Source organism: Ursus arctos, unplaced genomic scaffold, assembly GCF_023065955.2.
Source record: "Ursus arctos isolate Adak ecotype North America unplaced genomic scaffold, UrsArc2.0 scaffold_37, whole genome shotgun sequence".
NCBI lineage: Eukaryota > Metazoa > Chordata > Mammalia > Carnivora > Ursidae > Ursus > Ursus arctos.
In genome coordinates, this window is record NW_026623053.1 from 3663471 (window position 1) to 3734472 (window position 71002).

At 45.8% G+C, this 71002-nt stretch overlaps 3 protein-coding genes and 1 long non-coding RNA gene across 5 annotated transcripts; 3 read left to right on the forward strand and 1 right to left on the reverse strand.

The window, feature by feature from the left end:
- The first annotated feature begins 11770 nt into the window (after positions 1-11770).
- On the forward strand, positions 11771-12309 carry LOC125283472 (epididymal secretory protein E3-beta-like). The gene has a single exon (XM_048225240.2). The coding sequence runs from the start codon at positions 11821-11823 to the stop codon at positions 12307-12309; it is 489 nt and encodes a 162-aa protein (XP_048081197.2). The 5' UTR covers positions 11771-11820.
- A 16464-nt stretch (positions 12310-28773) lies between these two features.
- On the forward strand, positions 28774-30169 carry LOC125282529 (ribonuclease K3-like). The gene is made up of 2 exons (XM_048217509.2): positions 28774-29002; positions 29386-30169. Exon 2 carries the CDS (start codon positions 29391-29393, stop codon positions 29844-29846), a length of 456 nt encoding a protein of 151 aa, XP_048073466.1. The 5' UTR covers positions 28774-29002; positions 29386-29390; the 3' UTR covers positions 29847-30169.
- Positions 30170-41598: 11429 nt separating this feature from the next.
- Positions 41599-43342, forward strand: LOC130542566 (uncharacterized). The gene is made up of 2 exons (XR_008957218.1): positions 41599-41859; positions 42245-43342. It is a non-coding gene; the product is annotated as an uncharacterized LOC130542566 (long non-coding RNA).
- Positions 43343-52441: 9099 nt separating this feature from the next.
- On the reverse strand, positions 52442-54185 carry RNASE1 (ribonuclease A family member 1, pancreatic). Of its 2 annotated transcripts, none has more exons than XM_026489951.4 (2): positions 54105-54185; positions 52442-53177 (listed from the first exon to the last, which is right to left on the reverse strand). In XM_026489951.4, the coding sequence occupies exon 2, from the start codon at positions 53150-53152 to the stop codon at positions 52700-52702; it is 453 nt and encodes a 150-aa protein (XP_026345736.2). In that variant the 5' UTR covers positions 53153-53177; positions 54105-54185; the 3' UTR covers positions 52442-52699. The 2 variants fall into 2 exon arrangements, with proteins under 2 accessions (XP_026345736.2, XP_057162430.1); XM_057306447.1 differs by having other exon boundaries at positions 54043-54129.
- Positions 54186-71002: the final 16817 nt, after the last annotated feature.

A 71002-nucleotide genomic window follows, 5' to 3' on the forward strand; every position in this document is an offset into this window, starting at 1 on the left:
GAATTTGTCTATTTATCCGACCGTCTCTTTCATTCCATCATGAGCTTCTGAATCTGAATAGCCCAGTATCTGACCCAAGAAATGTGTACATAAATGAATAATTCATTCAAGTCTGTTGTTGGAACTCGCAACATTACCAGCTACATGACTAACTGTTATATCAAATTTACATGGTGTGTTTTCTCCTAAAGAACTGAAATCATGGAGCTTGAAACACTAAAGCGTCAGATCAGGAAAAAAGCACTCAACTGATACCAGGAATTCATCATTTCCTCACTTCTTTGAGGCAGTTATCACTTCTCCTTTGTTCCTTTAAGTCAGCTTGAGCTCCCTGTGTCTGCAGGGATACGGGCTTTAAACAGTGAGTTGGAGAGCATGGGTGTCATCCACACCGGGCACGAGCAGTGCATCTTCCAAGCACTAGGTTCCCTGTCCTCTGTCCTGGGGCTCGGAACCCTTCCCTGCTGCACGCACGCGGCGCTGGCCTACCTGGCAGAGGAACAGCAGACCAAAGCCTCTGAGCCTGGCACTCACCACTGCCTCTGTTCTCAGCGGGACCCCAGCAGGAGACCTGGTAAGAGCGGAAGCCTGGGGGCTGGGGAGGGTAGAGCCGTGAAGATGGCCAGAAGGTCCAGGTCAAATAGATGGGGGAGAAATATTGCAGGAGGGAGGAGGGAAGAGACGAGGTTCTGGACCAGTAAGTACAGGACAAAGAGAAGAATGGGATCTGCCAGTCGGAGGAACAGTCATCTTACCTCACATTCCTCCTCCCTGGGCTCCGGGTCCTTCAGAGAATTGTGAGACTCAAGTCAGAAAGATGGTTTAAAAAACAAACAAAAAAGGACCAATGAAATCTTAAAAGACATACTAAAGATCTAAGTGGTTGTAGATAATAATTTTGCTCTTATGGCTTCTACTACGGCCCTTCTCTCATTTTCTTCCCTGTTCCTGCACAGAAGACATGATGCTGGATCTTCTGGGACCCTTTCCTCTCCTCCTGTTGCTGCTGGGATCATGGGCGCTGGTGCATCCATTGGGTGACTGGGCTCAACCCCCCACCAGCGTTCAAATGTTTATACTTCGGCATCTAAGAGCAGGTCCTGTCCAATGCAACACCGAAACGCCTCATGTCAATCATCTTGAACAGTGCCAGAAGCCTGAAAACACCTTTTTGCACGACTCCTTCCAGAACGTGTCAGATACCTGGCTTTTGCCCAACAGGACCTGCAGTAGAGGCCAGAAGAACGGCCAGCAGGGTGCAAATCGTACTGACATGACTCACTGCAATCTCACTGGAAGGAGATACCCCCACTGCCGCTACAGCACTGCTCCCCAGAACCGGTTCTACGTTGTTGCCATAACGACTCTCAGCAAGGCTACGCTCCCCATCTTCTGCTCCCTGTGCACTTAGATTTTACCAACCTCTGGTTCCCGGACACTTAGGTTAAGACCAAGGTTTCCATTACTTTCCCTCTCACTTGGTGCAGGTCTTTTATGGTCTCTTCTGCCTTCTGTTTCCCTTGTTGACTTCCATGGTTCCCTTAGAAGAAAGAGGGGAGTGGGAGAATTACAGGGCCAAGATGCTAGACCAGACCGGTGGACAAAAACAAATAGAATTCTTTTCTGCTTTGGAGCTCTGTGTGTTTCGATGGAAGGCAATAGGGAAAGCGTCAACGAAAGACCCAGACCCCATATATTCAATCTTGGAAGCTCTGTCAAGCTTTGTTGCATTGTGTTTGCTGCAATTAAATCAATTTCTTTTGCACTGCACCTGCATGGACACGAAGCTCCTTTGCTAGGGACCTCCCAGACCTTACCCTAGGGATCTCTTTATCTGGCTGTTCCTCTCTCCCCTTATCATATCCTTTCATAAACTGGTAAAGCACAAGTGTTTCCCTGAGTTCTGTGAGCAGCTCCACGGAATCAGTACAACAAACAAGGGGGTTGGGGGGGGGGAGCTCAGATTCATACCCAGGCAGTCAGAAGCACAGGTGACAAGCTGCACTTGGGATCGGCATCTGGACGGGGGAGCCTCGTGGGACGGAGCCTTTCACCCGGGGGAGCGGACACCATCTCCAGAGAGGTAGCGTCAGAATTGAGTTAAACTGTAGAATGTCCAGCCGGTGTCCCAGAGTGGCCTGCGGTAGGAACCCCCCACCCCCCGCCCCGCACACATGCGGGATTGCATGTGCTGCGAGTGTGCTAGCGTGGGACAGCAAAGGAGAGGCACAGAAGTTGTCCCAACTCAATCCCTTTAAATGAAATTACGAATACTTAATAAACAGCTGAATGAATTTCCGAGGGTGGGGCCTGGGCTGGATGAAATGTTTTTAAAGGTCCCTGCCTCACTGCAATGGGCAGTCTGATCTAGGAACCGCTGTCCACCTAGAGGCTGGAACACCTGGAAGGGGGAAGGGGTAGAGGGGGAGGGGAGGGGAAGAGAGACACCACATGTAGCCCGCAAAGACGAAATAGTTACTGTCTGGCCCTTTATAGAAAGGTCTGCTACTTCTGGTCAACGGACCTATTCCATGGATTTTGTCTTCTGGCTGTGGCTGACCCAGGTGGCTAGAATTCAGTAGCAGGCTGAGAATTTTCAACTGGTGCCTCGGGAAATCATGGACTCAGGACTGGAAAGGTAGGGCCTTCTGGCGTCTCTCATTGATGCTCCTTTCTATGCGTTCCCTCAGTCTGTCGGTAGTGAATGCACTTCCTCGGCCCTCGTGTTTCACGTGCTGAGCACATGGTCGTCTCTCTATTTCTCCCTTAAATAGAATTTCCTGCTGAAGGATGGCTGATTGACCCACCTGCATCAGTCAATCACATCACTCAGACAGAGTTCAGTTGCACAAAAGTGCCTTCTGGAACCTTCTTCTGTGAGCCACGCAGAAGATAAGATTAGAGCTGGAACTGCCCTTACACGGAAAAATGAAGTCTTGGGTCTGGCCCACGACTCAGAGACACCTGCATGCTTTGCAACACTTTTGAAGTTCTCCTCTTTTAAGTTTTTATTTAACTTTTTTTTTTCAAAGTAGACTACACTAAACGTGGGGATTAAACTCATGACCCTGAGATGAAATGTCTCATGCTGTACTGACCTTTTAAGGCACCCCTTAAAAGTCTGCCTGTAGTGATGGGAGTTGGCCAGAGCCAGCAGGGCCCCGACTGAGACCCACATGAGCTCCCATGCTCCCATCCTGGGTCTCCCCTTCCAGGCTTTCCTGACACGCTGCCTTTCCTCCCAGCACAGGAAGGAAGAGGCCTGGTTCCAAGAGGGTGAGCCCTGGTTTAAAGATGTCACAGCTCTCAGAGTAAATGAGAAAAGAAGACAGTTCAAAACATGTCACCTACCAACACCATGTGGAAACAGAATTTGACTATTGGATCTGATGACAGTGTACTTTTAAAGAACAAAAGAAAATTTATATTGACTAGAAGACGTGGGGCCGGTGAGAGCATGGTGCCGCTCTGACAGCTTGACCTGTCTTAGACAGATGCCTTAGTTAGTTCCATGGGAAAGGCTGGGGAGTAGACAGTCTAAACCTGTCTCGAACAATTAATTTCCTAGTATGAGTGTTTTTTCTGTAAGTCACCTTTTCAGTTTGAAAAGTTATTTTTGAAAATGTCATACTATTTCTAGACAGTGCTAATAGAAACAGAAAGTGGTGTTTGTCCACATTTGCGGCAAGCCTGCAAAGGACAGCCCGGTGTGAGGTGGGCAGAAGCAGGGCCAGAAAGCCTCACAGGAGAGGAGAAGCTAAGCTCAGGAGATGGGGATTCTTCTGGAGTTTTATTAAGTCTTTCCCCTGCCCTCCCATGGGCTCATTTCATTTTTAAGCTGGTTAATTACTTTTTGAAAGCTAAGCAATGTAGAAAACTAAGAGCCAATATATAGCACTCAACACAAATAAATACTTTGTCATTGGCTTAGCAGTTTTTCAATAAAGAATATATAAAACCACTGGAGTCCTCTTTATTCCTCTGTCCATCCTCACTCCCTTTAACTCTTCTGAGATGAAAGCATAAATTTGGAACGTATCCCATCCTATTTTCACATTGTAGTCATCTAGAACATACTCTGAAGTGGCATTAGCCTTTCCAGAGCCTTACTATTTTTAAACTTGTTTTGGCTAGTCTAGGGGCACTAGGTTGGCTCGATGGATAGAGCACTGGGCTCTTGATCTTGGGGTTGTGAGTTTGAGTCCCACCTTGGATGTAGAGATTACTAAAAATAAAATCTTAAAACAAGAAAGTTCTTTTGGCAGTTCTAGGTTCTTTGCATTTCCATGTGATTTTAGAATCAGCTTATCCTCCAGGGCTTTTGATTAGGATTGAGGGAATCTACAGCCATCCCTTCTGCCCTCACTAACACCAAGCTCCAGGGCTCTAGTCCAGGACGTAGGGGGGCATGAGCTGTGTCAGCGACCGGGGGATGTCACAGTGGCTCACGGAGCGCTGATCCCAGAAATGAAGGATGTAATTCAAGAGGACTGGAAGAACCGGTGACAGGGTGTGTCCGTTTGCTAAGGCCACCATAACAACTACCACAGACCGAGTGGCTTAAGCAACGGAAATGTGTTTTCTCACAGTTCTGGAGGCCGGAAGTCCAAAATCATGACTTTGGCAAGTTTGGTTTCTTCTGAGCCTCTTTCTATGGCTTGAAGAAGGCTGCCGTCCTGCTGCGTCGTTACAGGGTCTTTTCTCTGCTCATGTGCCCCTGACACATCTCTGTGTGTTCCCATTTCCTCTTCTTGTAAGCACACCAGTCACATTGGAGTAGAGCTCCCCCTAAGGGCCTCATTTTAACTTAATCACTTCTTTAAAAGCCATAACTTCAAGTATAGTCACATTCTGAGATACACTCACATTTCTGAGAACGTGGGCTCCGACATATAAACTGTGGGAGAACACAATTCAACACATCACACTGGGGATAAAGACATAGTTTATATGAGCCCCAAGAGACCCAGCAATGGTATGAGGCATCCATCTACGTCAGGCTGTAATGGTAGCTTGGCTACTTTACCCAGGTGAGGACTCCATGAATAAAGTTAACCTGTGCTCTGCTCTTACGCCAACTGTATATTTGGTGCCTACCAACGGTGTTGGGGATTTTGCAGATAGCTCTGTAAAGAAATGCAGGGGGGGAGCAGCTGGTACCTCATCGGACTCTTGGTTTCAGCTCAGGTCATGATCTCAGGGAGATAGCTAGATAGATAATAGAGTTATTAAAATAAATGAATATATCTTAAAAAAAAACCACTTACGGTCAAGAGAATAATGGGAACAATTAGATACAGCCTCAGAGAGAATGAAACATGTGTTACACACTTGTTCACACATAAAAGATAACACAGAGGTCTCAGAATATAATAATGAGGTTGATGCATTGACAGAAAATACTAAGGCAATAGAAAAAAAGGAAGGATTGTCATCAAAATTAAAAAGGGATAAGGAAGGGTGGAGACACACATGGCCACCAAGAATATTACACAGAGAGGGATGGAAAATGAGAGGGACCTAAAGTACCACCACTGAAATTAAAAAAGCAGGGAAACCAATATCACAGAGATAAGGAAAAAACAGAAAGACTAATAACCCCACACACAGAATTATGGGAATACATAGAAAGCACATACAGGAACACATGCCTTAGATAAGTGGTTCCCTGAAAGAAATCGTAGGGCCAGTTGGCAGGACATAAAAAGAGCGTTCCCAGGATGCCCCCACGTAAACAGATGGTAGGTAAGAGCAGGCACACGGCACCAACAGACACACAAGCCCACCACGTTCACTTTCACTGTACAAAGAGACTGTCGTGGGACTACTAAATCACAGCTCTCAACAGAAACAGGCCTCTAGCATGGTAGACATACATACAGCATTAGGATAGCGCTGGCTGCCTCTAGCCCTTCAGCTCACGCAACAATCGGGGCTCCTGAGTCGTGGGCAGCTCCCTTCGGAGCACCAGGAAGAGCAGAACGTGATCCGGGAACTCATTTTACAGCCACCTCGGTTACAAAGCTCTGTGATCCATGGGACTTACGATGGAATCGCCATCTAGCTTACAGCCCTACAGTCGCTGGATATATAGGGAGAGCGAATGGATCATTAGAAAGAGAATTAGGACTGATAGAAAAGCAAGGAAGTTTTCAACAGGCCCTGGATGCAGCTTACTTTTGCAAAGTTAAAGAGACAGATTAGAAAAAGGTAGTCCTCAGAAGATGTCAGACACCCTATTAACTTATCTTCTTTCTTTTTGACTTAATTGACTTCTTATTAGATGTGACTTCGAGTTGGAGTCTGTGACTTAAATCCTTACTGAAGTTTGCTTGATTCAGTTTAATGCACACATCTTGTTGTGATGTGATTTTTATCTTACATGGTTGGAATTTCATTGTTGTGTTTGATTTCTAGTGAACACTTGATTGAATTACCTAAAGATGTCCTTCTTCTGTTCCCAAGCTAGTACAGCTCTCCTGCTCTAAGACATATTCGATTCCTGCATGACCCTCACAGAATTTGCCATAAAGAACCACGGGGTGAAATGTAGAGAGCAAAATGGAGTCTCTCACGTCAAGTGGGACCCTGTGTCAAGCAGGGCCCTGTGTCAAGCCATGACAAGTAGTTCAAGGTACGGCAGCTAGGAGATATTCCCTGGGACCAGTGTCAGCTGACAGCCCAGAACTGAGAAGGAGCAGAACCAGGGGAGATCTGCAGGGGCCTGAGACCCTCAATCCCTTTAGAAAGGGGAGGACTTGGGCAGCAAACTGTCAGACTCTTCAGACCTTAACCCTCTGTGTTGGACCACTTAAAAAGCCAACTGCCCCCGATTGGCTCTGCCCCATTGATCTCCAAACAGAACCGAGATCCTTCCGTGCTTGAACATAAGAAGTGAGTGCCCAGAGCTGACCCAGATCTGACCGCGGCCTTATCTCAACTGTGCGCCCACAGACTGATTTCAAGTTTGGTCGTTAACTTACTACACCCTCTGTTATCTGCGTGGTTCTGTGGTTTGTCTGGTGTCCTGCTCTGTGTGCTGCGTAAGAAGCCAAGTGACTGACATGGTGAAATGTCATCGAGTTTGGAATCCTGAACCTGCTTATAACTGCTTTAACTTTGCTCTATGATTGACTAAAGCTGGCGTTGTGGAAAGACAACATCATAGCAGGCTCACGACACCACCGCCCTTCAGTCCATCAGCCTATGATGCCCTGATATTCAGGAATTCTTGGCTTGAGCTGGGTTTTGAGGAGCACCAGAGTTTTGTACAGAATCACCAACGAGTTTCTATAAATGCCAGTATTTCTCCATCTAATCCTGATGACTAGTTCCCATTCAAGGAGAGAATCAGGAGACTAGACGCCAGGATGCATTGCTTCCAATACACGTTTGAAGAGAAGTTCTGGGTGTAAACTGAACATTTGGACTAAAAAACAAAAGATCAATCCCCCCCCCCCCGTGAAGGTGAAGTGAGACGGAGTCACGTACGGGGCATCTGATGGCGCAGCTGGTAGAGCAGGTGACTCCTGATCTTAGGGTCATGAGTTCGAGCCCCACTTTGGGGGCAGAGTTTACTCCAAAACAAAAATAAGTAAAGTCACTTACGTCCAGGGGGTTTAAAATCCAGCATGGAGGCGATTGAGGAAGTGGCCCTTCCGCACACCCTCACTGGGTGGAGTCAGGATTCTGAACTGGGCCAAACCAAAAAGACTCTAACAACTGCGGAACCCCCGAACTTGCTGCCGTAGCTACCGGCCTTTGCGCAGCGATCCCCACAGCAACCAGTGATGTGCAGGCCAGATTAGTTTTCTGCCACCAACACAGTCAAACTTCTCTGTAAACAAGGTGGAGAAGCATTCCCCTTGGGGCGCCTGGGTGGCTCACGCAGTTAAGGGTCTGCCTTTGGGTCCTGGGATGGAGCCTAAAGTCCGGCTCCCTGCTCAGTGGTTTGTCTGCTTCCCCCCTGCCCCTCCCCCAGTCAGACTGGCGCGCTCTCTCTCTCTAAAATAAATAAAATCTTAAAAAAAAAAAAAAAAGAATAAAAGAAAAACATTCCTCTTTTCTGTCCGGAAACCCCTATTCTTTCCGCTCTAGTGGGACATCATCTGCCTTCTGAAATCAGTTTATACCAAACTACAAGTCTTGATCTCAAATAAAAACTTTTGTTTTATCATTGGCCCCTTATAATTTTTGGTGGACACTTTCTAGGTTCTTTACTATCTCTGTAATAAAAAGAGATTGAGAAAAGAAAAACAAACCAAAGTTTAAGAGCGTATAATCTCCGGTATATTGGAGACATCCAGAAAAACTGAGTAAAATGGCCCAAAACGACTCACGCCCCCACTTTGAAAACCATCTTTAGCTAAAGAAAATAGAAAGGTGTTGGAGTGGGGGTGGGGAGGCCAATTATGGGAGGTTACCAGGAAAAGCCCAGCAAACAATGGTAGGGTTGGATAGGCATATTTAAGTCAGTGCCTTCCCCATTGGTAACAGTTTCTTTCTTTCTTTCTTTCTTTCTTTCTTTCTTTCTTTCTTTCTTTCTTTCTTTCTTTTCTTCCTTCCTTCCTTCCTTCCTTCCTTCCCTCCTTCCCTCCTTTCTTTCTTTCTTTTTCTTCCTCGTTAATAAGAGTTTCTTGTGATTCGCAGACTCATCCTCCTCTTTCTGGCACTAAGAGGGAGATACACTTCCAGTGGAAATTTCCTTTATAAATGTAAATGTTCCTCTAAGGAGGCTAACTTCCGCTCTGGTTTAGAGCTTCTCCTGTGTTTGTGGTTTCTTCAAATTCATCCTTCTGCCCCAGAGGTAATATTTGCAGTGGCAAACTCTGCTCTCCTTCCTGCCTCTCCGATACTAAGGTGGCCCAGGGAGAGACTCACCCAAGGCGGCTTGGCTAGAAGCAGCTGTTGAAGAAATGGGCTGATGGAAACATGTTCAGCTTCTCACTTTATCAACACCCTGCGCCTTTGACAACACACTCTCCCCTCTCCATGAAGATTCCACAGTCCACAGCTCCAGAGCTGGGTCATTGTGTTTTTTGTTTTTTCCACTGAAGTTCTCATTGAGCATAGCCTAGCCGGCTGGGCACTTGTCCCGGAAGTTTTTCAGAAGGTGAATTTAGGGGCTAGAGTTGACCATCTCCTGGCAAGTTCACATTACCCTTCCAGTGTGACCCCTCCCAGGGCCTTAACTTTCCTCTGTACCCAGCAATGAGTCTTTGATGTAGGACACCTTTGCTCCGGGCTATTCTCAGAGTGAACTTTAGGTGTTCTGGATGAGAAGACACAGGAACAGGTTCACGTAGGAGGGCTGTCCCCCACCCCCCGGGCTCCTCATCAGTTGGAGTGCTGGGCCTCTCACTACTCTTCCCTTCTTCACCGCCGCAGACCGCCCGGCTCTCTGCTCTTCAGGTCCACATACGGATTTCCTCGACCAGTGACACCTGAGTGTTGGAACGGAACGGGGTGAGTTCGAGTTAGGATTGGTGCTGAGGATGCTTGAGGGGAAAGGCCCAGAAACACTGGAAGGGGCCTCACTGAATTTCTACATGGAAGGGTTAAGACTGGAATGTGATCCAATTTGTAGGAAGCAAAGACCTGAATTCAACAGAGGATCAATCCCAGTGATACAGTCTCTCCCCACAACCCCTCCACCCCTACTCCCACTTCCTCCCCCAAAGTACATTGGGGGAGGCATAATACATTGCATAATAAATTGAAGCAGCTTGAATCCTGGTCTTCTATCCTGGTTAGGACCTTTGGGTGAGGTATAGGGTGGCCCAGGTGTGAATGTGCCTGTCTACTGTGCCTGACAGAGCACTTGACATGATAGAGGACAAAAAAATTTCCTTCTATCCTTCCGGATTCTTCCAGCAAGTTTTAGATTAAAGTTGACACAAGACAGATTTAATAGGAGGAAAAAGGCAAAGATTTTTTGTGCTCACAGAGGCCCAACAATGAAGTTGAGGTCCCAAAGAAGTGACCGAGGCAGGCAGTTTTCATACATTTTAAACAATGAGACAATAGATTCGTGAGGAATTGACAGGACAGAGAAAACAAATGTTTGGGTGTTTTAATTAGTAAGGAATTCCAAGCAGAATCTGGGCTGAAGTAGTAGATAAAAAAAAGCAAGAAAGTTTGTTTATACAGCTTTCCTGGCTTCAAAATCCCTCTCCCTGTGGGTGCCTGGTCACATCAGTTACTGGAACAGGCGACTCTTTTTTTTTTTTTAAATAATATTTTTTATTATATTATGTTAGTCACCATACAGTGCATCCCTAGTTGTTGATGTAAAGTTCCATGATTCATTAGTTGCGTATAACACCCAGTGCACCATGCAATACGTGCCCTCCTTACTACCCATCACCAGCCTATCCCATTCCTCCACCGCCCTCCCCTCTGGAGCCCTCAGTTTGTTTCCCAGAGTCCATAGTCTCTCGTGGTTCATTCCCCCTTCTGTTTACCCCCTCTTTCTTCTTCCCTTTCTTCCCCTACCAATCTTCCTACTCCTTTTGTTCCATAAATGAGTGAAACCATATGATAATTGTCTTTCACTGCTTAACTTATTTCACATAGCATTATCTCCTCCAGTCCTGTCCATGTTGCAGCAAATGTTGGAACAGGTGACTCTTGATATCAGGTTTATGAGTTCAAGGCCCATGTTGGGCATAGAGCTTACTTAAAAAATAATAACAAAAAATCCCTATCTCTGGTGATAAGAATGTCTTTTTATTTCTTAGGGCACGGAAGGTATCATTCATAAGAGAGACTCAATTTCTGCTTTTGGGGGACAGAAGAGGGTTTCAGTGTCCTCGCACTGGCTGTTTTCCAAGTAGCTTCAATTCAACATAATAAATATGCCACTGGGACACCTTTTGGGGCGGCCTGTCCTGGGTCCCTACAACATTCTCAGAAGTGCTCTCACTTACATCTCTCATTAGATGGTCACGGGTCCATGACGCAGATATTCTCAGGCCCGTTTGTGAACACAGTGCTCAGAGAGCTGAGAACCAGGTTAGAGATGCCATAGGACCAGCTGCACTCCTTGTGGAATGAGGACAGAGAGCTGGTTTAAAGGGGAGACTTTTGCAAACAAATCTATGCCCTAATTATGACCAGAGTAGCTGCTGTGAGGGTAGTTTCAATCTTGTTGTTGATGGATGAGAACACTATTTCAAAACTGGAGATCCTGTATGACTGCATTCTGCACCACAAATCAAGATGATTTATGATTATGAGAATGAGGTAAATGGCCGCTGAGAAGTATGTGGGTAGTCAGAAGTGACAACAGGTTTCACACAGGCGTTGGGGAAGTGTTCTAAGGAAATCAGGGTCAGATAAACACCATTTTGCAGAATCAATGGAACGGTAGCCTGGGGTTTGAGGGAACCAAAGCCTTCTTGCTTGGAAAATATCACCCAGGTCTTCACCTAACACCCTCATTCCCTTACGTGGGGCCAACCCTTTCCACTTCATGGCCACAGAGCTTGACCTACCAGTTTCTTTTAGAGCCGCGGCCTTCGGAGACTTGATCCGGACTGTTGAACAGTTAGCTAGAGGGTGACGGGCTCCTCAGTGCGGGTGGAAGATTGGGCAGACGGCAGCTGTCTCCACTTCTCAAAATCAACTTCACCTATTTGGGGGCATTTTGTGTTTGTCTCCCTCAGGCTCCAGCATGTTTCCAGTTCTGGTAAAGCTGATTCCTAATGACATAGATCCTCTTGGAGCCCGGGAACAAAGTGGTCAAATCGGGCCAAGAGCCTACGTCGGCAGGAGAGGAATTTCAAGGTGCAGGTCAGCTCTCGAGGCAGTGCCGAGCTAATGCTCTCCTCTCTCTTCCCCGTGGCCCCGCAGCTGGCTCTGCTGACTCAGATGGCGTCCTCCCTAAAGGTCCTAGGCCCTCTCTTGGCCCTGCTGGTTCCCCTCGGCGGGCTGCTCGTCCGCAGCCACAGCCCTTCCTGGAGGGAATTCAGGACACAGCACTACCTGAGCGCAAGCTGGAAATTCAGCGACTACAAATGCGACGAGCTCATGCGGGAGAGAGAAGCTCCCCAAGACAGGGACCACCACGTCTTCATCTATACCTCTTGGCACAAAATCGAGCAGATCTGCCTCAGGAAGTGGAGAGACCGTTCCAGAAATGTGTACGTATGGGCCCAGCATCCCTTCAGAATACTCCGGTGCTACCAGGAGGGTAACGGGAAGAGCTACCGAGGGCACGGCAGCTACAGCTACGTGGAGTTCCACTGCGGCGGGGACGGGCACGTGGACGGCATAGAGGACATCCAGGTGTTAGACATCAAGACATAGAAAGTCTTCCCACACCCCCAGGCTCGAGTAGGGTGTCCAGTGCTGCCCACGTGGGAGCCCCTGCCTCCGACAACAGCCCTTGTACTCTCTCCTTTGCATGGATGTGCCCGTGTTTTCCGCCTACGTAAGAGTCATGCCTCATCACACGCTTTCCTCCTGTCAAAACCACCTGCACGGTTTCTCTGCGCGAATTCCCTTGTGCGCTCGTTCATCTGATTTGCTCTCGCAGTTTTGTAAGATTAAGCTCTATGGCTTCTCTGTGGCTTCTCTGGTTTACTGAACCAGGGATGTTCCTGACATTCATTCTCCTTATACCGACCCGAGCAGAATGGTCCCCGCTTCCCTAAATAAATGGTATCATGCCAATGTGTATGACAGTCATGTATGTTATGTGTTGTGTGATTGGTGCAGGTGTTCCAGGGTGCGTGATGCAGATTATGCTTGGATATGATGTATGCAGAGTGTAAGGTTTAAGGTGCGTGTCCTTGGTCTCCTTCCTTAAACGTGTCTCTAAGCAAACGCACGCATTTTAGATAGGCGAAGGCAGTATGTTTCCCGAGGAATAATAAACTAAGTACAAGATAAAGGTAGAACTGAGATTATCTGATATTAATAATTTTCACTAGGCAGAGATACAGAGTGGGATATATGGCTTTAAAATGGAACCTTCAAGAATGGGTCTAAAGACTTATATTTTGTTGGAGGAAAGAGGAAGTAAATTGCAGAAGGAAAAGTTGAGGACACAAGTAAGTAACGTCCATGAGAATTCGGTTTGCTAAATGGGGAAGAGAGATACAGAGAAAGATAAACCTTGGCTTTCGCCTCGAGCAGGGATGGGGAGCAGGAACGCGAAACATTCAAGTACCTTGTGTTCTTTAGCCTCCTGCACTGTTGAATGACTCCGGTCTTGAAGCAGTTGGAGAAAAGTCCAAGGGCGCAACATTTTCAGGTAGGTGGCTGCATTCCTAGTCCCAGATGTCTAGCCCAAAGAGTAGCAAGGAATGTGGGTCGGTCAGCACGTTCCAAGAGCAGCTGCTCAGCTTTGCAATTTCTCAGTGCACCTGGGGCCGAGCAGACACTGGGGGGTGAGGACCTATAGTGAGTAACCAAAGACACAAGAGGTTAGTGTTGAACCAGCAGTTCTGTATCATTAATCAATTTACAGATGAGCAATACTGATTGTTTTTCTCAGTTCATAAAAGCTGCTTCAAAATGTATGGTGTGGAGCACCTGGATGGCTCAGTCTAAGTGTCGACTCTGGATGTTGGCTCAGGTCATGATCTCAGGGTCATGAGATCGAGGCCCACAACCCGCTCTGTCCTGAGCGTGGAGCTTGCTTCTCCCTCTGCCCCCTGCCCCCTACTCTCACATGCTGTCTATCCCTCTCTACAACAATTAAAACAAGAACAAACAAACAAATAAAACCAAAATGTAGGGGCATCTCTTGTGGTAGCATAGTGTGGATGCCTATACTTATTTTCCAGAGTGCTCTATTCTGGTCTCCCACAGTAAGTTTTCACAACGACTTCATTCTAAACGGTCTAAAAATTCCTTGTATTAAAGGGTTAAAAGATGGTATGAATACCATAGGGAAGGAAAATGGATTTAAGCACAATGAATAGAATAGATTTGTGGTGCTGCTTGGGTTTTCGCACATCCACTTTCCCCATTTGGATAGCGACTGATCTTTTCCTTTCAGGAACTATCCCTCCCCGCTTGTGTACAGTATTGGTGGGATTAACCATCAAGGTTTCAAATCCCCTCTACTAAGTTAATTAATGGTCATGGGATTCAAGCTAGGCCAACCAGACTCTTTCCTGTAGGAGACCAGAATGTACTACCTAAAAAGATGGCTCTTAGGCACAAACATGATTTTGGGGTGATTATTTTGATAAACAGAAGACAAGGGAGAAGCTCTGAAAGCAGCCTATAAATTACGTAGTTACCAGTAAGGGACATTTATCATCATAGAGAACATCTCTATTCCTAAGGGTGTTTCCCTCTGTCTACTGACAAGATCACGATGACTGTAAATCACCAGAAACTCTTACCAATGGCGAAGGCACAGCCCTAACCCTGCATGACGGACCTTCCCTTTGTTTACCGCGCCTTCCAGGATGGAGCCTGCCTTCCCCACACTCTTCTTCCTTTGTTTTAGCTGAGGATGGTCTGTTCGCCCAAGGTCTCACCACCTCTTTGAGTGACTCTTCCTGATGTGAAGAACAAATCAAAAGTAATGTAGAAAGAAAATTAAATTTCCTTACGATGTGCAGCCCACTGACAAACACTTGGGACAGGCAGAGTGACCTTCTTCTAAGAGCTCGGCTGCCTCAATGTTAAATCTTGCTAGAGGAAACAGGAAACCTTAGCCTGACATTAGCCCAACCCCCAGGGTCCTGTCAGTCCCCTTTAACATACAAAAATCCCTTTGGACACTTCCTTTATCTCTGCCCCATCCAGGTTATCGGTTAGCAAGCATCCTCCAAGCCCGCGGCCCCCTGATATTCATCTGAAGGGTCTCATGACTCATGCTGTACTGGACAGTAGTAAATGAGCTCATCTGAGCGCCGCTAGGCCTGCAAGGTCCTAAAACCCTTGCCTCCGAATTCCTTGGAGACTTGGGCTATCCCTAACCGCACCCCAACTTCAAAGTGTAGAGTCAGCCAATCCTCACAGCCGCACTGCGGCTCTTTCTGCCCACGGGTCCTGTCCCAGGACATTAATAAAATCACCATTTTTGCACCAAAGACGACTCTAGAATTCGTTCTTGACCGTTCGGTCCTGGTCCCCAGCATCCCACATTTTGCACCAATCCCTGCATCACTCCCATGCATACATGACCTATCCATGCTAACAAACTTCTGTTGGTTTTTCTCTTGGTAATCTGTCTTATGTTGTAAAGGCCATAGCTGAGAAGGAAGGAGAGAGAAAAAGATTGCTTCTTCCTCTTCACTCTTCTTAGAGTCTGAATCTCGAGCAGTGATGCCAGTGATGTGGGAACAAGGCCAAAGAAAAACTTAAATTTCCGTACGTCCTCCAGTGCATTGACCAGCGCTTGAAACCGCTAGAGGGACATTCCTGTGGGATCTCAGCTGCCTCCATGTTGACAATTTGTTAAGGACAAAAGGCAATCTTAGCTCAACATTACCCCAACCCCCCAGGATCCTGTAAGTCTATTTTAATATACAAAAATCCTTTGAGGGGGTGCCTGAGTGGCTCAAAAGCAGCTGCCTTTGACTCAAGTCATGATCCAGGGTCATGAAATTGAGTCCCATGTCAGGCTCCCTGCTCAGCAGGAAGTCTGCTTCTCCCTCTGCCCCTGTCCCCTGTCCCTGCTTTCTCTCTCTCTCTCAAAATTAAATAAATTAAGTCTTTAAAAAAAATTCACTTTGGAATCTTCCTTTGTCTCTTCTCCCCAAGGTATATATTGGCAATCATCCCCCAGGCATATGGCCCACCGGTGTACATCGGAAGGGTCTCGTGACTAGGGTTCGTTTAGACAGGAATAAATGACGTTTTCCTAACACTAGCGAGTCCCCTCAAGGTCCTGGAAACTTTCCTTCCAAAGTTCCTTAGAGACTTCCCCTCTCCCTAACCCCCTCTCAACTTGAAAGTAGGTCATGGCCACTCCTCAGGACCCCAGTGCAGCTCTTTCTACCCACGGGTCCTGTCCCTGCTTTCATAAAACCACCTTTTTGCACCAAACATGTGTCAAGATTTCTTTCCTGGCCGTCAGTTTCAAACGCTAACATCTTTCCCACGTCATCTACGTGGAGGGTGATGCACCCCAACACCATGAAAAAGACAGTCCTTCACTAGTTTGCCTACCCCCTTACCCTAGGGAGCTCCTTATCTGGCTCTTCCTCTGTCTCCTTTATCATATCCGTAGGAAACTGGTCAACCATCAGTGTTTCCTTGAGTTCTGTGCGCCACTCCAGCAAAGTAATGGAGCGAGCAAGGGAGTTGGCGGAAGGTCAGATTCATAGCCAGGCAGTCAGAAGCGCAGGGGACAAGCTGGACTTGCAACTGGCAGCTGGACTGGAGGAGTCTTGTGCGTTTGTGGTGTGTTTTCTCCTAAAGAACTGAAATCATGGAGCGTGAAACACTAAAGCCTGAGGGAAGGAAGCACTCAATGGGTATCAGGAAGTCATAATTTCCTCACAACTTCTTTGAGGAAGTTATCACTTCTTCTTTGTGCCTATAAGTAGACTTGATCTTCCTGTGTCTGCAGGAACACTGGCTTTAAACAGTGAGTTGGAGAGCGTGGGTCTCATCCACACCAGGCACGAGCAGTGCATCTTCCAAGCACTAGGTTCCCTGTCCTCTGTCCTGGGGCTTGGAACCCTTCCCTGGTGCACGCACGCGGCGCTGGCCTATCTGGCAGAGGAACAGCAGACCAAAGCCTCTGAGCCTGGCACTCACCACTGCCTCTGTTCTCAGCGGGAGCCCTAGCAGGAGACCTGGTAAGAGCAGAAGCCTGGGGGCTGGGGAGGGTAGAGCCGTGAAGATGGCCAGAAGGTCCAGGTCAAATAGATGGGGGAGAAATATTGCAGGAGGGAGGAGGGAAGAGACAAGTTTCTGGACCAGTAAGTACAGGACAAAGAGAAGAATGGGACTTGCCAGTCAGAGGAACAGTCATCTTACCTCACATTCCTCCTCCCTGGGCTCCAGGTCCTTCAGAGAATTGTGAGACTCAAGTAGAAAGAAGATGATTCAAAAAACCAGAAAAGGACCAATGAAATCTTAAAAGATACACTAAAAGTCTAAATGGTTGTAGATAATAATTTTGCTCTTATGGCTTCTACGGCCCTTCTCTCATTTTTTTCCCTGTTCCTGCACAGAAGACATGATGCTGCATCTTCTGGGACCCTTTCCTCTCCTCCTGTTGCTGCTGGGATCATGGGGGCCAGTGCATCCACTGTGTCACTGGGGTCACCCCTCTGCCAGTGTTCAAACATTTATACTTCGGCATCTAAGAGCGGGTCCTCTCCAATGCAACAATGCAATGCGTCTTGTCAATCTTTCTAATCGGACTTGTATGCGTCAAAACACTTTCCTGCACGACATCTTCCGAAATGTGGCTGATACCTGTGGTTGGCCCACCAGGCCCTGCAAGAATGGTCAGAATAACTGCCACCTGAGTGCAAACCGTATTAACATGACTTACTGCTATCACACTGGAGGGAGGTATCCCAACTGTAGCTACAGAACTATTCCCCGGCAGGGGTTCTACAGTGTTGCCTGTGACCCTCGTCAGCCAGGCTTCGATGCCAATTGTCTGTTTCCTGTAGAGTTAGACTAAGAATGAAGTTTCCTTTATGTTCCTTCTCTCTCACTGCAGATTCTCTCATGATCTCTTCTGCCTTTTCTTTTCCTTTGTTAATTTCTGTGGTTCCCATAGAAGAAAGGAGGGGAGTGGGAGAATTAGAGTCCCAAGATGTCAGACCAGAGCTGGGGACAAAAACTAATAGGATTCTTTTCTGCTTTGGAGCTCTGTGTCTTTTAAAGGAAGGGAAAAGGGCAAAGAAAGACCCAGACCCCATATTTTAACCTTGGAACTTCTGCCAAGCTTTGTTGCATTGTGTTCACAGCAATAAAATCACTTTCTGCTGCACCGTAATGACTTTGAGTGTGTGTGTTTGGGCTCCCTTTCACATCGTTGCCGGCCTGGGGCCATCTACATTGCATTTGCCAACATTCTCAGGGGAACTATTTGGGCCCTAGGTGACCTTTGAGGTTATTCCTCAATCCAAGGCTTCTGACACTTCCCCCACCCCTGTGTCCTTGGGATGCTGCAGCAAGAATGTTCTTCATCCCTTCAAACTCTGCTCAAGGTTTTCACATATTTCCCTTGAAAAAATGGTCTATGTTTATTTGGCGGTGGCACGGAGAGCTCACAGAGTGTGCATAGTACATTCACACACGGGTTCTAACGCTGACAACCGATGCCTCCTACATCTTTACTGCTGGATTCCGTATTTCATCAGATAATGTTTTAAATATAAGTAATAGTAGGGATAATAATCCACTGCACCTTAGAATCAGTTCTCCCATGATCTATGGGAATGCAGGAAGAGAAGGCATAGATCAGGAAGAAAAAAAGCACTGGAGAACTAAAAACATTCCTGCCTTGCGTAAATACTGCACTATTATAGAAGTAATGGTGTTTCGGAACAGGTAGTGGATTCAGACACGGAATGACAGGGAAGAAATATCTGGTTGGGGGGCACCTGGATGGCTCATTGGTTAAGGGGGAAGCCTCTGCCTTTGACTCAAGTACTGACCTTGGGTCCTGGGTTCAAGCCCCTTTAGGCTCCCTGCTCAGAGGGGAGACTTCTTCTCCCTCTCCCTCTGCCCCTCCTCCTCCCCGCTGCTCCATCTCTCTGTCTCTCTCAAGTAAATAATAAAATCTTGAAAAAAGAAAAAAGAATTTGGGTGGGATTAAGAGTTTAGGTCCTAGGTTTGCTTAACGGAGGAATACTAACCGAGTTAGAAGGAAGGAGGGAAGCCACTGTGGGCAGGTGGTGCTAGTAAAAGCCACGCTGTCTTGAGAAGCTGCAGTAAGGAGCAGAGCAGTGAGACAGCAGATCTGAAGTTTTCTGTTTATTTAAGATTTAATTTTATTTTAGAGGGAGAGAGAGAGAGAGCACGAGCAGCATGGGCAGAGGCTGAGGAAGAACAATTCCAAGCAGACTCCACGCTGAGCCCAGAGTCCCACTCAGGACTCGATCTCACAACCCTGAGATCAATGCCAAAGCCGAAACCAAGAGTTAGTTGGTGGCTTCACCGACTGTGCCACCCAGGCCCCTAGATCTGAAGTTTTCGAACTGAATTTACCCTTCAAGTGCACTTCTGTAAAATGATAATGTAACTTAATAATTATAATAGAATGCAGCGGGAGCTAGTAAGATCTGGACAAAGGAAGGCTGAAACAGTAGCTCTGAGCCTAGAGAGGGGACAGCTCAGAGGAGGGGACATCTGAGGACAGCCTGGAAAGACGGCTAAGTAAGCAAGCAGACGAGGTTAGAAAGAGTACTCCGGGGGCGCCTGGGTGGCACAGCGGTTAAGCGTCTGCCTTCGGCTCAGGGCGTGATCCCGGTGTTATGGGATCGAGCCCCACATCAGGCTCCTCCCTGTGAGCCTGCTTCTTCCTCTCCCACTCCCCCTGCTTGTGTTCCCTCTCTCACTGGCTGTCTCTATCTCTGTCGAATAAATAAATAAAATCTTTAAAAAAAAAAAAAAGAAAGAAAGAGTATTCCGGGCAAAGAAACAACACACATAAAACTGTGAAGTGTGGAAATAGAATTTTTTCTAAAAGTAAACGTGGCTATCGTGAAAGTTTAAAAATAAACCCATGTCACTGAATAAACTCATAAATAAACCCCTTTTATTTGGCTCATTGATTAATAATGAAGAAATCGATAACATGTTAAAAATGGTTCAAATGTGATCTTGGTTTATAGAAATTTCTATTCTCTGCTGGACAAATTCAATCGCATGGCGGTGAACAGGATACATCTGCGTTATCACCAGTTTTGGACAATTTCGTTTGTATCCTGCAAGTCAAGCCAAGGTATACACTTCTGTAGTGTCTGTCTGTCCCCCGGGGATCTGCTAAACAACCCCAGCACCCCAGTGAAGGGACGCACTATAATCTCTGGTCCATTTCCAGGTCTTGGACAGTTTTCCCCTCCGCAGATATGGAAAACTTACTGCTCATACAGGAAAACATTTGGAGTTCCTTCTGACTGGTGTGGAAAGAAGAAGGAAGTCATAAGATATAGTCTGACCGAGCAATTGGATAAAAAGAAAAAGACATTGCATGCTTGAATTGACCAATGGTTGGGAGCCATTTTGACAGGCAGGTCAGTAGCTCTGCAGAAACAATGAAACGAAACCTCACAAAGGAACGTGGAGCTCATCACGTAGCATCCGTCTCTGACTCCCTGTTCTGACCACTCACTCGTCAGATGCCTGACACAGAAGACCTCAGCGACCAGGAAAGAGGGAGTGTTCTCTCAATATGGCTGATAGTTGTTGTCATAACTGCTGTTTGGGTAAGGATACGAAACTTCTGTTACTTCAGTGACAACATTTGGTACCATTACTTTGGCAATCAGCAAGCATATGAAAGTCTAGAGAAAAGGGGCACCTGAGTGGCTCAGTCGTTAAGCGTCTGCCTTCGGCTTAGGGCGTGATCCCAGTGTTCTGCGATCGCGCCCCACATCAGGTTCTTCCGCTGGGAGCCTGCTTCTTCTTCTCCCACAACCCTGCTTGTGTTCCCTCTCTCGCTGGCTGTCTCTGTCAAATAAATAAATAAAATCTTAAAAAAAAAAAAAGTCTAGAGAAAGGAACAGCCCTAATAGCAGGCCTTCACCCTCATCCCCTTCCAGCCAGGCAGGACTGTGGAGAAGACACAGGCATGTTTCAACAGAGACCCCACAACGGACACATCAATGCCCTGAACTCGCTTCAGGATTGTAGGGCTGGAACAAGGGCCAAGACAGCCACCAGGGTCCATTCCCATCACAGGGAGCGCCTGACAGGGTTCAGGACATGCTACCCCAGAATATGGCCACTTGGCAACGTGAATCTTTTCAGCTGAAGAAATCTGAGTAATGACAGGTGTGGGAAGGCCCTTCTGACCTTCTCCAGAAGCAGGTCATAAAACCCTCATGGAAGAGGGTTTCCTACACCCAGAGGAAAGGAGCGCCCTTATCTCCAGAGATGGAGAGACATGTGAACAAACGTCTTGCTAAGTTTCTCCCCATTTACTACGCTTAGCTCATACCCTTTGTTCTATCACACCTTTCCACCACTTCCCACCCTCCATCAAACCTAGCACACAAACACTCAGGTTTAAGCACTTCTTTCGGGCTTCATGTCCTTGGGAAGGCTCCCATGTCACCTCAAACCTATGTGAGATAAATGTGCGTGCTTTTCTCTTGTTAATCCATTCTTTTTATGGGGGCCCAGCTGAGAATGTAGAAGGGTAGGAGGAATGGATATTTTCCTCCCCTACACTTGCCAGATTTGGGATAATTTAAGAGAGAGGGAGGAGAGGGAGACTCTCCAGGTGTGTCCTCCCCAGTCTGTCTTGCACGGTACTTGGGGTAGCAAAACAGTCATTCAGTTGCCTGAATTAAGATGAAGGGGAAACTTGGTTTCTGGAATCAGGCAGAGGCCAGTCTTGAGAACTTGAGGACTGGGTGAAAATAAGTGTCAGCTGAGAAAAATGGGTCTCCACTAGGAATGGGTGTGCGATTCACCGTGGAGCTCATCAAATCCCGACGTGGTTCCCAAAGATTCTGTTTCATGAGGCCTGGGATCTAGGCATTCTTAAAGTTTCTTAGGCACTTCTGATGTGAGGCCAGGGTCGGAAACTCCTGCCTAGGCACAGGGGTAATCTGATACTGTTTTCCTCTGCTGGTGGGCTTGGGGTGGTATCAGACTGTGGGACTGCAGGGAGAAGGGGGATGTCCTAACATCTGTGGCTGTAGAATAGGATAGATGAGTGCTGGCAAACAGACAGCTTGTTTTCGTTTTTGTTTTGTCTGTTTTGTTTTGTTTTTATCAGTAGGCTTATTCGTTCACAGCAGCTTTAGGTTTATAGAAAAATTCAGTAGAAAGTATAGACAATTCTCATACGCTGCTCCCTTCCCTTCTCTCCTACCCCCACAACCCACGGTTTTCCTGTTATTAACATCTTGCATTAGTGTTGTACTTTCTCTAGAACTGATGAGCCAATATTGATTATTATTAACTTAAGTCCACATTTAATTAGCATGAATTCGTTGCATTATATAGTTCGAGGGCTTTAGACGAATGCATAATGTCATTGTAGGAGAGGAAACCTTTTTCCTTGGCTCTCATGGTCTCTGGCTGGGTCTGAACATTGAACTGAAAATGTAGGAGAAAAGCATAGAAATTTGATTAAATTTTTACATGTACGTGGGAGTCTTTCACAACGGAATGAAGACCTGAATGGGTGACCGGAGCAGGAAGCTTTTATACCTCTTAGACAAAGAAAAGCACATTTGTGAAGAATTCACAAGATTATGGTGTTTGATCTATGGGTTGTAGCGGTGAAGAAGTAACTAGAGAGAAAAGGATTAGGATTTTTTAAAATTTAAATTCAATTAATGAACATATAGTGTCTTATCAATTTCAGAGGTAGAGTTTAGTGATTCATCAGTTGCATACAACACCCATGCTCATTACATCACGTGCCCTCGCATCATCCAGTTACCACATCCCCCATCCCCCTCTCTTCCAGCAACCCTCAGGTTTTTTCCCCCATAGTTAAGAGTCTCTCACGGTTTGTCTCCCTCTAATTTCGTCTTATTTTATTTTCCTCCCTTTCCCTATGATCCTCTGTTTTTTCCTTAACTTCTACATATGAGTGAAATCATATGATAATTGTCTTTCTCCGAATGACCTATTTCACTTAACATAATACCCTCCAGTTCCGTCCACATGCTGTGGCAAATAGCATGACTCTTTTTAATGACTGAGTAATAAACCATTGTATATACACACCACCTCTTCTTTGTCCATTCATCTGTCAAAGGACATTGGGCTTTCCATGGTTTGGCTATTGTAGACATTGCTGCTATAAACATTGGGGTGCAGGTGTCCCTTTGAGTCACTATGTTTGCATCCTTTGGGTAAATACCTCATAGTGCAATTGCTGGGTCATATAAATAGGTCTATTTTTAACTTTTTGAGCAACTTCCATACTGCTTTCCACAGTGGGCACACTAGTTTGCATTCCCACCAACAGTGTAAGCAGTTTCCCCTTTCACCGTATCCTCGCCAACATCTGTTATTTCTTGACTTGCTAATTTTACCCATTCTGACCAGTGTGAGGTGACATTTCACTGTGGTTTTGATTTGTATTTCCCTGATACCAAAGAGCTGTTTTTCATATGTCTGTTGCCATTTGTGTATCTTCTTTGGAGAAAATTCTGTTCATGTCTTCTGCTCATTTCTTGACTGGATTATTTGGTTTTGGAGTGTTGAGTTTGAGAAGTTCTTTAAAGATTCTGCCTTTTAGCTGATTAGACATTTGCTAATATCTTCTCCCATTCTGTCAGTTGTCTTTTAGCCTTGTTCACTGTTTCCTTTGCTGTGCAAAAGCTTTTTTATCTTGATGAAGTTCCAATAGTTCATTTTTGCCTTTGTTTCCCTTGCCTTTGGAGAAGTGTCTAGCAAGAAGTTTTTGCGGCCAAGGTCAAAAAGGTTGCTGCCTGTGTTCTCTTCTAGGATTTTGATGGTTTCCTGTCTCACATTTAGGTATTTCATACATTTTGTATTTATTTTTGTGTATTCATTCTTCTACATGTGGCTATCCAATTCTCCCAATACCATTTGTTGAAGAGACTGTCTTTTTTCCATTGGATATTCTTTTCTGCTTTCTCGAAGATTCATTGACCATAGAGTTGAGGGTCCATCTCTGAGTTTTCTCTCCTGTTCCATTGATCTTTGGGTCTGTTTTTGTGCCAGTACCATACTGCCTTGATTACAACTTTTGTAATATAGCTTGAAGTCCGGTATTGTGATGCCACCAGGCTTGATTTTTTCTTAAATATTTTATTTATTTATTTGAGAAAGAGAGAGAGAGAATGGGAGGGGTGGGAAGGAGAGGGAGAAGCAGACTCCCTGCTGAGCAGGAAGACTGATGTGGGGCTCCATTCCAGAACTCTGGGATCGTGACCTGAGCCGAAGGCAGATACTTAACAAACTGAGTCACCCAGGTGCCCCTGGTTTTCTTTTTCAACATTCCTTTGGCTATTCAGTGTCTTTTCTGGTTCCATACTAATTTTAAAATTATTTGTTCCAGCTTTGTGAAAAATGTTGACGGTATTTTGTTAAAGATTACATAGAATGTGTAGATTGCTTTGGGTAGCATAGATATTTTAACAATATTTGTTCTTCCAATCCATGAACATGGACTGTTTTTCCATTTCTTTGTGTCTTCCTCAATTTCTTTCATAAGTGTTCTATAGTCTTCAGAGTACAGATTATTTACCTCTTTGGTTTGGTATATTCTTAGGTAACTTATAGTTTCCTTATGCAATTGTGAACGAGATCGATTCCTTAATTTTTCTTTCTTCTGTCTCATTGCTAGCGAATGGAAATGCAACTGGCTTTTGTGCATCGATTTTATATCCTGCCACGTTGCTGAATTCCTGTATGAGTTCTAGCAAATTTTGGTGCTGTCTTTGGGGTTTTCCACAGAGTATCATGTCATCTATGAAGAGTAAAAATTTGACTTCTTCTTTGCTGATTTGGATGCCTTTTATTTCTTTTTGTTGTCTGATTGCTGAGCCTAGGATTTCTAGTACTATGTTGAACAACAGTGGTGATAGTGGACGTCCCTGCCATGCTCCTGACCTTGGGGGAAAAGCTCTCAGGTTTTCCCCATTGAGAATGATATTTGTTGTGGGCTTTTCATAAATGGCTTTTATTTTTTTTATTTTTATTTTTTAAAGATTTTATTTATTTATTTGACAGAGAGACAGCCAGCGAGAGAGGGAACACAAGCAGGGGGAGTGGGAGAGGAAGAAGCAGGCTCCCAGTGGAGGAGCCCGATGTGGGGCTCGATCCCATAACGCCAGGATCACGCCCTGAGCCTAAGGCAGACGCCCAACCGCTGTGCCACCCAGGCGCCCCCATAAATGGCTTTTATGATATTGAAGTATGTTCCCTCTATCCCTACACTGTGGAGAGTTTTAATCAAGAAAGGATGCTGTATTTTGTCAAATGCTTTTTCTGCATCTATTGAAAGGATCATATGGCTTTTGTCCTTTTTTTAATTAAAAAAAAGGTGTATGACATTGATTGATTTGTGGATGTTGAACCACCCTTGCAGCCCAGGAATAAATCCCACTTGGTCATGGTGAATAATCCTTTTAATGTACTGTTGGGTCCTATTGGCTAGTATGGTGGTGAGAATTTTTGCATCCATGTTCATCAGGGATATTGGTCTGTTATTCTCCTTTACAGTGGGGTCTTTAACTGGTTTGGAGATCAAGGTAATGCTAGTCTCATAGGAGTTTGGAAGTTTTCCTTCCATTTCAATTTTTTGAAACAGCTTCAGAAAAATAGGTATTAATTCTTCTTTATTTTTTTAAGATTTTATTTATTTATTTGAGAGAGAGAGCAAATGATACACAGAGAGAGAGAGTGAGCGAGAGAGAGCACAGGAGCACGAGCTGGGGGAGGGGCAGAAGGAGAGGGAGAAGCAGACCCCCCACTGAGCAGGGAGCCCAACTTGGGGATGGATCCTGGGACTCTGGGATCATGATCTGAGCCAAAGACAGATGCTAAACTGACTGAGCCATCCAGGCGCCCCAGTATTCATTCTTAAGTGTTTGGTAGAATTCCACTGGGAAGCCATCTGGTCCTGGACTGTTGCTTGGTGGGAGAATTTTAATTACTGCTTCAATTTCCTTGTCAGTTATGGGTCGGTTCGGGGTTTCTATTTCTTCCTGTTTCAGTTTTGGTAGTTTATATGTCTCTAGGAATGCATCCTTTTCTTCCAGATTATCTAATTTGTTGGCATATAGTTGCTCATAATATGTTCTTAGAACTGTTTGTATTTCTTCGATGTTGGTTATGATCTCTCCTCTTTCATTCATGATTTTATTAATTTGGGTCCTTTCTCTTTTTTTTATGATAAGTCTGGCTAGGGGTTTATTGATCTTATTAATTCTTTCAAAGAACCAGCTCTTAGTTTCATTGATCTGTTCTACTATTCTTTTGATTTCTGTTTCATTGATTTCTGCTCTAATCTTGATTATTTCTCTTCTCCTGCTGGATTTATGGTTTATTTGCTGTTCTTTCTCAAGCTCCTTTAAGTGTAAGGTTAGATTGTGTATTTGAGACTTTTCTAGTTTCTGGAGAAAGACTTGTATTGCTATCTACTTCCCTCTTATGACTGCCTTTTCTGCATCTCAAAGACTGACTTGTGCTTTCATTTTCACAGGTTTCTATGAATTTTTAAAATGATTCTTCATTAATTTCCTTGTTGACCCATTCATTCTTTCATAGGATGCTCCTTAAGCTCTATGTATTTGAGTTCCTTCCTAATTTTCTCTTGTGATTGAGGTCAGGTTTGAAAGCACCGTGCTCTGAAAACAGAAAGGAACAATCTCAATCTTTTGGTACCAGTTGAGACCTGATTAGTGAAGCAGCATGTGATCTATTCTAGAGAAGTTTCCATTGGACTCGAGAAGAATGTGTGTTCTGTGACTTTAGAATGAAATGCTCTGAATATATCTGTGAAGTCCATCTGGTTCACTGTGTCGTTCAAAGCCCTTATTTCCTTGTTGGTGCTCTTTTACATAGATAATCTGTCCATTGCTGTGCCTGGGCTGTAAATTCCAATAATAATATTATTATTGTATTATTATCAGTGTGTCCTTTACATTTGTTATTAATTGGTTTATATAATTGGCTGCTCCCAAGATAGGGGCAAAAATATTTACAATTGTTAGAACTTCTTGTTTGATAGATGAAAAGGGTTAGTATAATGAGGTTTGTTTGCAGATTCCTCTGGTCCCACCTCTGGCTGGTAAGAGTTTGTCTCCAGGAAAAGAACTTATTCCCTGCCTTTAGGCAAACAAGGGAGAGCCTTTTCTGCAGTTACTGATTCCTATCTGCCTTTGGTGTGAAATGATTTTTATGTCAAAAAGACAAACCAGACTATGTCAAGTTCCCTTCACTGTGAACAAGGAATATCTCATTTATTTAGACTTTCATTGATTCCTTTCATCACAGATTTGTAGCTTTCCTCATATTGATCTTCCTTATACTTGAGTAGTTTCACATGTAGATACCTCATTTTTCTTTGGTGGTAATGTAATTTTTTTTAAGATTTCAATTGCTTATTGATGGTATATAAGAAAACAATTGAATTTTTTATATTAACATCGTATCTTGCAATTTTGCTCCAAAAAAGACATCATTTGTATCCTGTAGATAATTGAAGACCTTAAAAGCGAGAGTGTTCCACTATTCTACTTATGCTCAAGAGTACTAATCTGGAAGTGATACGTAGAACAGATTGGAAGGAAAAGAGGCTAGAGGCAGGGAGTCCCTGTAGGAGACTTTTCTGTGAGCCCTCCAGGAGACAGTAAGTTTCCAAATAAGGGATTTATAGCACCAATGGAAGAGTAAGAACAGATTGAAGAAGCAAATACCTAAACTGGCCCTTCTCCTTCACGCCTCTGGGTCTCTTTGTTACCAGATTCCAACTTGTCCATGCACCCAGTGTGCAGTAAGCCGAATTCTAAGACACTGGATTTAAAGCAAAGACAGCTTTATAGTCAAGAGGGCAGCCCACGGAGAAAGCAGGGGAACATTCCCAAAGCTGCCTTGCCTGTGAGCTCAGGGACCACTTATACACATGAGAGGAAGAAAAGGGGTTTCTTGAACCTCCTTGGGGAGTCTTTGAAGCAATGTGGAGGTGAGCATTCCTGCGGACAATAAGGCGCCATGTGGGACCTGGGATCAGATACATCAAGGCAGATGTTACTGTCTGATCCCTGTTATGTTTCTACAGTCAGTGGGTAGACTCGGAGTAGGAGTAAAGGCAAAATTAGTGACTGATCGTGCATGAGGTTTAGAGGTATGCCAAACAAGGGCACCTGGGTGACTCAGTCAGTCGAGCTTCTGACTCTTGATTTCACTTCAGGTCCTGATCTCATGGGCGGTAAGACTGAGCCCTAACCAGACTACACGATCTGTGGGGAGTCTACCTGGATATTCTCTCCCTTTACTCCCCCATCCACCTGTGATCTCCATTTCTCTTTCTCTCTCTCAAGTAAATAAATATTACAAAGAAAGAATGAGTATATAAAACATAATTAAGTAAGGAACAACACAGCCTAGACCTAAGTACCTAATGCAACTAATACAGGTATAGTTTGCTTTCAAAACGGGTCCAGGAACCAAGCATCTGGCTTCCTCGTCACACGCAGCTCCCTCTTTGGGGTGACCTTACCATCCTCTTCGCCTAACTTCTCATTAATCCTCAAACCTCAGTTCAGGTGTGTGGCCTTCTCTCTCCCAGCGCCTCACAGCCCCTGGGGTCTCCTCCACCACAGCCAGAGAGCTGTTCGCAGTTATTAATATGCAATGTATTTGTCTATTTATCCGACCGTCTCTGTCATTAGATCATGAGCTTCTGAAGCTGAGAAGCCCCGTATCTGGCCCAAGAAACGTGCACATGAATGAGTAATTCACTCAAGTCTGCTGTTGCAACTCACAACATTACCAGGTACGTGACTATTTTATCAAATATACATGGTGTGTCCTCTCCTGAAGAACTGAAATCATAGAGCTCCAACACACTGAAGCTTCAGACCAGGAAGGAAGTTCTCCACCCATATCAGGAAGTCATCACTTCCTCAAAACTTACGTCTATAAGTAGGGTTGCTCTTCCTGTGTCTGCAGGGACACTGGCTTTAAACAGTGATTGGAGAGCGTGGGTCTCATCCACACCGGGCACGAGCAGTGCATCTTCCAAGCACTAGGCTCCCTGTCCTCTGTCCTGGGGCTCGGAACCCTTCCCTGCTGCATGCACGCGGCGCTGGCCTACCTGGCAGAGGAACAGCAGACCAAAGCCTCTGAGCCTGGCACTCACCACTGCCTCTGTTCTCAGCGGGAGCCCCAGCACGGAGACCTGGTAAGAGCAGAAGCCTGGGGGCTGGGGAGGGTAGAGCTGTGAAGATGGCCAGAAGGTCCAGGTCAAATAGACAGGGGAGAAATATTCCCGGAGGGAGGAGGGAAGAGACAAGGTTCTGGACCAGTAAGTACAGGACAAAGAGAAGAATGGGATCTGCCAGTCGGAGGAACAGTCATCTCACCTCACATTCCTCCTCCCTGGGCTTCGGGTCCTTCAGAGAATTGTGAGACTCAAGTCAGAAAGAAGATGGTTTAAAAAACAAAAAAAGGACCAATGAAATCTTAAAAGGCACACTAAAGGTCTAAATGGTTGTGGGTAATAATTTTGCTCTTATGGCTTCTACTACTATCATTCTCTCATTTTCTTCCCTCTTCCTGCCACAGACGAGATGATGCTGGATCTTCTGGGACCCTTTCCTCTCCTCCTGTTGCTGCTGGGATCATGGGGGCCGGTGCATCCACTTGGTGCTTGGGCTCAACCCCCCACCAGGGCTCAATGGTTTCAAATTCAGCATATAAGTGGAGGTCCTGTCCAATGCAACAATGCAATGCGTCGTGTCAATAATTATACTCAGCGCTGTAAACCTCAAAACACCTTTTTGCACACCTCCTTCCAGAACGTGGTTGCTACCTGTAGTTTGCCCACCAGGCCCTGCAAGAATGGTCAGAATAACTGCCACCGGAGTGCAAATCGTATCGGCATGACCTTCTGCAATCTCACTGGAGGGAGATTCCCCAACTGCCGCTACAGCACCACTCCCCAGAACCAGTTCTACACTGTTGCCTGCAACCCTCCTCAGCCGGGGGACCCTCCCTATCCTCTGGTTCCTGTCCACTTAGATTAGACTAAGGTTTCCGTTACTTCCTCTCTCACTTGGTGCAGGTTCTCCTATGATCTCTTCTGCTTTTTGTCCTTCGTTAATTCCTGTGATTCCCATAGAAGAAAGAAGGAGGGGAGTGCGAGAATTACAGGGCCAAGATGCAAGACCAGAGTTGGGAACAAAACCAAATAGGATTCTTTTCTGCTTTGGAGCTCTTGTGTTTTGATGTAAGGCAATACGGAAGAGGCAAAGAAAGACCCAGGCCCCATATTGTTAATCTTGGAACTTCTGCCAGCTTTGTTACATTTGTGTTCACAGCAATAAAATCACTTTCTGCTGCATCGTAATGACCTTGAGTGTGTGTGTTTGGGCTCCCTTTCACGTCATTGCCGGCCTGGGGCCATCTTGATTGCATTTGCCAGCATTCTCAGGACCCTAAGTGACTTTTGAAGTTACTCCTCAATCCAAGGCTTCTGCCACTTCCCCCACCCCTGTGTCCCTGGGACTTTGGAGCAAGAGAGTTCATCAGTCCTTCAAACTCACTCTTGGCTTCGACATGTCTCCCTTGAAACCATGGTCTATGTTTATTTGGCGGTGGCACGGAGAGCTCATGGAGTGTTGGAGTACTTTCACACACGGGTTCTAACCCTGACAACCGATGCCTCCTACATCTCTACTATGGTTTTTGTATTTCATCAGATAACATTTTTGTTTTTTTTCAAGATTTCACTCGTTTATTTGACAGAGAGAGAGCAAGAGCATAAGCAGGCAGAGTGATAGGCAGAGGGAGAGGGAGAAGCAGGCTCCCCACTGATCAGAGAGCCCAAAGCTGGTCTAGGTCCCAGGACCCTAAGATCGTGACCTGAGCAGAAGGTAGATGCTTAATAGACTGAGCCACCCAGGTGCCCCCAGATAATGTTTTAAATATAAGTAGAAGTAGAGATAATAACCTACTCTAGTTTAAAGTCAATTCTCCCATCATCTGTTGGAGTGGATGAAGAGAAAGCATAGACCAAGGGGGGGAAAAAAGCACTAGGGGATTAAAACATTCCTGCCTTACCTAAATACTGAAATATCTCAGAAGTAGTGGTGTTTTGAAACAGATAGTGGATTTAGACCCTGAAGGACAGAGATGAAGAATTTGGCTGGGGGACACCTGGGTATCTTAGTGGGTTAAGCTGTTAAGCCTCTGCCTTTAGCTTAGGTCATGAATTTGGGGTCCTGGGTTCCAGGACAATGGAGCTCCCTGCTCAGAGGAGAACCAGCTTTTTCTCTACCTTTGCCCTTCCCCACCCATCCGCTCTTGCATGTGCTCTATCTGTCTCTCTTAAATAAATAAAATCTTAAAAATAATAATAATAATAATTTGGCTGGGATTAAGAATTTAGGTACTAGGTATAGGTAAGGAAAAATAATCTTTGCTCTACCATTCTAGGTCTTGGCTCAAGACCCACATGCGCTTAATAAAAATGCAGCTTAATAGAAAAAAAACTATTCTAATTGTGTACATACCTACAGGAGCCCCACAAAAGTATGAGAGTAAATAGCAGCTAACCAACTGAGGCTTATGGACCATCCTGGGAAAAGGAAAGGATACGCAGTAGGGCTTTAAAAGGGGGGAAGGCAATTCAGAGGAAACTAAGAGAAGGAAATTTCAGAAAGGAAATTCGCCCTGCCATGCAGATGACTCTCTCAGATGAAAGTGACCCCATAATGGCTCACTTCCGTGCACAGGCCCCGTTTCGGATGTAAATTTCCCCTACAGAAGGGTAACCTCTCCTCTGCTTTCAGAACTTCTCCTGGTCTGCATTTCCTCACAATAAACAGCTTAACAGAATTCTTTTGCCAAAAAGGCATATTTGGGGGTGGCATAGTCGGCTAATCCTTCATACCTTTCCCTTCTCAACTTCTAGACTCGTGGGGTTAGCAGGCCAGCGGAAGTCAAAGTGCTCTGTAGGCCGATCTGTCTTCGAGTAGCAGCCAAACATAATTCCTATCAGAAAGGCCACCTACTAAAGTAGTTCTGAGTGTGTCAGTTATCTGCACTGCACATGGGTCTTTCCAAACCAAACCATTCCTTGAACAGGTGTGCTGATGGGACTCACGTTCCTTTATGCCACATATGTGTGTCATGTCTTAGAAACAAAGACAGAAATATGAAGTGTCAGGTTCCAGGAGCGCGGATTCCAAGGCTGCTGAGCACTCAAGGCCCCTCCCCGTGGGAGGACATACGAAGGCCAGGACCACTCGGCACTGAGGAAGCGGGTACCCAGTAGGGGAACTTCTCTGGTGGGACTTGAGTCCTCCCGTCTAGAGCGGCTTTCGGTAGTGTTCATCGTTGAGCAGCGCGGCATTTACATCGCATAGTTTCAAAGCATTCAAGCCCGGTCCGGGGGCAGCGGACACAAGCGTCCGTGTGCACGTGCGGTGTGACCCGTGTAGGGGTGGCACCATCCTCAGGGAAAGGGGTCTTCTGATGGCAGCGTCGAGCTGATCAGTGATCCCGATGGCCTTCTCTACTCTCTACACATTACCTGGACGTTCAGGACATTCTTGGAGAAGGTAACCTAGTAAAAGGCTGACTTGCCTTTCATCCAACCTCTCAGTTACTCACTCTTACTCAACCATTGCTCAACTACGGTTATTTATACATTAGGGAACTCCTACCTTAAAGAAATTGTGGGAGGGAGTAAGCATGAGGATAACTTGGGGAAAATCTTTTCTGCCCAGAGGTGTTTGTTCTAAACTAACGGACCAGACCAGGGTGGTCTTGGTCAGCTGTGCGCTATTTGCTGCGTGCAATCATGTATCGTGGGAGAGTCAAGATAATTGACTAAATCGGATAATCATTTCGGTATATCCCTAAGTTAGCGTCAGTGACCTGACGGTCGCCACAGAATGATCCGAATGTAGCAAAGCTTAGAAAGAAATTGAGCAGATGTTCCAGCAGCTCTCAACTCTGGTTGCATATGAAATTCACCTGGGAGCTTAAAAAAAAAATCAATGACTGGATTCCTGTGATAGAGTAGAAAATATACGTTGATTTCTGCCTCTGATTCCTGGCACAGGGTGCCTGCAACCCTTGTAAATTCCTAAGTGATAAGAGCGCTGAGAATATCTTTTGTTCTAAGAAAGCAACTCTTGGCAGCCTCCTGAGTGGTCCCTGGATGGGGCCGATCACCAAAGGATGTAGCCAAGATGAAAAGCTTGGCAATTTCAGCCTCACCCCCCTCCTCGAGGGAGGGGAGAGGGGCTGGATATGGAGGTAATAATTGATCCTGCCTATGTGAGGTAGCCACTATAAAATTCCCCAAAGTATTGGGTTCAGGAAACTTCCAGGTTGGCAAACACATCTATGAGGTGGGAAACAAAGTCAATAGAAGAATTAAATTCCCCTACTACCTCCAGCCCACCGATAAGACTTTGAAAGAGGCAGAGTGACATTCCTCTAGGAACTCAGCTGCCTCGATGTTAATACTTTGCTAAGAGCAAAAGGCAAACTTAGCCTGAAACCCAGGATCCTGTAAGTCTATTATACATATAAAAATTCCTTTGGAGACTTCTTTTATCTCTAATCCCCAAGATATATGATCGCAATGATCCCCAATCATAATGCCCACTCTTATACATGTGAAGGGTCTCATGACTAAGGTCTTACTTGAGAGTAATGCATGACCTTCTCCTAGCAATAGCTAGCCCCCTCAAGGTTCTGGAAACCTTCCTTCAAAAATTCCATAGAGACACACCCTATCCTTAACCCCCTCCCAGTTTGAAGGTATATCATGGGCCACACCTCATGACCCCAGTGCAGCTCTTTCTGCCCACAGGTCCTGTCCCCCTGCTTTCATAAAACCACCTTTTTGCACCAAAGACGTCTCAAGAATTCTTTCTTGGCTGTTGGCTCCAAATTCCAACCAATTGCTACATCTCAAGGGTTTAAGGGGGGAAAAAAAAGCTAAAGTGGTTTCATGCCCAATAGGCCCTGGTCTTCAGCTCAGCCGAAGATCCAGTTATTTCCAAAGACTGATCCTTCATGATTTTATTTTTAAGATTTTATTTTATTTATTTGACACGCAGAGAGAGAACAAGCAGGGAGAGTGACAAGCAGAGGAAGAGGGATAAGCAGGCTTCTGCTGAGCAGGAGCCCGATGCGGGGCTCGATCCCAGGACCCTGGGACCATGACCTGAGCCGAAGGCAGACGCTTCACCGACTGAGCCACTCAGGCGCCCCTTTCATGATTTTTTTATAATGTAATTTCTCCCAGATTCTTCTAGAAAATCCCTACCCGTTCCTACCAGCATTTAAAAAGTAATCCCCATAAGGTAGCTCAAATTGGTCTGTGGTGCTTGCAACCAAGAGGTCTTCATGGATGAACTATTTGCCACATGGACCCTTCTGGTCACCACGGTGGTCTTGCCGTCCCAACGTTGGGATCCGCCATGCATACAAGGTGCCTGTCCTACGGAAACACCCACCTTCTCTACTGACGCAGTTTGTTTGAATATTGGTGAGGTTGGTCCAGAGCTGATGGCCAAGAAAGAATTCTCGAGAGGTCTTCTGTGCAAAATGGCGGTTTTATTAAAGCACGGGGACAGGCCCCGTGGGCAGAAAAAGGAGCTGCCTTTGCCGCCTGCTGCCCCGGGATCGTGAGGAGCAAGTGATTTTATATTTGGGGGTGTTGGGAGATTTGGGTATTGGGAGAAGTGAAGATGAGGGAATTTCCAAAAGGACTTTCCTGTGTTAAAGAAGGAAATCTTTACGGGATCCTGGAGGAGTGTTATAATCTGCCTAATCTCAAGCATCTGTCCATGGGCTGCAGGTTATAAGGAGAGTTACTTTTATCTGCATTTCCTTCTGCCTTTGTTTCCCACATAGTAGCACAGCAATGCCGCAGTCTCCACAGCCTGACCTCTGCCCACATGTCCAGCCTTGTTTCCTCTCACTCACGCCACTTGGTCTCTTCATAGCAGCCATACCTAGCCACTGACAGCTCCAGGAACACACCATACACCTTCCAACCACACAAACCTCCTTCTTACTTGCTGTTACTTGGTGAGAGTCCGCCCAGCCTTTACCTCCCAGTTCAGTCCAGGTATCAAGAAGCCTCTAGATTCCAGCTCATGGTGATCCCTCCCTCCTAATTGCTTCATACCACACTTTTGGTACTTACCAGCCGTACTTTGTATGGTTACATTTTTTCTCGTCTTCGTTCATTCGTTCGTTCAAGTATTCACTTATTCAACAACACTCGTAGAATGTCTCCTGTGTGGTAAATGCTGTGCTAAGCAATAGTGATATAAGGATGAAAAAGCCAGTGTCCATGCACTCAAGGGGAGCAAGCTTTCTAGAACAGTTGCTTCTAACCTGAGGGCTTCAAGACGTTCATGAACCTACTGAAATTGTTTGAATGCATCTTGTTCTGCTTCCATCTTGGACAGCTGGTCAACAGGTTTTATCAAATTATCACAGAATTGTATGGCCTTGGGTCTAGTGGCTAAAATATAAACACCAGATATATGCATGTAACTACCAAAAATAGAGGTAAAACTGGTCAGAACTCATTTTACCAACTCGGACGGGTGGTCTCAAAGTAATTTATAGTAAAGTAGAGATAGACTGGCAGAATTTCCGATATTAGTGGTCACATGGTATAGCCCGTATCAGAGGAGTCGGCATGATCCTGAACAAAGATATTATTCAAAGGTCTTATTCAAAGACAGACATTTCCGTAAGATATTAAAGAATCAAAATCATACGACCTCTATAAATACGCTTACACTGATTTCTAAGTCAAAGCGACCCTAAATTCGTGTCCATACTCTGGATGATGAGTGGGTGTGAGAGGGCATATGGAGAGAGAGCTTGCTAAGCTCTCTTTGCTATTTGCCCTGTATTGAGAAATTTCCTATCCCATCTGCTTTTGTGAACACTCTGCATTTTCTTTTTTTTTTTTTTAAGATTTATTTATTTCTTTATTAGACAGAGACAGCCAGTGAGAGAGGGAACACAAGCAGGGGGAGTGGGAGAGGAAGAAGCAGGCTCCCAGTGGAGGAGCCCGATATGGGGCTCGATCCCAGAACGCCGGGATCACGCCCTGAGCCAAAGGCAGACGCTTAACGACTGCGCTACCCAGGCGCCCCATGCATTTTCTAATTATTAGATGATTATTTTTAAGTGAGGACTGAACTCAGAGACCTGAAATCAATTCTGATCTGAGATGAAGAGTCAGATGCTAACTGACTGAGCCACCCGGGCACCGTGCACTTTCTAATTATTGAATCCTTCCCAACACACCTTGAAGAATCCTGGTTTTACCAGCTAGTAGAATGTCCTATGTCATCCATTGGTACCGAACTCAAACTTGTCTGTGCCCCCATGTGCAGTGAGCCAATGTGTGGACACTGGTTTGAAAGCAAAGAAAGCTTTTTTATCATCAGAAGGGCGGTCCGACAAATAGGGAGCAGATCATTCCCAAAGTTGCTTTGTCCTGTTAAGACTAGGAACAGCTGACATATGTTTTGGGAAGGAGGTGAACACAGGAGAGGAGGGTGAGGGCTTTCTTGAATCCTTGATGGGGTTTGGTGGGGGGTGGGGCTTTGAAACAGTCGGGAGGTATGCATTCTGCCAGACAAGGAGGTGGCACTGGGGACATGAGGCATCAGGTAATTTTTTTTATTAGAAATAAAGAAGAATATTATAATAGCTTAAGGTTAGGAAAACTTAAGCAATTCTCAGGGATTGGCTAAGTAAAACGGGGAACACCAGCAAATGAAATCGCAAAGTTCACTATATGATGCTATCAAATAATTTTACAGTTCAGGAAATTCTTAGAGCTTATTATTAAATCGAAATCTAAGTTATAGGATAGTATATGATATGATCCACTCTACACAAAAATACAAATATAAAATATAGAAAAGCTAGTATAACTAAGACCATATTGACAATGGTAATTTTACATAAGGGTATTTATAGTAGATTTTAAATGACTTACTACTTTTGAAAGGTCCAAATTTTCTTTTTTCTACCTTTTTTAAAAATTTATGCATCAGGTAATTTTGAGACAAATGTTATCATCTGTTTCCCATCAGATTCTTATCATTAAGGTGCAAAAAATAGAGTTAAAAGGGCAAAGTTAATGATTAATCATGCACAGGGCTTCAGAGGTGCATAAAACATGCTTCAGCTGGGACCAAAACAGAATGTGAAGCCAAGTTCATGATGTAACTAATTAAGTTTAGTGCTGCTTATGCTCTCAAAACAGGTCCAGGAACCAAGTGCCCTACTCCCTCATCAAAATTCAAAATTATAGAACAAAAATTCAACTGAGCAAATTTCAAGATTAATTCCCTTTATCCAGTGATTTCATGAACGGGACGGCATCCCACCAAACAGGTGGAAAGGAGCTCAGAGGAGCTGTAGAAAAGGGAAGGCTTCTATAGGCAGGGCTGTGGGGCAAGGACATCTTAGCAAAAGAAAGGATTGTTTGAGGCAAGGTCACCTTCCTTTAGGGGGAAGAACTGGGGGGCTTATCATGCCGCTGACCTCCTCTTCCTTTGAGGAACGTTAAGAACGCAAGTGGCACATTATCTCCTTGGCGCTGACCAGACGTTTCCTGACCGATCGGCTGAGACGACACTGCGCGGGGAGGTCGAAGCGCAGCTTGGTCGGTGCGAAGCCCCAGCTCGGTGACCGCTCGTAGCAACAATGACTCTACCTGGGGCTTCTGGTGCTCTTGTCACGTTCCTCGATTTCCATTCCAGACACGGGGGCACACGTTCGTGTCTCCCCCAGTAGTCTGACTACAGGAAAGCTGAGGTCCGAGGTCAGAGGTCAATCTGCTTACTGGGGGAATTCGAGCCCAATCAGAAGAAGGAGGGGAGCCGCTGTGTGAACGTGTGGGTGGTTAAAAGCCACGCCCCCTCGAGGGGCTGCAGAACAGAGCAGAGCGGGAGACGGCAGATCTGAACTTTTTGCTTTTTATTTTTAAGATTTATTTATTTTTTGTTTTAGAGAGAGAGAGAGAGAGTACAAGCAAGAGGGGCAGAGGGAGAGGGAGGGAGAATTCCAAGCGGACTCCACACTGAGCCCAGAGCCCCACTCAGGACTCGATCTCACAACCCTGAGATCAAGGCCTGAACCCAAACCAAGAGTTAGTTGGTCACTTAAGTGACTGTGCCACCCAGGCGTTCCAGATCTGAAGTTTTCTAGCTGAATTTACCCTTCAATTATACTTTGGTATATGATAATGTAATAATTATAGCAGACTGCAGTGGGTGCTAGTAAGATCTGGACAAAGGAAGGCTGAAACAGTGGCTCTGAGCCTAGAGAGGGGACAGCTCAGAGGAGGGGACATCTGAGCACAGCCTGGAAAGATGGCTAAGTAAGCAAGCAGACGAGGTTAGAAAGAGTATTCCGGGCAAAGAAACAACACACGTGGAAGTGTCAAGTGTTAAACTACCATTTTTTCTAAAAGTAAAGCAAATGGCTATCATGAAAGCTTAAAAAAACAAACCCAGGTCATTGAATAAACTCATCAATAAACTCCTTTTATTTGGCTCATTTATTAATAATGAGGAAATCCGTAACATGGTAAAAACAGTTCACTGTGGTCTTGGTTTATAAAAATTTCTATTCTCTGCTGGACAAAATTCATTTGCAGTGCTGTGAACAGGCAACATCTGTGTCATCACCAGGTTTGGACAATTTCATTTCTATCCTACAGTCTGTATTCCCCTGGGGATCTCTTTTTTTTTTTTTTTAAGATTTTATTTATTTATTCAACAGAGATAGAGACAGCCAGCGAGAGAGGGAACACAGGCAGGGGGAGTGGGAGAGGAAGAAGCAGGCTCCTAGCGGAGGAGCCTGATGTGGGGCTCGATCACCATAACGCCGGGATCATGCCCTGAGCCGAAGGCAGACGCTTAACCGCTGTGCCACCCAGGCGCCCCTCCCCTGGGGATCTCTTGAACAACCCCAGCAACCCAATGAAAGGACACAATATAATGTCTTTGGTCCATTTCCAAGTCTTGGACACTTTTCCCCTCAGCAGATATTATGCAAAACTTACGACTTAGACAGGAAAATGTAGAGAGCTCCTTACGACTGGTGTGGAAAGGAGAAGGAAGTCACAAGCAGTAGTAGGACCTAGCAATTGGACAAAAAAAAAAAAAAAAAAGCATGACATGCCCGAATTGAGCAATGGGCCGTTTTGAGTGCCAGTTTCTATTTAACCAGGAACATAGAAACTGGAATATGTTGCAGGGAAGAGAGGAATAACTTTGAAGGAAAAGTAGAAAATTCTGAGGATTTGTGGTGGTTGTGTCAGATGCCAAAAGGTGGTACTGAAAAATGTCTCCTGGCTTTGCCAGTTATAAACGGAGACCTTAGCACAAATTAAACTGCCAGAGACGGGGGCCCCTGGGTGGCACAGCGGTTGAGCGTCTGCCTTCGGCTCAGGGCGTGATTCCAGCGTTACGGGATCAAGCCCCACATCAGGCTCCTCCGCTATGAGCCTGCTTCTTCCTCTCCCACGCCCCCTGCTTGTGTTCCCTCTCTCGCTGGCTGTTTCTATCTCTGTCAAATAAATAAATAAAATCTTTAAAAAAATAATAATAAATAAATAAACTGCCAGAGAAGAATAGGACAAAAGCACACACATTTGATTCAATTTTTACATGTGCGTGGGAACCTTCCCAAGAGAATGAAGACCTAAAGAAATGAGCAGCGCAGGATCGAACTGCATTAGATCATGTTTCTTTTAGACAAACACAATACATTTGTGAAGAATTGACAAGATAAAGGGGTTTGGTCTATGGGTAGTACATGGTGAAGAAGTAACTAGAAACAAAACAGTTAGTTTAACAGGGTTTGTTTGCAGAATCCACTGGTACCCCGTCTGGCTGGTAAGAGTTTGTCTCCAGGAAAAGAATTTATTCCCTGCCCTTAGGCGAAAAGGGAGAGCCTTTTCTGCAGTTACTGATTCTTAGCTACCTTTAGTGTGAAATGATTTTTATGCCAAAGAACCATAGTTTGGGGTGACATGGTCTGGCTTCCTTCAGCAGGAATAGGGAATATGTCCTCACGTATTTAGACTTTCCTTGACTTCTTTCAGCAGAGTTTTGTAGTTTTCCTCATATTGATCTTGTCCATTTATTATAGATTCACGTCTTCATATTTCATTTTTCTTTGGTGTTAACGTAATTTTTTTTTCAAATTTCAATTGTTCATTGCTGGTCTCTAAGAAAGCAACTGGTTTTTGTATATTAACCTTGTATCTTGCAATTTTGTTCTAAAAAGACATCATTTGTATCCTGTAGATAATTGAGGACATTAAAAGCAAGAGTATTCCACTATTTATGCTCAAGAAGTACTAATCTGCAAGCGATATATAGAACGGATTGGAAGGAAAAGAGGCTAGAGGCAGGGAGTCCCTGTAGGAGGCTTTTCTGTGAGCCCTCCAGGAGACAGTAAGAGTCCAAATATGTGTATCACCGCACCAATGGAAGAGTAAGGACAGATTCAAGAGGCAAATACCCTAAAGTGGCCCTTCTCCTTCACGCCTCTGGGTCTCTTTCTTCCCAAACTCCAACTTGTCCTCGTACCCAGTGTGCAGGAAGCCAAATTCTGAGACACTGCATTTAAAGCAAGGAAAGCGTTATAGCCAAGAGGGCAGCCCACGGAGAAAGCAGGGGAACATTCCCAAAGCTGCCTTGCCTGTGAGCTCAGGGACCACTTATACACATGAGAGGAAGGTAAGGGGTTTCCTGAAACTCGTTGGGGAGTCCTTGAAACAATCTAGAGGTCTGCATTCTTGCGGACCACGAGGTGCTACTGGGACCTGGAATCAGATACACCAGGACAGTTGTCACTGTTTGGTCCCCAGGTTTCTACAGTCAGTGGGTAAACAGGAAGTAGGAGTACAACAGCAAAGTTAAGGGCTGCTCCTGCATGACCTTAGGAGGTAAGGCTCACAGGGACACCTGGGTGGGGCAGTACGTTGCGCTGGGCTCTTGGTTTCAGCTCCAGGCATAATCTCAGGGATACTGAGATTGAGCCCTAATCAGGCTACAAGCAAGGTGGGGACTCTACCAGGGGATTCTCTCCCTTTGCCCCACCACCCACTCATGCTCTCTCTCTCGTTGTCTCTCTCAGATAAATAAATAAATCTTTCAATGAAAAAACGAGGAACATGAAACATAAGTAGCAAATATAACAACGTAGACCGAAGCTAATAATGCAACTAGGACCAGTAGAGTGTGCCTATGCTTCCAGACGGGTCCGGGACCCAAGCATCTGGCTTCCTCGTCACACACAGTTCCCTCTTTGGGGTGACCTTACCATCCTCTTCGCCTACCTTCTCATTAATCCTCACAGCTCAGTTCAGGTGTGTGGCCTTCTCTCTCCCAGCGCCTCACCGCCCCTGGGGTCTCCTCCACCACAGCCAGAGAGCTGTTCACAGTTATTAATATGCAATGAATTTGTCTATTTATCCGACCATCTCTGTCATTAGATCATGAGCTTCTGAAGCTGAGAAGCCCCGTATCTGGCCCAAGAAACGTGCACATGAATGAGTAATTCACTCAAGTCTGCTGTTGCAACTCACAACATTACCAGGTACGTGACTATTTTATCAAATATACATGGTGTGTCCTCTCCTGAAGAACTGAAATCATAGAGCTCCAACACACTGAAGCTTCAGACCAGGAAGGAAGCTCTCCACCCATATCAGGAAGTCAGTACTTCCTCAAAATTATGTAAGTCACGTTGTTTCTAGGAGTAGCCTTGCTCTTCCTGTAACTGCAGTGACACTGGCTTTAAACAGTGATTGGAGAGCGTGGGTCTCATCCACACCAGGCACGAGCAGTGCACCTTCCAAGCACTAGGCTCCCTGTCCTCTGTCCTGGGGCTCGGAACCCTTCCCTGCTGCACGCACGCGGCGCTGGCCTACCTGGCAGAGGAACAGCAGACCAAAGCCTCTGAGCCTGGCACTCAGCACTGCCTCTGTTCTCAGCGGGAGCCCCAGCAGGAGACCTGGTAAGAGCAGAAGCCTGGGGGCTGGGGAGGGTAGAGCCGTGAAGATGGCCAGAAGGTCCAGGTCAAATAGATGGGGGAGGAATATTCCCGGAGGGAGGAGGGAAGAGACGAGGTTCTGGACCAGTAAGTACAGGACAAAGAGAAGAATGGGATCTGCCAGTCAGAGGAACAGTCATCTTACCTCACATTCCTCCTCCCTGGGCTTCGGGTCCTTCAGAGAATTGTGAGACTCAAGTCAGAAAGAAGATGGTTTAAAAAACAAAAAAAAAAAGGACCAATGAAATCTTAAAAGGCACACTAAAGATCTAAATGTTGTGGGTAATAATTTTGCTCTTATGGCTTCTATTACTGTCCTTCTCTCATTTTCTTCCCTCTTCCTGCACAGGAGAGATGATGCTCGATCTTCTGGGACCCTTTCCTCTCCTCCTGTTGCTGCTGGGATCATGGGGTCGGTGCATCCACTTGGTGCTTGGGCTCAACTCCTCACCAGGGCTCAAAAGTTTGAAATATCACATGTAAGACCAGGTCCTGTCCAATGCAACAATGAAATGCCTCGTGTCAATAGTCTTTTGGAGAAATATCAGGGACAAAACAGCTTTGTGAGCCAGAGGTTTGAAACATCAAATACAAGATCAGGTCCTCTCCAATGTAGGAGTGAAAGGCCTCGTCCTAAGAAATGTAAGGATCAAAACACCTTTCTGCACGACTCCTTCCACAACATGGCTGCTACCTGTCTTTTGCCCAATAGGGTCTGCAGGAATGGCCAGAATAACTGCCACCAGAGTGCAAATCCTATTGGCAAGACTTACTGCAAACTCATCAGAGATACGGACGGCGACTGCCGCTACAGCACTATTCCCCAGTACGATTTCTACACTGTTGCCTGCGACCGTCCTCAGCCGGATGACGTTCCCTATCCTCTGGTTCCCGTACACTTAGATTAAGACTAAGGTTTCCATTACTTTCCCTCTCACTTGGTGCAGCTTCTCTTATGATCTCTCTGCTTTTTTGTCCTTTGTTGATTTCCGTGGTTCCAGTGAAGAAAGAAGGACGGGGGCACCTGGGTGACTCCTGGTTAAGCATCTATCTTGGACTCTGGTCCTGGGCCCGGAGTCCCAGGATCGGGCCCTGTTTCGTGCTCCATGTTCTGCGGAGAGTCGCCTTCTTCCTCTGCTCTTCACCCTGTTTTTGCTCTCTCTCTCTCTCTCATGCTCTCTCTGTCTCTTATATAAATACATAAATCCTTAAAAAAAAGAACACAGAAGGAGGGGAGTCGGAGAATTACAGGGCCAAGATGCAAGACCACAGCTGGGAAAAAGCAAACAGGATTCTTTTCTGCCTTGGAGCTTTTTGTGATTTGAAGGAAGGCACTAGGGAAAAGGACAAAGAAAGACCCAGGCCCCATATTTTTAGCCTTGGAATTTCTGCCAAGCTTTGTTGCATTGTGTTCACAGCAATAAAATCACTTTCTGCTGCGTCGTAATGACCTTTAGTGTGTGTGTTTGGGATCGCTTGCACGTCGTTGCCGGCCTGGGGCCATCTAGATCGCATTTGCCAGCATTCTCAGGGGAACTAGTTGGGCCCTAGGTGACCTTTGAGGTTATTCCTCAATCCACGGCTTCTGCCACTTCCCCCACCCCTGTGTCCCTGGGACTTTGGGGCAAGAGTGTCCATGCCTTCAATCTCGGCTCATGGCTTCGACATATCTCCCTTGAAACCATGGTCTGTGTGTATTTGGCGGTGGCACAGCTACCTCATGGAGTGTGCAAAGTACTTTCACACACAGGTTCTGACACATAACTGAGGTATCCTGCGTCTCTACTGTTGGTTTCCATATCTCATCAGATAATGTTTTAAATACGAGTAGTAGTAGGGATAATAATCCACTGTCCCCTTAGAGTCACCTCTCCCATGATCTATTGGAATGCAGGAAGAGAAAGCATAGATCAGAAAGAAAAAAAACCACTAGGAAACTGAAAGCATTCTTGCCTTCCCGAATACTGAAATATCACAGAAGTAGTGGTGTTTTGGAACACGTAATTGATTTAGACCCTGAGAGACAGAGATTAAGAAATTGCCTGGGGGGCACCTGGGTGTCTCAGTGGGTTAAGCTGTTAAGCCTCTGCCTTGGACTCCGGTCATGATCTCAGGATCTTGGCTTCGAGCCCCTTCTTGCTCCCTGCTTAGAGGAGAACCTGCTTTTCCCTCTCCCTCTGCCCCTCCTGCCCTCTTGGGTACCCGCTCGCTTTCTCCCTCTGTCTCTCTCAAATAAATAAATAAAATCTTTAAAAAAAGAATTTGGCTGGGACTAAGACTTTAGGCCCTGGTTCAGGGGATGAAAAATAATTTTTCCTCTACCATTTTAGGTTTTTGGTTGAAAACCCCCACCCCCTAATAAAAAATCAGCTTAATAGGACAAAAACTATTTTAATATGTACATACATATGAGAACCCCACAAAAATATGAGAATAAATAGCAACTAGCCAACTGAGGCTTATGGACTATTCCAGCCTAAGTAAAAGATACAGGTCTAGGGCTATTAAAGGGGGTGGGGGTGGGGGCAATTCAGAGGAAGGTGGGAAGAGGAATTGTTTCAGAAAGGAAATTCGCCCTGCCATGCAGATGACTCTCTCAGATGAAAGTGACCCCATAATGGCTCACTTCCGTGCACAGGCCCCGTTTCGGATGTAAATTTCCCCTACAGAAGGGTAACCTCTCCTCTGCTTTCAGAACTTCTCCTGGTCTGCATTTCCTCACAATAAACAGCTTAACAGAATTCTTTTGCCAAAAAGGCATATTTGGGGGTGGCATAGTCGGCAAATCCTTCATACCTTTCCCTTCTCAACTTCTAGACTCGTGGGGTTAGCAGGCCAGCGGAAGTCAAAGTGCTCTGTAGGCCGATCTGTCTTCGAGTAGCAGCCAAACATAATTCCTATCAGAAAGGCCATGGGAGACTATGGACTCTGAGAAACAAACTGAGGGCCTCAGAGGGGAGGGGGGTGGGGGAATGGGATAGGCCGGTGATGGGTAGTAAGGAGGGCACGTATTGCATGGTGCACTGGGTGTTATACACAACTAATGAATCATCGAGCCTTACATCGGAAACCGGGGATGTACTGTATGGTGACTGACATAATATAATAAAAAATCATTAAAAAAAAAAAAAAAGAAAGGCCACCTAGTAAAGTAGTTCTGAGTGTGTCAGTTATCTGCACTGCACATGGGTCTTTCCAAACCAAACCATTCCTTGAACAGGTGTGCTGATGGGACTCACGTTCCTTTATGCCACATATGTGTGTCATGTCTTAGAAACAAAGACAGAAATATGAAGTGTCAGGTTCCAGGAGCGCGGATTCCGAGGCTGCTGAGCACTCAAGGCCCCTCTCCGCGGGAGGACATATGAAGGCCAGGGCCACTTGGCACTGAGGAAGCGGGTACCCAGTAGGGGAACTTCTCTGGTGGGACTTGAGTCCTCCCGTCTAGAGCGGCTTTCAGTAGTGTTCATCGTTGAGCAGCGCGGCATTTACATCGCATAGTTTCAAAGCATTCAAGCCCGGTCCGGGGGCAGCGGACACAAGCGTCCGTGTGCACGTGCAGTGTGACCCGTGTAGGGGTGGCACCATCCTCAGGGAAAGGGGTCTTCTGATGGCAGCGTCGAGCTGATCAGTGATCCCGATGGGCTTCTCTACTCTCTACACATTACCTGGACGTTCAGGACATTCTTGGAGAAGGTAACCTAGTAAAAGGCTGACTTGCCTTTCATCCAACCTCTCAGTTACTCACTCTTACTCAACCATTGCTCAACTACGGTTATTTATACATTAGGGAACTCCTACCTTAAAGAAATTGTGGGAGGGAGTAAGCATGAGGATAACTTGGGGAAAATCTTTTCTGCCCAGAGGTGTTTGTTCTAAACTAACGGACCAGACCAGGGTGGTCTTGGTCAGCTGTGCGCTATTTGCTGCGTGCAATCATGTATCGTGGGAGAGTCAAGATAATTGACTAAATCGGATAATCATTTCGGTATATCCCTAAATTAGCGTCAGTGACCTCACGGTCACCACAGAATGATCCGAATGTAGCAAAGCTTAGAAAGAAATTGAGCAGATGTTCCAGCAGCTCTCAACTCTGGTTGCATATGAAATTCACCTGGGAGCTTAAAAAAAAAAAATCAATGACTGGATTCCTGTGATAGAGTAGAAAATATACGTTGATTTCTGCCTCTGATTCCTGGCACAGGGTGCCTGCAACCCTTGTAAATCCCTAAGTGATAAGAGCTCTGAGAACATCTTTTGTTCTAAGAAAGCAACTCTTGGCAGCCTCCTGAGTGGTCCCTGGATGGGGCCGATCACCAAAAGATGTAGCCAAGATGAAAAGCTTGGCAATTTCAGCCTCACCCCCCTCCTCGAGGGAGGGGAGAGGGGCTGGATATGGAGGTAATAATTGATCCTGCCTATGTGAGGTAGCCACTATAAAATTCCCAAAAGTACCGGGTTCAGGGAACTTCCAGGTTGGCAAACACATTTATGGTGGGGGAAACAAAAGAGAAACTAAGTTTCCTTACTACTCCAGCCCACTGACAAGTCTTGACACAGGCAGAGTGACATTCTTCTAGCAACCACAGTAGCCAAACTATGGAAAGAGCCCAGATGTCCATGGACAGGTGAATGTATAAAGAAGATGTGGTCTACATATACAATGGAATATTACTCAGTAATCAAAAAAAAAAAATCTTGCCATTTGCAAAGATGTGGATGGAACTAGAGGGTATTTTGCTAAGCAAAATAAGTCAATCAGAGAAAGACAGTTATTATATGATTTCACTCATATGTGTAATTTAAGAAACAAAACAGAGGAGCATAGGGGAAAGGAAGGAAAAAGAAAACAAGATGAACTCATAGAGGGAAACAAACCGTGAGAGACTCTTAACCATAGGAAACTAAGGGTTGCTGGAGGAGTGGGGGTGGGGCAATGGGGTAACTAGATGATGGACATTAAGGAAGGCACCTGGTGTTATATACAACTGAACCCTGGTGTTATATACAACTGAACCCTACCTCTGAAACTAATAATACTCTCTATATTAATTAATTGAATTTAAATAAAATAAATTTAAATTAAAAAATAAAATTTTGAGTTTTGAGATTTATGTGTTCTGGATACGTATTTCAAAATCAGACATCGAATTTGCAAATATTGTCCAGTTAGTAGCTTGCCTCTTCATTCTCTTGACACTTCTTTTAAACCCAATGGTGTTTATAGCTTTATTGACATAGAGCTGACACACACGGCACCACATATATGTAAAGAATACAATCCGGTAAGTTTTGACATATGTGTATACTCATGAAACCACCACCATAATCAAGACCATAAAGGTATCCATTCTTCCCTCAAATTTTCTTCATACTACTTTAGAACCTCTCCCTCCCGAATTTACTGTCCCCAACCCACAACTTCGTAGTAAGTTTCGAAACCAAGTGGCGTTAGCCTTTCAACTTTGCTCTTTTTAAAGTTGTAGGTTGTTGTTGTTGTTTTGGCTAGTCTAGGGGTGCTAGGCTTGCTCAGTGGGGTGAGTATGCGACTTTTGATCTTGTGGTTGTTAGTTTGACCCCTGCCTTGGATGTAGAGATTACTTAAAAATATTACCTTAAAAAAAGTTCTTTTGGCCATTCTAGGTTCTTTGCATTTTCATATGAATTTTAGAATCAGCTTATCCTCTAGGGCTTTTGATTAGGATTGAGGGAATCTACAGATCAATTTGGGGAGAATCCACGTCTTCACGATATTGAGTCTTTAGACCCATGACCATAGCATGGCTCTCTGCTTTAAATTCTCTTGGCACATTTGGGGATTTTTAGTACTGAGGGGGTTCCGGGTGTGCTATCCCAAACTGTGACACCTCGGCAGAATCAAAGTGAACCTCCTCCATCTGTTCCCATTCCCGGGATGAAGAGGGAAAGCGTGGAGCCGTCCCTTCTGCCCTCACTAACACCAAGCTCCAGGGCTCTAGTCCAGGACGTAGGGGGGCATGAGCTGTGTCAGCGACCGGGGGATGTCACAGTGGCTCACGGAGCGCTGATCCCAGAAATGAAGGATGTAATTCAAGAGGACTGGAAGAACCGGTGACAGGGTGTGTCCGTTTGCTAAGGCCACTATAACAACTACCACAGACGGAGTGGCTTAAGCAACGCAAATGTGTTTTCTCACAGTTCTGGAGGCCGGAAGTCCAAAATCATGACTTTGGCAAGTTTGGTTTCTTCTGAGCCTCTTTCTATGGCTTGAAGAAGGCTCCCCTCCTGCTGCGTTGTTACAGGGTCTTTTCTCTGCTCATGTGCCCCTGACACATCTCTGTGTGTTCCCATTTCCTCTTCTTGTAAGCACACCAGTCACATTGGAGTAGAGCTCCCCCTAAGGGCCTCATTTTAACTTAATCACTTCTTTAAAAGCCATAGAGTGGACCCAGCATTTCTCAAAGCCCAAGAGAGGAAGGTAGCATTCTGGAAAAGTGAAGCTATAGTTCCTGTAAGAAAAAGATAGATTTTCCTTGTACTCTTGAGTGTTTTGATCAGTGAACTTTCCAGAACTGGAAGTCAACAGAACCAAGGGAACTATGCACCCAACTATGCCATGCTTTCTGATCTTGTTTTCTCATCCTTTTTTTCCTCCAAGTCTCTCCAGACCTACTTCCTTGATGCCAGATCCATAATTTCCTCTGCCTTACTTTTTTAAAAAGATTTATTTATTTATTTTAGAGAGAGAGAGAGCACATGCAAGCAGGGGGAGGGGCAGAGGGGGAGAGAGAGATTCCCAAGCAGGCTTTGTGCTGAGCACGGAGCCCAACACAAGGCTGGATCCCAGGACCTTGAGATCATGACCTGCACTAAAATCAAGAGTAGGCCTCTTAACCGGCTGAGCCACCCAGGCAACCCCCTCTACCTTCCTTCTTCTAACTTCCTCTGCTTTCACTGCCTACCCTGTCCCAACCTCAAGGCTACCACTTACTCACTCTCTAGATGAGAGCAGATCCAGCTGGTGGGTCCAGGACTAAGAAGCACATCATAGGTCTCTCCAGTGGTACAGAACTGCCTCTGTGAAAAGAGTGGGCAGGGGATCAAAAAGAATGAAATCTTCCATTTGCATCAACATGGATGGAACTAGAGGGTATTATACAAAGTGAAATAAGTCAGAGAAAGATAAATACCATATGATTTCACTCGTATGTGGAATTTAAGGAACAAAACAGATGAACGTAGGGGAAGAGAAGGAAATAAGATAAAAACAGAGAGGGAGGCAACCATAAGAGACTTAACTATAAGGAACAAACTGAGGGTTGATGGAGGGAGGTGGGTGGGGGATGGGGTAACTGGGTGATGGGCATTAAGGAGGGCACGTGATGTGATGAGCACTGGGTGTTACATGCAACTGACGAATCACTGCATTCTACCCCTGAAACTAATAACTATACGTTAGCTAATTTGAGTTTAAACAAATGTTTAAAAAGAGAGGGCAAGAGAAGGAACATTTAAGGTTTGAAAGTTTGGGGAAGGGGGTTGCATGGGTTTGTTTGTTTGTTTATGTTCAATTACCTTCTTTTCTGCCTAAAATTGCTTTGCACCTTTGTCAAAAAACCATTTGATCGGGGACTCCTGGGTGGTTCAGTCACTTAAGTGTCTGCTTTGGCTCAAGTCATGATCCCAGGGTCCTGGGATCGAGTCCCACACTGGGCTCCTTGCTCAGCAGGGAATCTGCTTCTCCCTCTGCCTGATGCTCTCCCTGCTCGTGCTGGCTTGCTCTCTCTCTGACAAATAAATAAATAATTCTTAAAAAAAAAATTGATCATATTTGTGTGGGCCTGTTTCTGGGTTCCTGATATCATTCTGTTGATCTGTGTGTCTGTTCTTCCACCAATTCAACAAAAATATGTACACAGATGTTTAAAGCAGCTGTCTTCATAATCACCCAAAATGGAATCAATACAAATGTCCTCCGGTAGGTGAAGGGACAGACAAGCTGTGGAACATCCATGCACTAGAACACTACCGAGCAATAAAAATGAATGAACTATGGAGCCACACAACAACTTGGATGAATTTCAAAGGCATTACTTTGAGTAAAGAAGCTGGTCTTGGAAAGTTACATACTGTGCAATTCTATCTGTATGATAGTTTGGAAAGACAGAACAATAGTGACAGAGAATAGATCAGTGGTTCCCAGGTGTTGGGGGTGGGTGGGAAGTGTTTGACTATAAAAGATTGCACAAGGGGAAATGAGAGTGATAGAACTATTGTGTGTCCTGGTTGTGATAATGGTTGTACAATTCTGTCAGTGAGCCTCTCGCTCAAGTATAGAACCCAAGAGTTATTTCTTTTTTTCTTTTTCTTTTTTTTAAAGATTTTATATATTTATATATTTATTTGACAGAGAGAGAGAGAGCCAGGGAGAGAGGGAACACAAGCCGGGGGAGTGGGAGACGAAGAAGCAGGCTCCCAGCGGAGGAGCCCAATGTGGGGCTCCATCCCAGGACCCTGGGATCATGCCCTGAGCCGAAGGCAGACGTTTAACGACTGAGCCACCCAGGTGCCCCCCAAGAGTTATTTCTTATTGCACTTTCTTGAAGCATTGACCATTTGAAGGGACACTTGAAGCTGTAGGAGTAAGGAGAAGCTGGGACATGGAGATGGGCTTACCTGTCCACCGAGAATGCAGAATTCCTGAAGCTTGTTTGTTTTGAAGAATTTTCTGGAAAGTAGCATTATCCTTTTTTTTTTTTTTAAAGATTTTATTTATTTATTCGACAGAGACAGAGACAGCCAGCGAGAGAGGGAACACAACAGGGGGAGTGGGAGAGGAAGAAGCAGGCTCATAGCGGAGGAGCCTGATGTGGGGCTTGATCCCGGAACGCCGGGATCACGCCCTGAGCCGAAGGCAGACGCTTAACAGCTGAGCCACCCAGGCGCCCCAGCATTATCCTTTTTAAAAGAATCACTGGATATGTCCATTTCTGCCTTCAAGCAGATACGCGCCGTAATATGTTAGCACCTCAAATTTAAAATTAATCTGCCTGGATTAGTTTCCTGAAAGGGGTTAGTACTCCTTTCTTTGTGAGGTAGCAATAGTCTCCCCACTGAACAGAAAACTCCAATTTGTCACCAGAGTATTTGAGGTGTTTCTCTCCTTGATTGGGCCTGACCCTCTCCAGGACACTTTTCTTCCCCAACGGCTGGTCTGGATCACTGTCACCACCTATCACTTTCTTCCTCAGACAGAAGCCCCCAGCAGTCCCAGGCCCAGAACTTGCAGGGAGTCAGAAGCCAGAGCTGGTGACTGTGCACATAGAGAAGCAGCAAAACCCCAAGTGAGTATTCTTAAAAGCTCCAGGAATGTGTGCTCTTAGCACCAGCAAGAGGGAAACGAGGAGGTTTGGGTTTGGGAAAAGGGTGAGATGAACTTAAGACAAATTCTGGCTCAAGGCACCTATCGAGAAACTCCAAGTTTCCTTCTCCATCCTCACTGCTCGTAAGGGCTGAGATCCCCATCACCACAGAAGTGCAGGGATGTCTGGCCCCCGTCACCCAAAGCCCCTCTCCCCTCTACAGAAGCGAAAGGTTCGCTTCACTTAAGAGAAACACAGTCTCTTCCGACATTTATGAACGTTGTACGCAAGGACAATGACAGAACTGGTCAGACTCGGTGGAAGCAGGGCCTTTCTCTAGTTCTAGGAGCCAGAACCAACTGTGAACAGGGCGTCCAATGAGATGATGGAGTCATGACAGAAACAGAGTCTAAGCATTTTCCAGGGCTGTATAGAAGCGGGGCCAGGCACGGAGCACTCACAGACCCGGTGTCCTGGAAACCTGAGAGAGAGCAACCAGCGAGCGCAGGGAGAGCCCTCGCCCCTTCCTCAGCACTTTGGGGTGTTTTGCTTGTTTGTTAATTGTTTTTTTTTTTTTTTTTTCCAAAGTAAGCTTCATGCCTCCAGTGGAGACTAACACAGGGCTGGAACTCATGACCCTGAGACCCTGCGATGGAGACCTGAGCTGAAATCGAGAGTAGGCCCCTTCACCCCCTGAGCCACCCAGGTGCCTTCCTCCACCGCACTTAGGAAAAGGGAGACTGCAGGATAGTCTTCCTGAGTCCACTCTGGTGGCAGAAAGAACAAGGACTGGAAGCCAGGAGACCCAGGGTCTAGGCCCAGCTGTGCCGCTAACCAGCAGCAGCCATGAGCAAGCCACTTACCCTTTCTGAGATCCAGGCTGCTCCTCTATAAAAGTGGGGATTACGTTAGGTCAGGGATGGCAAGTGGCACACACACCTTTACCTCTATCCTGCCTTCGACAGAGGCTACTGTTCAACCACATCCCTTATTAGAATTTTTTCTACAGCATTCTAAGCAGGCCCTTCCCACTGAAGTGGATACACAAGCCAAAATCTACTTATTCTCCTTCGATTTAATCATCTCTACAGTCTCCTCTAGCTCCTAAATTGGAGGTTCTGACTTTCCAATGGAAGGATTCTACCTGGGGCTTACCACGGCGAGCCAGGTTTACAGTCCTCATCCCCGCAGGAAAGCAATCACACGGACATTACCAAGATGGTGACAGCCCCGGAAATCCAGGTGGTTGCAAGTATGTTTTATTGGAAGAAGCAGTGAAGTGGTTCACACGGGGCCCACCTTACCCCCCAAACCACGCCGGGCGAGCCCTGGGCAGGGAAGCATGTGTTTTGGATAGGAGCCCTCACCGGAGTTGTTTCCCTCCGAGCAAGGAAGGGAGAGGGGAGCAGCAGGGGCCACCATGGGGACGGGGGCCTCTCGCTGATCTGGCCTCAGGGGGAGCCCTACACGGAAGCGTCGAAGTGGACCGGCACATACGGGTTCCCCCCACAGGCCACGATGATGGATTTCTCTTGCTGCTCCATCTGGTACTCGCATTTCGGGTACTTGGAGCCACGCTTCAGGCGGCAGTCGGTGATGTGCATCCTGGAGCTGCTCTGGTGGCAGTTGGGTTGCCCGTTCTTGCAGGTGACATTTCCCTGGAGGCAGACGGCCTGGACGTCGGGCAGAGGCTCGTGCACAAAGGTGTTCACCGGCTTGCACCACCCGGCTGTCATGTTCCGGCGCTTCATCATTTGGTTGCAGTAGCTGGAGCCCACGGTGGAGGTGTTCGAGTCCATGTGCTGCCGCTGGAACTTCTCAGCCTGGGACTCCTTGCCCAGAGACGGCTGGACACAGCCCAGCGCCAGCAGCACCAGGACCAGTAGTGGGAACAGGATGAAGAACTTCTGAGCCATAGTGGTCTCGCTGCTCCAGAAGAGCCTAGCCGGGAAAGGGAGAGAAGGGAAAAAGCATTGCCTTAGAAAGGACCCCGGCTCTAGCTGTGGCCTCCCCGGCTCTAGCTGTGGCCTCCCCGGCTCACAGTCTCCCTTTGGGTCAGCGGAAAGATACCCCTCCTCCTGCACAATTTCCCAAGTACTGAGACACTCACACAGTCCTCTCGAAGAGCATTTAACTCCCACTAGCTAGAGAGAGGGGGTCTTCGCCTCTGGGGGGTGACCTTGACAGGGAACTAAAATCCTACAGTCCTGTGTCAGTACTAGAGATTTTTAAAATTTAAAATACATTTGAGGGGGGCGCCTGGCTGGCTCAGTCTGTTAAGTGTCTGGCTTAGGGCTCAGGTCACGATCCCCAGGTCCTGGGATCGAGTCCCGCATCAGGCTCCCTGCTCAGCGGGGAGCCTGCTTCTCCCTCTCCCTCTGCTGCTCCCCCTGCTTGTGCTTCCTATCGCTCTCTGTCAGATAAATTTTTTTAAAAACTTTAAAACAATCGAACAATAATAAATAAATAAATAAATAAATAAATAAATAAATAAAGTACATTTGAAAAATAAATACATTTATACCCAATGCTCAAGGGGCTAATTAGAAAATCCTTTTGAATAAACCCGAGCTGAACTGCATCCCTAAAATACCACCAGGACCTCCAGGATGGTGACAGACAGAGGCCTATTGTCCTCCAACACAAGGGAAACAGCCCAGTGCCTAACACCAGCATCATAAGGGGATGCCGTTGTATTACCAAGAGCGATGCTTCCCTCCCCCAGCACCACTGGTTCCCTGCAGCCCACACGCTCCATCCCCATATTGGCCTGGCCCAAGCTTTCTCAGGTGCTAACCTCACCCACCCTGGTCCCTCCAATCCAACGCATAAGCAGAAGTTCCTGAGACCACCTCTTCAGCCACTGACCTGGGTCTCTAGCTTGGTCTCTAGGACAGAGCAGAAGACCAGTCTCTGTGATCCCTGGATTCTTATACGGATTACAAAGGGGCTTGGCCTCCAAGGAAAGATAGGTGGGAGGAGCATCTTGGTTTCACTTTAGAGGGAACCAAGGACCTCGTGAGGAAGAGACATTGTAGGGAATCATCCACGCCACTCTTTTTCAGGACTGCTGGGAAGGGAGTCTTGGCCCATAGGAACCGTACCACGTGAATCTCATCTGTCTGCTGGCTCACAAGCAGCAGCACAGAAAGCCACTATAGTGCTGATGCCGGAACCCCAGCAAAGTCCTCATAATCGCAGGGGGCCATTGGCACCAGATAGTGCTTGGTGGTTCGCAAAGGATACATAAACTTGTGATCACCAGAGCAGCAGAGAAAGGGAGGTCCTCTCTCTCCCCAGGAGTCCCGGCTGGAATTCCAACAGCACCTCTTCTGTGGGGAGGGGAGTGAAGTTCCAGCTGCCAGCCGCTGGACGGCCGCGTGGATCTGGGGTCTGGGGGGGGGCAGTTCCCAGGCAGGGCGGTGGAAGAGACTTGTGACCTCGCCCAGTGCTGGCCACTTCAGCTCTCCTGGGTGTGGGTGGCGGGTGTGCGGCCGTTCTCGGCTGCGGCAACCGCTCCTGGAACATCAGAGTTGAGGAGAGGAACTAAAGCCAAACCAAACCCCCAAGGGATGTCAGCCTGGCTCAGTCACTAGAGCGTGGGACTCCTGATCTCCTGGTTGCAGAGTTGAGCCCCATGTTAAGTGTGGAACCTACTTAAAAAACAAAAAACAAAACAAAACACCCAAATCCCTTTCGGAGAAAAAATAGAGATCACCGTATTTTTTCACAGCAAAATTCCCTCTGTCGACCAAGAAACAGAGGCAAAACTGAAACAGAACAAGAGCCCTTACTGGGGAGTCTCAGGATTGCGTTTTTTGGAACGCAGATTCCAGAATGCCCAGAGAAGTGTCCTCCCGCACAGGAAGAACAGGGTGTTGGGGAGAAAGATGGAGAGGGGGCAAGAACCCGACCTGAGTCAGGGAGGCGAAGTCCTGACAGATCGAGCCCTGCTGATTTACACTTGGATTGACTGATGTGTTGGTGTTATCACACCACACGATTCCTGATCTGCATGAATTAATTATCTGTCATCAGAAGGCCACACTGGCAGTTTTATGACCCAGGTGCCAGGTGTCCCATTGACTTTATACACAACAGCTTGTAAAACAATTACTGAGTCTGGCCCAGTTTGAAAGGTCTTTTTGCCCAGTTCAAAAGTTCATTAGAAGGGGAAATGGAGCTTCAAGATGGAGTCTGTCATGTCCAGAAATTTTATGCAACGTCACACCTCCTAGAAAGAGACCTGTCTTTGCTGGGTGACAATTTCAGTTCTTCTGGAGTGAGGATAATCACAATTCCCTCCGTTCTCTGGATTTAGATGGTCTCAGTCCAAATTCTGATTTAACGTCTGAGGAGCTGGGCAACTTACAGAACTGAATTTCTTCCCTGTTCCTCAGTTTCCTCATCCCTGAAATGGGGATGATGATATGTATGTCTCAGATTTATTATGAGGACAAAATAAGGTAAGATGGGCAGAGGGCTTGGAGAGGTCCCCGGAAAGCGTGATAAATGCTAGCTGTAGCGACGGCTCGCGTAGGGTGGCGCTGAGCTCCTCCCCAGAGAATCTCTTGCATTGACACTGAGCCGTCTCTGACTTCCTAAAAAAGTAGGGGTGAAGTAAAGGACTTCCCAGGATTTTGTTTTGCGAAAAACCTGAACTGAAAAAAGTAGAGAGTTTTGAAACCCTGAGGAGGGGAAGAAGAGAGAAGAGAAGGACCTCGGGGAAGGAACAGAATTCTTTAAAGGGAAGTGTTTTTATTATGTTGCCACATGATATCCAAAAAATCTTTAGTGAAGTCAGCCTATTTGCTAGCGCGTATGAATCAGAAAGTGAAAGTGGGCTGAGGAAGATGTGGTATGGTGTAAGCTTTTACTTACGTGCTGTTATCATTTGTCCCACACCCTACCCTGCACCCAGGTTTGGCCTCTTAGGCCTTACGTAGCACTCATCATGTGGAGTGGACCTAACCACTTAGGTTCATGTCAGAGAGCCTGCAAAGTCACTGACAAAAAGAGACAGATTAACGGGAAAACAGACAGTGTTTATTCATACGCTTGTGTCGGAGTGCCAAAACGTGGCTCCCTGAACAGCTGGAGATAAGGGTTTCCCTATTAACTTCATAAGGGAAGGAAGCGAGGGAAAGGAGCTCTGTAGGACATAAATGGGGTCTTGTTTTTGTGTTTTTAGGAGAGATAAATGAGCTTTTAGGGGAACAAGTGTGAAGTAAGACAGTTTGTGATGTTTGTTTATGCAGGTGTGAATGGTCTGTCTTCTTCCAGGCTGTAAAACTCCCCCAGTGGGGATTTAGGGCAGCCTCACTCTCAGAAGACTCTGCCTTTATTCAGGTAAGAGAGTCTCTGAGGGACTCCTGGGCGGCTCGGTCGGTTAGGCATCCAGCTCTTGATTTCAGCTCAGGTCATGATCTCAGGGTCTTGGGATCCAGCCCAGCATCAGGCTCCTCGCTCAGCCGGGAGTCTGCTTAAGATTCTCTGTCCCTCTCCCTCTGCCCCTCCCTCCCACCTCTCAAAAATAAAATAATAAAATAAAATAAAATAAAATAAAATAAAATAATCACTTTAGCTGAGAAGGTGAAAAGTTAGCGACCTCCACACCAACCACCTTTTAAGGGATAGGTGCTTGCTCCCTTGCTCTCTATCTCCTGCTTGCTCCTGACCAGGGACGAGGGACTGCTCCGTCCCCTGGTTCACTGTGCCATTGACCCATCCTCTTCCCCCAACTCTCCATCTCCCCATTTCTGGGAACTGTAAGTAACAAATCTTATGACTTTGCTTCTGTGTCCACGTTCTGAAACTGCGCCCTGGGCTTTTCACTTCCCCAAAGTGACAGCTGAAATGCTAAGGGGGTAACCTGGCCGTGGGAATGGCTTGGGTCTCCTCTTCGGCAGGTCATAATCTTAACTGAATACACTAGCTCTGATTTCTCAACACACAGACCTAGAATTACTCACCCTGTCACGTAAAAATGAAGGTAAAATAAGGCATTTGCAGACAAAACGATAAAATAAAACAAAACCTAATGGAGTTTAAACTCCACTATAGCAGCCCTCCACTAAAAAAGTCTCTAAGCATGGATTTCAGATTAGAGAGAAAAGCTACTCAACGGAAGTCTGAAATTCAGGAAGGAATAATGAAAAGAAAGATGACAATAAATATGTGGCAAATAAAAAAACGTTTTCACTATATAACGCAATAATGTCTTGTTGAATTAAGAAAATAAAATTAAAATATATATCAGGAACATAATTTGGAAATGATGTGAATTGCCAAGTGTTCAAGAGGTACTAAGAGATGTTGATTAGACTTTTCTATGTTTATTATGTATTTGAGAATTTCTAAGGTAACAATGAAAAGAACAGAGGGTATGAATTGCGAACTAGCAGAGAATAAGCGCACGGTGGGTCAGTTAGGGGGATCCAGGCTGTGCTGCGGTAACAAGCAAACTCAAAATTCCAGGAGTTTCAAGCCCTTTCTCATTTCTGCTGCATGTCTGTCCTGGTCCAGCCAAGCGGCTCTGCCCACGGTAGTCACTTGGAAAAACAGGCTGACGCAGGCTTCATCCTGACACACACTGTCATAATCGCAGAGGCAGAGGAAAGACAGTGGCACTGGGATGCCCAGGTGGCTCAGTCACTGAAGCAGCCCGCTCTGGGTTTTGGCTCAGGTCACGATCTCGGTCGTGAGACCAAGCCCCAAGGTGGGCTCCAGGCTGAGCGTGGAGCCTGCTTGGGATTGTCTCTCTCTCCCTCCCCCTCAGCCTTCCACCCACTCTCTCTCTCTCTAAGTTCATAAATAAAATCTTAAGAAAAAAACAAACAAACCACAGCACCCCACAGGACAGCTCTAAAACCTTCTGCTACAAGGGACACTTGTCACTTCTATTCACACTTCATTGACCAGAGAAAGCCCCATGGTCACATTGAAGTACAAGGGACTGAGAAATAGGATCCTTCTCGGTGCCTGGAACAAGAGAACTATTTGGGAACAGCTTTAATAGCTGTCGCAGAATGACAGACAAATATACCACTAACCCAAAAGAAGGGAAGAAAGGAGAGGAAATAGAAAAGCCAGACAAATGAGACAAATAGAAAAGGCAAAATAAGATAGTAGATATTCACTGAGGAAGATAAAAATGAATAATTACATTATATAAAAGGACTAAATGGTCCAGTTAAAAGACAAGATTGATAAAGGGAAAAAAATTAACACTTTCCCATTCTTTCTCTCTCTATGTGCATACAGAGAGAGACAGCATATATATACACACACACAATATGTGTATATTTATATATATATAACGTATCATTTATATATACATATATAAGGTATATATACACATATATATACCTTACAATTTTTAAAAATGTTTAAGAAGGAAATATTTTATTAGATGGCAAGATATAATAACCAGAAGACTAATGGAGCGTTTGCTGGAGTACTTTCAGAGCACCCTTATTCCAGGAAGTTGAAGAGAAAGTCAGAGACAAAGAAATGGAGTTAAAAAGGACACTGACAGTGAAGAGATGGAGCAAATTTGTGCACTAGCGTGATGGGGGTGCCTGGGGAGAAGCTGACACGAGGGTGTGCACATCTTGAGGAAAGAGTCAGTACAGAAAATACAGCAAGAGATAGAGCATAGCCCCAGGAATGGGGAGAGATGGGTAAAGGAAAGGAGGCGGTCTCGTCTGTGAGGATGGTGGCAAGGGGGAGGTAGGTAGCAGACAAGGAAAAGGATGCAGCTGAGAAACAGCAAAGCTGACTAAGAATATGAGCAGCAGAAGAATGTCCCTTCCAGCAATGGAATTTTCTCCTAGGAGTGGGACTTGAGTCGTGTTTGCCTCAAACCTCTGTTTTAAAATAGGGTTCTGAGAGGGCGCCTGGGTGGCTCAGTCGTTAAGCATCTGCCTTCGGCTCAGGGTGTGATCCCAGCGTTCTGGGATCGAGCCCCACATCAGGCTCTTCTTCTAGGAGCCTGCTTCTTCCTCTTCCACTCCCCCTGCCTGTGTTCCCTCTCTCGCTGGCTGTCTCTCTCTCTGTCAAATAAATAAATAAAACCTTTTAAAATAAATAAATAAATAAATAAATAAATAAATAAATAAATAAATAAAATAAAATAGGGTTCTGAGAAGGTCTGCATCATTTCTGTTGTCCTCTAGGTCATGGGGACAGTTATCCAGTGTAGAATGAGTCTGTGACCCATTACTGAGAGGCCTCGTTTCCTATACATTAAATCACAGTTGCAGTATTTATCTTCATTTCACAGGTTAAAATGTGATAGGAATCTCATGGGGCTCCTGGGTGGCGCAGTCGTTAAGCGTCTGCCCTCAGCTCAGGGTGTGATCCCAGCGTTCTGGGATCGAGCCCCATATCAGGCTTCTCCGCTGGAAGCCTGCTTCTTCCTCTCCCATTCCCCCTGCTTGTGTTCCCTCTCTCTCTAGATGTCTCTCTGTCAAGTAAATAAATAAAATCTTTAAAAAAAATGTGATAGGAATCTCTCAAAAATGGTCCCAAGTAGTTTGACATACATCACAGCTGTCATTTCTTTATGCACATAAAATGTGATGATCGTTTCCATAAACTGCTCTTGAGAATTTGAATAGAGCCAGTAGAGTGAAGAGACCATATGTATTAGTTGCAGCTTCATGACTGGGATGCTGTGTTCAGGAAAATTATTTCACCTCTCTGGACCTCAGTTCCATCATCTATAAAACACACAGGCTGGATGATTGGCAAAGCAATAATAAAAGAGAATTGAAATGCATAGGTATTGGAGTCTATTTGGACAGGGGTGTGGAATCAGTTCACCTTTTAATTATTCCTGCAACACTGACTGGCATTTTTCTGGATGAGTGCAGATGAATACACAAAATCCTGCATCACGATTTTAAAGATCAGTAGTGTATCAACTTGTGTAATTTGTTTCCTTATCTGTAAAGTAGGAATAATTAAAGTACCTTATTCTAAGATGCCATAGACTGAATATTTGTTTCCCTGCCCGCACCCCAAATGTGTATATTACAACCTAAGTCTCAATGAGATTGTATTTGGAGGTGAGGCCTTCAGGAGGTGATTAGGTCATGAGGGTGGAGCCCTCATGAATGGGATTAGTTCCTTTACAAGAGAGACACAGAGAGCTCCCTTAGTCCTCTGTCATGTGAGGTAATAGAGAGAAACTGGTTCGTAGCTATGAAACCATACATATGCCCCTGTTTGCCCAGGACCATCCCTATTTATGCCCGCTCTCTCGGTATAATAAATAGTAATGTCCCTCTTCACTCTCAAAAGTGTCCCAAGTCAGACAGTAATTATATGGTTACCCTATTCAAAGCACATAGGGAGCCCTAAGAGAATTGTAATATTATTTTTATTACCACTAATGATATTGTTTCTTCAAGAGTCAAAATTAAGAGTTCAGTTTTAATACTGATTTAGTAGAGGTGACAGTGATGGAAGGTTCTGATTGGGAGAGAGGGACAGACCGACGATCTCTAAATTCTCTTTATTTTTTTGAACGATTTTATTTATTTATTTATTTGACACAAAGAGGGCATAAGCAGGGGGAGCATCAGAGGGAGAGGGTGAAGGGGATGTGGGGCTCACCTGGGATCATGACCTGAGCCAAAGGCAGACACTTAACAACGGACCCACCCAGGCCCCCTAAATTCTATCTTTATAGAGAATCAGAGAGCAACGAGAGTGGAATGGGCGTATCAGGAAAATGCTGGCAGATGTGGGCGGGGGCATCCTTGTAGACACCCTGAGATTTACACTGGGGTAACTAGCAGCAGGCACTGAGACATCCAGAGCAGCGCCTCCGAGAGCGCCTTGGGATAACCACGTACAACGGAGCATAACTCCACGGGGGCGATGGTGGGAGCCATGGGTGTGCTTGAGTCTCCGAGGGGAAAAACGGGACAGATAAGTTTGCCAACGGGAAGCAAAGGGAGTGAAGGAAGGCTGGAGGAAGAGGTGTCTAAACAATGCTGCTTACCTTGCACTTAAAAGTTGCCTTTGGCTACTCCCTTCTGTGTGGTAGACAGCAGAGTGGCCAGCAGGAGGAGGGGAGCAGATCCAGAGCAGATGGTGTCTTATCCGCAGTCCCCCGTCTTGCCCTATCTCCGGGACTCCCTCTCAAGAGCCCTTGATTCCTGCTGGGCTCCTGGGGGAAGTTGCCTCCAGACAGCGTCAAATGTCCCAGAGACACCCGGCCGCAGCAAAACGGACCATTGCAGATAGCATTTCGGAGCCGGCACTTGGTCAGCAAGCTCGGATGACTGGAATTACAGCCGAAGAATGAAAGCATCATTGACCGAAGTTCTCGGTGAACAATGTAGTTTTTGTTGAACATTTCTGAGCACTTGCTGATTGTTCAAGTCTCGGAAAATACTCTCTTCCAATGAAAAGTATTTAGAGTGGGTGTGGGGAGGAAGGCCGGCAGGTCTGGGCTTTGTCCTGAACTTTCACTGGCCTTCCAGCCCCTTGAGGGGCTGCCCCTTGTGATCAGTTCATCATGTCTGATGACTAGTCTGAGGAGAGAAAAGAGGGCCGTCTCTGGGATGGCCAAATACATGTGCCTGCTTGTCTGCACGTCATCATCTCAGTCTCAAACACGCTTTCTGCTCCTGACTCTACGCCCACTTAACTTCATTTGTGGCTTTGAGGAACCCCGTGTGATGAAAAAAAGTGCAGGCCTGAATCGGAGCCCCAGGGCCACACTCTAGCCCAGGGCTATCAACATGGGGATAGCCTCGCCGTGCGGCACACGGACTAAACAACGATACCTTTATTATCTCTGAGGGTCGGGTAGAGATAAGGGAAAAGCTGCAAACACATCCTAAACGTTGTGAGTAGCCTTGTTCATTAGAGTGGTATGGGCAAAGAGATTCTCAAATTATGTTACATGTATTACAAGACTGAGCAAATGAGCACAAGGGTTAATGTTGTGGAGAGCAGGGGCTCACCCTGGACACGTGATTATGGAACGGGCAGGGGAAACAGAGGGGGCGAAGAAACTTTTTCCTCTACTCTCTTAGATTCAGTGACTGGAACCTGCAAATTAAACTGACAAGAGATAGACTAATGAGAGAAAAAAAATGAGCTACGTACATAGATACAGCCCACGAGTGAACCCTAATGGGTTCCACGGACTTCGGTGTGTGCCGGTGTAGGTCCATCAGCTGTAACAAATGCACTGCCCTAGGGTAGGGTGTTGATAGTGGGGGAGGCTGTGCATGGGGGCCTGGGGGCAGACGGTATATGAGAAGTCTGTGCTTTCTGCTCATTTTTTCTGTGAATCTAAAACTGTCCTTTAAAAAGTGATGTCTATTTAGAAGGAAAATTAAAAAGAGATGCTGATGTCTTCAAAAATTTCAGACCTACGACACGGAGACTGTGGAAATGTTACAGATTAAAGGTAGTTAAAGAGACGTGGCAACTAACTGTGACACCTGACACTAGGCTGGAACCCGCACTAGGGGGAAGCACGCAGCTGAGAGAGCATATGTGACGCAGCAACGGCTCCTGCAGGCTGCTTCCAGGCCCTCGGTGTGACAGCCACAAGCCCTACCCTACACCATCCCTACCGCTCCAATGCGCATGACAGGGAGGTGGAGATGAGTGGCCTCAGGAGATTAAAGCCATTGCTCTACACAGCAGGACCTAGAGTGGGGCAGGTGCAGTTTCAGGATTTGCCAAAAGCAGAGAGACGAGAAAGAAGCCTTGCTCTTCATCAAGAATGTGTGGACAGACCATGGGGTTGATCAGATTCCATGAAAGCCTCCTGAGAACAAGCCGTCAGGCCCTTGGACAGGCTGCACACGTGGCCTTGTACCTGGATAGGATAGGCTGTGGCACTCTTTGTGGACAGACTGACCAGACCACGATAGGTGACGCCAATAAAGGAGACAATTAGGCCACTGAGGAAGGAGGGGACAATCAGAGAGAAGATCTTTATTCCATCAGTGGTGGGAACGCGGATTCTTTCAAAGACCAGCCCAATGTTCCACTTCTTTGGGCAGAAAGAAAACCATATAGAGAAAACCAGTGGAGGGACAGCCCACATTTATCTTTCGTAATCCAGTGGGGCATCTCCCCGCCTTCTCTACCACTTCGTAATAATGGTTCTAAATCTCTGTGTTTGCATTTTGAATACAATTAATTGTTCTCTTTTCTCAGTATTTACGGTAAGTTAACATCCGTACAGAATTTGTCATTACTTAACATAGTTTCTTGTGGCCACCGCCGCTGTCATTTCAACGCCTACTGCTCCTACTTGCTGCTGCCCGTGGGCTTTTGCACTTGCTGTTTTTTCTGCCTGAAATGTTTTTTATATGACTGTCTCTTCATTCAACAAGTTTCCATTTAAATATCCCCTCATCAGAGTTCTTCCCTGACCACCCTGTCTGCGGTCCTCGTCTTTGTTCAGGATGCTACAGCAAGCTTCCATATACTGGATGGCTTATAAACAACACACGTCTATTTCTCACAGTTTAGGGGCCTGGAACGTCCAAGATCAAGGCACCAGCAGATCTGGTGTCTGCTGATAACCCACCTCCTGGTTTGTAGATGGCTCTCTTTCTGCAGTGTCCTTGTGTGGTGGCAGGGCGCGGAGTCCTGGGCGAGCACTTTCATAAGGGCGCATTCTCACTCCCGAGGGCTCCACCCTCATGACCTAGTCACCTCTCAAGGACTTGACCTCCTAATACCATCATATGGGGATTAGGATTTCAACATTTCAAACATTCTGTCTGTAGCAATTCTGTTCTACCCAGTTCTTCTGTTAGGTCACCTTATTTTTTCTTTCATAGCTCTTATTAATATCTGCATTCTTTATCTTATTTGCTTAATATTCTCTGCATCCACTAGAATACATGTGTCAAGAAATAGGGCCTTTCATTTTTCATAGAACTAGAACAAACAAGCCCAAGTTTGTGCGAAACCGCAAAAGAACCAAAGTCATCTTGAAAAAGAAAAACAAACTGGAGGCATCACAATTTCAGACTTCAGGTTATATTACAAAGCTGTAGGAATCAAAACAGTATGGTACTGGCACAAAAATAGACACAGAGATCCATGAAACAGAATAGAAAACCCAGAAATAAACCCACCACTGTATGGTCAATTAATCTTCAACAAGGCAGGAAAGAATATCCAAGGGCAAAAAGGCAGTCCCTTCAACAAATGGTTGGGAAAACTGAACAGCGCGTGCCATAGAGTGAGACAGGACCACTTTCTTTTCTAAGCACAAAGACAGCCCCAAATGGATTAAGGACCTAAATGTGAGACCCGAAACCATAAAAATCCTAGAAGAGAGCACAGGCAGCAATCTCTTTGAAATCAGCGATAGCAACATATTTCTAGATAGGTCTCCTGAGAGAAGGGGAGTAAAGGCAAAAATACACTATTGGGACTACATCAAGAGAAAAAGCTTCTGCACAGTGAAGGAAACCGTCAATAAAACTAAACAGCGGCCTACTAAATGGGAGAAGACAGTTGCAAGTGACATGTCTGATACAGGGTTAGTGTCCAAAATATATCAAGAACTTCTACAACGCAACACCCAAAAAACAAATAATCCCATTATAAAATGGGCAGAAGCCATGAACAGACATTTCTCCACAGAAGACACCCAGCTGGTAAGAGACATGCGGAGAGATGCTTATCATCACCTCCCATCGGGCAATGCGGATCGGAACCATAAGGAGCTATCCCCTCGCACCCGTCAGAATGGCTAAAATCAAAAACACAAGCCACAACAAGTGTTGGCGAAGATGTGGAGACAAAGGAACCCGCTTGCACTGTTGGTGGGAATGCAAACTGGTGCAGCCCTTGTGGAGAACAGTCCGGAGCTTCCTCAAACACTTAAAAATAGAACCACCCTACCATCCAGTAATCTCACTACCGGGTATTTATCCAAAAAACACAAACACTAATTCAAAGGGATACACGCACCTCGATATTTTCGGCAGCATTGTTTACAATAGCCAAATTACAGAAGCAGCCCAAGCGTCCATCGACTGATGAATGGAAATAGAAGATGTGGTGTATAGATATGCAGTGGGATATTATTCAGCCATAAGGAAATTCCCTTATCTTTTATTTGTCCCGAAGGAAAGGAAGACATAGTAACTCCAACAGGAAAAGTGAGGATTATACACCCACTCCTCACCTAAGACTGGATCTGGGACAAGCACCTTATTCTAGAACTTTCCTTGGAAGAGACACGCTAAAAGGAAGAATAGGAGTGGATATCTGTGGGCGGTTGCCTTTCCTTTGATTCAAAGAAGGACCCCTGGGTCCAGTGCCTAAGAAGCTGCCTCTTTTGCCAGGGGGCTGACCTGCAGGGACCTCAGGATGTGTGGGCTACGCTGTCTGCCATGGTTACTACTTTTGTGTTTGCTAAGTTTCCTGTAGGTCTTTGTTTTTCCTTTGTTATGAAGACACTTCCCAAAATGCCAAATGGATTTTCCATCCACGCTGGGCTCTGTGGCAGTTCCTGTCGGAGAGAAAATGAGACAGGGGTAAATGGAAACCTAGGGCAGCGTTCACAGGCCTCGAACTTGATCTGATTAAACCTGGAAGAATTTTCAAGGAAAGGATTCTTTTCTATCTCTAATAATAAATATGTTTAAGACTTTGCTAAATTAGAATTATGTTTCAAATTATCAGTTTCTAAGGAACGGATCAACATTCTAAATAAAATCTCATTCACGATTTTTATGAATCAAGCTCCGTTCAGAGAAAGCCATCCCTTCATCCTCCCTGCATGTGGACACCCATAAAGCTCTGGAACCTTAAGAAGAGGCTCCCTGGCCCCAGAGAGTAGATGTGCATTAAGGAAGAAAGGAATCACAAAATTTCCCATGGGCTAACCTCATTCTGCAACCTCGTTCACTAGCCCCTCTCAGTTTAAACTATTCCCCTCATTCCAGCAACCCACCTCTCAGAAGAAGAACAGAGGAGAGTGCAAATAAGCTTTCATGCTTGTCCTGGAGAAGGAGGACTAGAGGAATTTCTTCGTGTTACTTTTGTGGGCCCTTGGGGTGTCAAGGTAAATGGAGTGACCTTTCCTTCGGCAACTGAAAGCTTCTCTATAACGAGGCTCCTGTAAACTGATTGGCACTAAAAATTCTGTTCAGAACTGTGTGCCCTTCCTACTGTTCCCTTCCCTGCCTGGTGTCACGCCAAGATTACCTGCTACTGGAGAGCAAATACGGGAAGATGAAGAATCCCAGGACCCAAAGGGGGTCATGAAACCAGCCCAGAGCCCTTCCCAAAGTTTATCAGGAATCATGAGGCAAAGGGGTTCCAGGGCCTAAACGGCTGGGGACAAAGAACAAAATAAAGTTAGATCGAATTTCTTTTTTTTTTTCTTTTTCTTTTTTTTAAAGATTTTATTTATTTATTTGACAGAGATAGAGACAGCCAGCGAGAGAGGGAACACAAGCAGGGGGAGTGGGAGAGGAAGAAGCAGGCTCCCAGTGGAGGAGCCTGATGTGGGGCTTGATCCCAGAACGCCAGGATCACGCCCTGAGCCGAAGGCAGACGCTTAACCGCTGTGCCACCCAGGCACCCCCTAGATTGAATTTCTAACAGAGCTTTTCATGTTCCAACATGTATTGTAAATATCTTACAACCAACGACAATCAGCGCCGTTTTTCAACTCTCCTTCACCCGTAGGAACTACGCCTTCTCCTCCACCCGTAGGAACTACGCCTTCTCCTCAACAGAAGATCCAGGACTGCAGGCGTTCCCGTGACTTTATGGCTCCTCCAAGATATAAGAGATTAGTGATCCTTAAAAGTCATTATCAGGAGAACAAAAAGGAGAAGAAAGTCCAAGGGAGAAAAGGCCTTATTTACTTTTACTTCATCAGAACGGCCTTAGGGCTCATTTTAATTATTCTTTTTAAAGCCTTAACCTGTAACTATTAACTACTCTGAATCAGTAAACTTACTTGACCCTTCTCTCTCCCCCGAGGGCACCTGCTGAAATCTTCTTTTCCCACAGTACTAATCTGCTAAGATAACAGGGCACTAAAGACCTTTGAAACTCACGTTGCAGGGGAAGGAAAACGCAAACCACATCGGTGCTATGGTTCTGTTGTAACTCTCCCGGATGGTCCTGCTGACCGTTTAAAGAGCTTTTTTATTTTTTTTTAGCTCTACTTTTTTTTTTTTTTAAGATTTTATTTATTTATTTAACAGAGACAGCCAGCGAGAGGGGGAACACAAGCAGGGGGAGTGGGAGAGGAAGAAGCAGGCTCATAGCAGAGGAGCCTGATGTGGGGCTCGATCCCACAACGCCAGGATCACGCCCTGAGCTGAAGGCAGACGCTCAATGACTGCGCCACCCAGGCGCCCCTAAAGAGCTTTTCTAAAGCCTTCTGAACCCCAGTAGCTATGCATTAGTGTGCGGTAGAACCCAGTATTCCAGCACGCCACCAGTTTTCAGAGGACGAATGAGGAACCTCAGATACTCGCAAATGCATTTTCCAACTTCCCCTTAATCATGTCCCCACTCTTGACTATTGGTCACACGGAAACCCCTGAGATGGGCCGCTGAGTAAAAGAAGAAGCCGGTTCTTATCAGGATATACTGAACTGTCTAAAGAGCTGTTTCCCAAGGAGAGTGACCAGAGTCCAAAGTGAAAGCCCCATTGTATTCAGAATTCTGATGTCAGAATTCTAGAAGAACCGGCTCAATGGGAGGACAGGCCCTCCCGGAGGTTTCAAGCATCGCCAGTACTATCCGTCAGGTGGGAAGCATGGTAATGTTTGCCGTGAATAGCCCGTGGAAGGAAGGTTCCTGCCAACAGCTGGAGGGTCTGGAAAATAGGAGCCAGCCTTCGGCGGGAGAGCACTGGTGAGAGATGGGAATCTCTAGGATTCTGATCATGCTGCCAGTCCTAGAGGACAACTAACATTTAAAACAGAAAACCCAGACGGAAGATCACTGAGATACAGAAGAGAAAGTAGTACCACATATAATTAGTAGAATATTCTGATTTACGTCCTAAAGGATGTTTAGCAAACGTGGTGTGCTGGGTCAGATGTAAACATGTCCCGCCATCCGTCCATCAGACATTTCTGAGCATGGACTCTGTACCAGGTAATAGGGAGGCAAAGACACACCCCGGTCCCAGGGAGCCTCCAGTCCCGCGGACGCAGTAGATATGGCCTCCACACAAGGCCAGACCACAGGCGTTAGGGGAGGAAGAGTGTCCATCACACGGGGAGCTTTCTCTTTACGTGAAGTCTTCATTCATGTCCCCTCATATCCTTACTCCCTCCTTCTTTCAGTTACTGGACTCCTTTTCTCCCTTTCGGGTGTTGCGTATCCCCTGGGCCCTCTCATTGCGCGGCTCGCTCACAGTTTAGAACAGCGCATGCGCGTCTCTTTTCTCATCGGTCGTGTGCTGACCTGGAACCTCCCAGACAGTTATCCGGGCATACTCTGGCTTGGATATTATTAGTGAACCTTCACACATTTTTGTACTTTTACTTAATAAACGTTCAGAATATTGGAGAATGTTCGCGGAGGAGATCCTGACTGATGTTAGAGTCTCTAGACCTCGCTCTCAGAGAAATTCGGGAGCATCTGAATTCACAATGGTGCACAATGATTGAGAGCAGAAAGACACAGTCTAAGGGTGCTCACTTTCAAAATGATTTCATATTTTCATTGAACTATCTTCACAACTGTTAACAAAGACCTGTAGCACAGTAACTTCTAATTTCAGGCAATCCAGTGGCTCTTAGGAATGTTGCCACTCAGTAGAAACTTCCCCAACCCCTCTTTTTGGAGACTAAGGAAGAAATGCTCAATCGTCAAGCAAACCAGCTCCCTTTCCCGGCTCACCTCCCCTGTAAGACACACACACACACACACACACACACACACACACACACACACACACACCGAAAGCCCTAGTTGAAGTTTAAGCTAGGCCAGGGGAGAGCAGCTGAAAGGACAATGCAGGGATCCCTCTACCTTTGCAGAAACGGCCACGGGTCTGTGCAGCTGCAGCTCACGCTGCGACCCGGGTAAATTGGATATTACAGACTGAGGATACCATGCCTTCCGGGTCTCCCTATTCTGAGTCCTGAGGTGGGAAGAGCACAGAGGCCGTGCTCAGAAATTTTTCAGTAAGAAAAAGAAAGGATTTATGCAAGGCAAGATATTTTGCGGAGAGCTTATTTTTCCTTTCTTCTCTTGTCTTTTCCTCATTCCCTTTGTTCTGAGCAGGAAGCCAGATCCTTTGTATTTCCGTGGCCCAGGGATATCTGCACTCTTTGAAGGCTGGACGTCTTTGACGTCAAACTTAATTTTACTATTTTTTGAGAAGCCCGAATACAGTAAAAAGAAATAGTTTCTTAGAAAGTGTGGGAATGTTCTTGGAGAGAGACCTCAAGGGCAAAGTTGGAGGGGAGGAATGATCGCAGGGGGGAGGCAGTCAGGATGAACCTTGGAAAGCTGACCCCAGGCACAGATAATTGTCACTGCCATGAAACCCCAGCTATTACGAGCCCCCTCCAGGCTGAGGAAGGGGAGCCAGCAACAGGTCCAGTGGGACAAGCAGCAACATGGGGCCCAGGCCACCATCAGGCCGGCCATTTCCTGCTCAGAGCTAGAGGAAAAGGCAAGAGCCCAGGGGGCTGGTCTCATGGTGCTCTGCGGAGGGCTGCTCTCTTCTCCATTCTTGCGTTTTCCTTTCTGAGATGAGATCAAGACTCAGTGTGCAAACTATTCTCATCAAAGGTACAAATTCAAGTGTGGTTGTTTGGGGTTTTTTGGGGTTTTGTTTTTTTCTTTTTTTAATTTAAATGCTCATCTCCACAACCACAGAGTATACTTGAGCTCCTGCTTGCTAGGGGTTCTACTCCCCACATTCTCTCCATGACGTCAGATCTCTTTGGTTTTCTCTGCCTTTAAGGGTCAAGTTCTCTGCAGCCCCAGCACGTGACTACAGCTTGGTCTGGCCGTGTGAATCAACAGCCATCCCTGGAAGGCAGATTCTCCCCTTGACACTGACTTACACCAGTCTCTTCTTATCCAAAGGCCTTGGTACCAGAGCTTCCCGTAGGAAATAAGCACATCTTTTATTTCCTCCTTTTCGAGGCCTGATGCCAACACAATCAGATTTTCCCCATTCCTACCCTATAAGAATTCTCACGTTTACCTACAAGATATCTCAAGATATCTTTTTGTTTGTTTCTGTTTGTCTTCCTTATTGGGATGTTAAGTACGACTCAGAGGAAGCAAGAGATAACCAGTGGTTCTGCCTTCCAAGTCCAACGGATATATAAAATCAGAAGAATAAAGAGGGGGTGTTTTCGTACCTTTAGAAATTGTCTAGAGAGAGTAAACTCTCTAGAAACTCCCTGGGTCTATCCATTTTATGCTCAGGACATCTCTTCTCCTTTTGTCTCTCATCAAGTTCTCTTGACCTAAACGCTATGCTCCGGACGCTAGCCCTCTCAGTCTCCAAGCTTTATTCCTGTCCATTCCATTATAGTCCACCACCAGAACTGGCAGCAGGATGATAAGTACAACTGATTTTTTTCCAGCTTGATTGAGGTACAATTGACATATAAAAACCTGCACATGATTAAAGCATATAATGTGGCAGGTTTGGACACATGTATACACCCATGTTACCATCACCACAACCAAGGTAATAAACATATTCATCAGCACTTGCAGATGTTTCTTTGTGTCCCTTTGTTGTTGGGTTGTTGGTGTTG

What these genes read in the sequence shown, in the direction of transcription:
- LOC125283472 (XM_048225240.2), top strand. Translation starts at nt 11,821, where the DNA reads ATGCTCTCCTCTCTCTTCCCCGTGGCCCCGCAGCTGGCTCTGCTGACT.
- LOC125282529 (XM_048217509.2), top strand. Translation starts at nt 29,391, where the DNA reads ATGATGCTGGATCTTCTGGGACCCTTTCCTCTCCTCCTGTTGCTGCTG.
- RNASE1 (XM_026489951.4), bottom strand. Translation starts at nt 53,152, where the DNA reads ATGGCTCAGAAGTTCTTCATCCTGTTCCCACTACTGGTCCTGGTGCTG.